This window comes from Primulina huaijiensis, chromosome 3, assembly GCF_012295235.1.
Source record: "Primulina huaijiensis isolate GDHJ02 chromosome 3, ASM1229523v2, whole genome shotgun sequence".
NCBI classification, from domain to species: domain Eukaryota; kingdom Viridiplantae; phylum Streptophyta; class Magnoliopsida; order Lamiales; family Gesneriaceae; genus Primulina; species Primulina huaijiensis.
The window spans coordinates 28519497-28590469 of NC_133308.1; the positions used below are offsets into that span (position 1 = coordinate 28519497).

Consider the following 70973-nt stretch of genomic DNA (forward strand, 5'->3'; position numbering starts at 1 on the left):
GAGATGCAAGTTTCTTCTTTTTGGTTTATTTCGTTATATCTTATTTGGAAGTTATTTCATCACTTACAAATATAAATATCATATTTTTTTCATTGGTCTCACATATACCGTCCAATATCTATAATTAGTATTATTTTTTCTATTCTTTTACCAATATGTCTCTTTTCATTACTGAATTTCAAAAAAATATTATATCTTATTAAAACATTCACTAAATAAGGTTAAAATGTGAATATTATGAGTAGTAAAACTTGTTTTTTAAATAATTTTCTTAATATGTGTAAAAACACAAATAAACCTAAATACATGGGACAAAATAGTATTAAAAACCATGCATGTCTTCAAAATTTTGATATCATTTAATGATCTTGCAAATGAAAACAGTGTGTCGGCTAGTAAATTTTAATTACAGATGACGTCAGGATTTCATATTCAAATTGATAAAACTTTACATAATATTTTTAGCGAACAAAATATAATATTGTGATTATCTATATATCTTTTTACTACAAATCAAAAATAAATTTATTAATATTGTTTATATATTTTTTCTTCTAATGGACATATACCAACATACAAATCACAAAACTGGTATGAGACCGTCAAATCAATTTTATAATACAGATCTTCAATCCGACTCATGAAAAAATATTATTTTTTGTGTGAAAAGTATTAATTTTCATTATAAATATGGACCGGATCGACTCTTCTCACGGATATATATTCGTGTAACCATCTCACATGATATCTACTATATACAAATACATCTTTTGTTTTGGAATAAGAGTGAGTCTCATGTGAGACCGTCTCACGGATCTTAATCTGTGAGACGGGTCAACCCTATCCATATTCACAATAAAAAGTAATACTCTTAGCATAAAAAGTAATACTTTTTCATGGATGACCCAAATAAGATATCCGTCTCACAAATACGACCCGTGAGACCGTCTCACACAAGTTTTTGCCTTGGAATAATTAATAATGGAGATCTTGGTCTGAAACTAGAATATTTAGGTTTCGTGTTAGTAATTTCGAAGATTGAAATTTCGAAATTTGAATTTGTGGACTAGAAAAATAATTGGAAAATTAGTTCAAATAAAGCTAGAAAAAAAAAGTAGCAAGAGAGAATTAATGCTCCATTGATATTGAAATGGGTAATATGGTGGCACGTGGCAAAAGTTGAAGTTGGGCCGATAGAGTTGGGTTTATATGCCTGAAAGCCACACTTACGGTTTACCTTTTGCATCTATGAAATCTTTTAAAATTAATCCTCAAGAAATATTTTTTTTCTGCCTAGTTTTCTTAATGAAACTTGGCCTATTTTAGATTTCAGTCCTTGAAGTAGTCGAATTGGATCTAAATGCAATAAATTAGTTTGTTTTTAAACGTTTAGTCATTTTTTACTAGATCATTGATAGATGTCGGACATATCAACACTTAATTGTAACATTTGGCGTTATGTTGACAATATCCGACATTATTCAGTAACGTCCAATGCAATGTAAGTATTACACCAGATAAAATAGACCATAGTTGCAAACATAAATCTCAATTTATTGCTATAAGATCAAATATTAGCTAAATAAATGAACATAATTTAAAACATATCGACTCATATGACAATTTTGGTTATTTTCTCTAGAGATGTAAATAAACCAAACCGTTTGAGAGCTATTCGGAGCTTGGCTCGATAAAAAGCTCGTTTGAGTTTGTTTGTTAATCATATCAAACCAAGCTCAATCTCGATTTCGAGTTCGAAAAATTAATCAAATCAAGCTTAACCTTTAAGATATTCGGCTCGTGAGCTCACAAACATGTTCGATAATAGGCTCACGAGCTCGAGCTCGAGCTCGGCTTGTTTAGGTGGCTCGTAAGCTCGAGCTCAACTCGTTTAGGTGGCTCGTGAGCTCGAACTTGGCTCATTTGTTGAGTTGACAAATAAAAATATTAGTACTGATGTCAATGGAAAGAATTGAAGTATTAAAGGAGCAAAATTATTGCAATGTTATTTATATGGTGATATCAGTGTATGAGTAATATTTGTTATCTGGATGCTAGATATATTATTTTGGGATGTTTAATAATATACTGAGTTTATGTTTTTTTATTTGTTATTTTTGTTGTTTTGGTTATTTATGAATGAGTTTACATTTTTATGTCTGATTTAAAATTAGATCATAGATATATTTAATTTTTAACAAACTCGAATTCAATTACATGCTTTACGAGCTCGAAAACGAGCCGAGCTCAAGCCGGACTTGTTAAACATGGTAAACTAGCTATTAATGAATCAAACTCGAGCTCGACTTGATTAACATGATAAACGAGCTTTTAACGAGCAGAGCTCGAGCTTTTTTCGAGCACAGTAATTTAAAGACAAACCAAGCTCGAGCCTGATAATAGAAGTTCGAACCGAGCTCGAGCCTCAAACAATCTTAAACGTGCCAAGCTCAAGCCTGATATTGTTTGATTTGGTTTGAATCGTTTACCTCCCTAATTTTCCCTGAACTAAATCTTCTTTCCCAAATAAAAATGTATGATTCTAAATGGTCTCTACTTAGAACAATCCATAAATAAATAAAATGTTTGTTAATAAGATAGACTAGAATAAATTTAGCTTTAAATTGGAGGGGACATAATAAAAGTCAGACGAAAAAGAAGTATCTCGCATAGAATCAGCAGAATATAAATTTTTTATATCATTCTGTAATCAAATTGATCATACTGAAAGTGACAATGGGAAAAAATTTTTTGTCTTGTTTAAGAAATAATAAAATAGGAGTATCTGAATCGTACATTATTTATTAATTAAATTACTTTTTATAGTACACAGTCGTCTCTAATTGTACTAATTTTTTTTCCCAATTTTTATAAACAAAGAAATAATAAAAAATTGGAATGTTCTAGTAATTTTTTTTAAATTGTATTGGAGATTGCATATTCCACATTTAAGGATAGCATAAAGTTGGCCTATGAATCATTTCATAGAGTTACGTCGAACAAAATGAAAATGTGTAAACAGGGCAATTAATGTGGCACTTGAAAAGTTGGACGCATTGAAACTAAGAAACTAGAATCTAGACAGAGGAAACTCCTGTACAAACCCAAATTTTAGATGAGATGAAGATGATAGCTAGGTTGGTTATTTTGGAAACCTAAAATTTTTTATGAAATTGTGCTACAAATCAATTTTATGAGATGAACGTGTTACATAATTAAACTCATGAAAAAAAATATTATTTTTATGCTAAAAGTATTATTTTTCAACTCAGGTATAGACAGAGTCAACATGTCTTATGTATATAGATCCGTGAGAATGTCTCATATGAGACCTATTATTTTGGAAAATAAGTTTTTTTACCACAGAATTTTCAAATTTTTATTTTTTTTACATTAATTTTTAATATCTGGTTATTTTAGTTCAATTGTTTATATGACGTCGAAAAATACTCACACGACGTCGAAAATTACTGACTAATATGATACCACGTCAGCAACTAGACCAAAATAGCCGAAAATAAAAAATTAGTATGTTGAAACCAAACTTTTAGAAAATTTAGTGGACCAAAACTCAAAATTTGATAAATTAATCGATAAAAAAATCCAATATATTTTCAAGTTACAGTGTTGGTAAATAAGTTGCTTATTGTTCTTTTAATTATTTTCACAAAATTGCTGAAATAACACTTAAAATAATGACATAATGCTGAAAATTGATAATTTGGCACTAGAACTTGCAAAAATAATAAAAATCACATCAGCAGAAAAAAAAAACGTACAAGGATTTGTTGATGGATTTGAAACATTCAGTGAATTTCGAATTCACCTCGACACAAAGCTTTTGCAAGTCGTTTTTTTTTTAAATATTTTCTCAAATCTTAATCTTCCAACTCAAATGCAACCTGATTCATGGATTTGAAACAAAACCATTTATTTGTTTGTGTAAACAAGTTAAGTTAAATAATTTAAAATCCTTGGATACAAATTCTAAAGTGAATTTAAAACTTAATCTCTATGAATATTAATTAAGCATTTTTCACAGATAAATCGGATGAATTCAATGTAGAGTGCACTTAACGTAACGAATTTTATGTGACTCGTGGCCATGGATAAGCAAGACGTGGAAGCAAACTTTACAACTAAGACGTAGACCAGATTGATAGGTGACATCCAATCTGCACACACACACACACACAATGTCTCGTGAATCTCATGCCACTGGCTAACTCCTTTCCTCCTTTTGGGGTTTTTTTTTTAAAAATAATTTAATTTTAAAATTTTTTTTCAAAAATAATGTAAAAAAAAATTATTTCTAAAACTACTGCAATCCGCGCTTATGGAGCACGGACGCTGCTCACGTGGAGCAGCGTCCGCGCTTCGTCAGCACGTACGCTGGTCCACGTAAGCGACGGAATATTGTAGCGACGGAATATATATAAAAACCGTCGCTAATTAACGACGGTTTATTACACCGTCGCTAAAATGGAATCCACGAGGTTTATAAACAGTCGCTAATTTTAGCGACGATTTACTAAACACGTCGTTAATTTTAAACCATCGCTAATTTTAACCGTCGTTTTATTGGAAAACCGTCGCTCATTAGCGACGGTTTTTGAATCGTCGCTAAATGCCAAAATACCTATCTTCCAATATACGCTGCGGAAAAAGAATTTGCGCGCTGCGAAAAGTCATTTTTGTTGTAGTGAAGATAGAGAAAAAAAACAGACAATAAGCTCATCAAAAAATAAGTTTTTTCAGGAACCTCTACTATTCAACCTAGTTTTTTCAGCGATTCAGGGGTGGCTGATTTTGGTTTGTTTGGTCAGCAGGATTTTAAGACTCCGTCTTGATCGAACATACACAGTTTTACAAATTTGCTTAATGTTGGTCCGCAGCATCTTGTCCGCAAATTCTTTTTCGACAGCGTATATTAGAAGGTAGGTATTTTGGCATTTAGCGACTGCTCAAAAATCGTCGCTAATTAGCGACGGCTTATTAACCGTCGCTGATTCCAATAAAGAGACGGTTTAAAACCGTCGCTAAAATTAACGACGGTTTAAAATTAGCGACGTGTTTAGTAAACCGTCGCTTCCATTTTAGCGACGGTGTAATAAACCGTCGCTAATTAGCGACGGTTTTTATATATATTCCGTCGCTACAATATTCCGTCGCTTACGTGGACCAGCGTCCGTGCTTACGAAGAGCAGCGTCCGCGCTCCATAAACGCGGATTGCAGTAGTTTTGGAAATGTTTTTTTTTACATTATTTTTGAAATTTTTTTTAAAATTAAATTATTTTTTAAAAAAACCCTACGTAGGTGACATGGATGCCAAAATGATTTTAATTTTATATACTTTGATTTTCTTAATTTTGTATTATGTTCATGAATCATGTTCACGGTCGTTAATAGGTCGAATTGATACATAAAATTTTGTTATAGCTTTTAATTATTATTTAGATAAAGATAATACAATTATATTAAATATGTGATTCGTAGTTATAAGTAAATTACATGAAAAATATTATTTATCTAAATGAATATGATATTTTCGTAAAAACTAATTGGTGTTACAAATTTCGGACCATAAAAAACGTTAAACTTTATATATAGAAGTAAAGATATATACTATTTTTCCAAAAGATAAAGGGAAATTTTTTTTTTTTGAAGGTAGGAAAAAAATATTTAAAATAGTATTAAATTGGTAATGCTTAAATGGTGAAAAAGAAAGAAGGGTAAACGAGGGCACGTTGGTACGAGGAAGCGTCAACGCCAATTCATTTTTATCAACGGTCTCTTGTTTCCCAGTGAAGGAATTTTAAAAGATATCAAATTATTTTTTCCAAAAAAAAAAAAGATATTAAATTATATTATACATACAAACAAAAAACACATACAAATGATTCAATAAATCAAAACCAACCCCATTATATTAGAGTGGGGACCGGAACATGGTAATAAAAAAGGAATATTGAAATTATATTTAGGAAAATCCACATTTTACTTGGTATGTTCAGTGTAACTGTAAATTTTGAATAATATTTTTTTACTAAAAAAACATTAGAGTGGAACCTGGTAATAAAAAAAAATTTTAATAATAACTTTGGTGAGGGCTAGTAAATTAAACGATTTAAGATTTGTATTTCAGGAATAAAAACTGTAGAGTTACAAAAATATATTATGAACATGTTTTTTTTAAATTTTTTGAGGTTGCGATGACAAATACGGATACAAGTGAATTGAATCGCGATGAATATTTTTTATTATTTCTTTGNTATGCGACGTCGGGATATAATGATTTGAAGGTGAACGATTGTATTGATAAATATTCATCTTTATATGCATTTTTAGAGTGTTTCTTCAAGAGTAACATGAAATTTTCTCGATTGAAATATGATATAACAATTTAACAGGCGAATTGCAACTCAAATCATGCTCTCATGCTTACCTAATTACGCGTAATTCTAAAGTTTATTTTAAAAATTATCCTTAAATGGGGCCTTTTTTCCTTGAGGTGATTTGTGTTATCAAACAAGGGGAAAAAATTTCTGATTCACCAAACGTAATATTTGTTAAGATCTCGACATTAGCTAGAGGATTAGTCTAAGATAATAAATAAAGGTTACAATATTAATATTTGAGGGGAATGTAAATTTATAAGTTTAAACTAAAATTGGACTTTCAAACAAATCCAGGAAGAATCACACGAATAATTTTAAAAAAAATAAGTATATATAATTCAAAGACTTGGGAATCAAAAGTCTTTTTTCGGCATTAGTTTTTATTTTCAAGTGGACAAAGTGATTGACAACACTTCTTGCCTAAGTAAATGTAATATATATGACTAAAAAATAGCAAAAATTAAAAAAAAAATAGCGATTAACATTGAAATTTAACAATATAGAAAATCAAAATAATAAATTTATATTTATGCAAAACTTAAATACATTAATGATTGCTTATACCTTTTGACGAAACTAATCACACTTGAGTTTATTAAAGGTACATTCTACCTAATGATGTAAAATATTAACCGACAAATTTCAAACAATTGAAGTCATATCCCAAGATATAATAACAATGTAATTTAAGCAACACAAACCTTTTTATTTTACTTGGTATTTCAGGCTCCTCCTCTATTGGTCCAAAAAGTTGAAATTTGTACACACTGAGAATATGCCAATAAAAAAATATATTACTAAAATCATGTCAAATTCAATTCATTTCAATTTTCAAATGTACCACACACGAGTTAAATTATTTGTTAATTATTGTGATTGGATAATCAATTTGGGGCCAGGACTACAAATATTAAATGCCTTCCGGAGCCCCTAGAGTTAATCATGTGATATTATAGTATTACTAAATTACTATATTATAGACAGACCAAGTAAAACAATTGGCGCATTTGACCATTTTGAAAATTGAGATTTTTTAGTAGGTCTCTTGTGATACGGTCTCACGGATTTTTATCTGTGATATGGGTCAACCTTAACGATATTCACAATAAAAAATAATACTCTTAGCATAAAAAAATAATATTTTTTCATGGATGACTCAAATAAAAGATTCGTCTCAGAAAATACGATCCGTGAGACCGTCTCACACAAGTTTTTTGGCTTTTTTTTTAAATAGTTTTGGTGGAGATTTGTTACAATTGGACTTCAAACTCGATTTGTTATAAATAATCGACAATTGAGATTTTAAATTAGGACATGCTATCAAGGTATGATATTAAATAACAATTTTCAGTTTACCATGTACACTCTCGATTTCTTCTTTAAAATTTCATCCAACTATCGATATTCACTCGAATTCGAAAATTCATTTTTTATATATACTTAAAAAGTTTTGATAATATGTTGATTATGAGAAGTTCGATGGCCCATCCATCATATTAATTATAGAAATATAATAAGACTAATGTGTAAAATAAATAATATCCGATATTATTCAAGAGTCAAGACTAGACCAAGAATAGATTAAGATTTAAAATAAAATAAATTTTTTTCCAAAAAAAAATTATATAACATTTAATTTGTTAAATTTGAAAAGAGTGGACCATGAGAATGTTGGTCATTTCAATTGAATGTAAACTTTCAAAATAGTAAGTGACTCAATCGTGAAGGACATTAACTCTTTGGTGCCCAAAGAAATAATAAAATGTCCTAACCTTCTTGGATTATGTGTAAACATTGGGCTCAAATAATTACCACACAAATTATATCTTTTACATTATCATTTCCATTTTCATGGGAGTGTGGAGTACTGTGTGAAAACGCCAAAACTGATTTGATTGGATTTTGAAAATGAAACGTGCATAAATTATAATGTCTAAAAATTTATGGTTGGTTATAAACCGAATGCTGATTCAATTAGTTTTGTCCCGTTTATAGATGGATTTGGTTCGGAAAAATCAAATGAAATCGATGGTTTCAATTTCTATGAAACGGAAATCGATGAATCGACGATCATCTGTATTTGTGACCGATTATAGAACAAAATACAAGAGAGGTGGTAGTGATAAAAGCATGGAAAGATGAAANCATGAAGACAATGACATGAAATAATTGAAGGGGGGGGGCACTTGAAATGCATATGGTGGCCAAATTGAGGTGGCTTGGCCGGCCTGGGTTGGCTGGAGCCACATGGGAGAGGTGGTCCAAACAGGATACGCCCTTTCGAAGCATGACACGTGTCGAAAGAAAAGATAAGTGCCAGACTTAAGGCTAATTAAAAGATAGCTTGAGGATGATGTGATCAAATTAATTATCAAAAGTGGTCATCTTCATTTAATATAACTTGAAATGTATTGAAAAATCGAAGACTTGGACATGGGCTTGATTAAAGTCAATCACAGTCCGCATCTTCAATGGAGCTCTTATGGATCTAGCTTTGGACTATATTTGGATGGAGAAGGGTCCATCATCGGCCCAAGAAGAATTGTTGGGCTTAAATTAATGAGGTGGTGTTTGTTTGGGAATTTGAGTGAAGAAGTAAGTGTTTTACTAACTTTAAAATCTACTAGTACTCCTGTAAGTCTTGGGTGTTTTTATAATTCATTTTTTTAACAAAAACAAAAAAAACATTAAAATTAAAAAAATGAGCGTTCTCGTGAATAAATATTCATCAAAACATAATAGACACATCAATTTTATTAATTTACAAAGAAAAGTGATATTTTCATAAATAAAAAAACACCAAATGACATAAAATGAATGTTAATATGATAAATAAGAAAACTAATGACTAAAAAAGAGGTGGTCATATAAAATGGCTAATTTGCCTTAATTTTGATTTTGTTGGGAATTAAGTCAGGATATAATCGTAATTTTATCTCAAGCTTAATCAATTATTAATTTTAAAACATTTAATTAAAGGGTCTCAACTATATTAAGATAGTAAGATTTTCATCTATAGCTTGAAATAATATTATCTCCTATTATTCCTAACAAGTATAAAATTCACAAATAGTTTTTCAAATTGCTTTTAAGTTACTAAATTTTCGCCTTCATTATCAGGGATTAATTGAAAGGAATGAACAGAAATTCACATATAATATATTATATAATCACATATGATATATTATATAATCGGCCTGCTATTTCATCAGAAGATATAATTCATTATATAATAATAAAATTAATATACTGCATATTAAGATATATAACATCAGAAGTTGCAATATTAATATTGTTCATTGGATATTACGTGGAAAAATACACAAAAATATATAATGTGGTAATGATAATACCAATAAATATACCGAACAATAAATATTATTAACAGTAAACAACATCTCAATCTTTAAGGAAAAACTTTTACATGCAGTAGTACTACTACGGGGAACACTGCATAACAATCCAATTAGACAACTAAATATAAACAGATTCCTATATATATATATATATATTGGATAAATCAGTGGGTATTCAAAACAACATGATAGAAAGCGTAGCAGATGGAGTGCAAAAGTCAAAATTATAACATTTATCAGATTAGGATGTAGAAGAAGGACAAAAGTTGACACATGAATCAATGTAAATAACCAGACAAGAAGCATAATGATAAGACAATACCACACAAACATTATATTTGTCAAAGTGAAAGAATAAAAAGAACATAATAAATCTTGAAGATGATGAAAAACTATGTGATTATGCTAAAAGGTGAAAGAAAATGCAATTTTTTTCAAGCAATAAATTCTGTGAATATTAATTAAGATTTAAAAAAAGAGCGTCTGAAGAAAAGGAGGTGATTTCAAAGAAAAAAATTATTATTGTACATATTTATTATATGAGCATGATATTATTTCATTTTTTTAATTTATTCTTTATGTTTAGTTCGATTATTATCGTATTTATATTTTATATGAACATGATGTCTTTTTAGTTTTTGATTTTATATCCCTTATGTTTAGTTTTAAAACATTGTCTATGAATATTTTCGATTATTAATATTTATTTGATATTTGTAAACATATACTTAATGGGTTTTACGGATCTTTATTTGTGAAACAGATCAATTTTGCACATATTTATAATAAAAAATAATATTTTTGATATCGTGAGTGATCTAAATAAAAGATATGTTATCGTTTCACGAGAGTTTTTTTGTGTTAATTTTAAGTTGATGCGCGCACACTTTACTAGTTTAATGAAAGAGATGAGCCGATCCCATGTGACTCAATCTTAAGAAGCTAAGTTTGGTAATGAAAAGTCAACAAAAGAAAAGAACACTATGAAGGCCCCCTTTCAGTTTCCCGAGACGACGCTTTCTCTAACCGGAGATGTCCACGTCAACAAACATATAAAATCTTGAAATCGAAACCCCTTTGGCTTGTCATACAAATATAAATATTATTCGAAAAAGGTCTGTGAAATCATGGCAACAAATGTTTCTTTTTGTTATTATATCTTAAACATTAGTGTTTGGAAAAAAAAAAAGCTTTATCGGGCGGGTGATTTGTTATACTTGGACTCGAACACCGGACCTCTCGGACCTGGTGTCAAGTGAACCACGCGCCATCATCTAAAAGTTCACATATTTTGGCTTAAAATGCTTGACAAGTAGTACTCGTCGTCTCGTTTGTTCTTTGTTTAAACTAGAGCTCTTCCTAATCATCTGCTTTAAATCAAGAAAACGATGATGCGTTCCCATACTTCAATTCTCTTGTTGTTCTTCTGTGAAATGGGATATATTTTTGGTCAACTCTCGGATTTGGATGATTAATTTTGATCTGGGGTTAATCAGGTTCTTTGAAAATTTTCAGATTGTTAATCTGTTTAAGGTAAAATAGCTTTTGCCACTTAAACACGTTCTTTCACTTTTGTTATTCTATTTTTCTTGTCCCTTTCGAGTTCTTGTTAATGGTGTCGTCGATAAGAATGAGCTAGCCCACCAATCTTGAATCATAAATCTCCATATTTTGATGATCAGATGAGTAAAAGTTTGAACTTTTCATTGTGGGATCTCTGTATTATTGAACAGCCACGAATTATTGTGTCTGATTTATCTTTCTTAACGGATGAGACTGACATTTGATTGGAATTCATCGAGTTCAAATTATTGCAGCAGCAATTTGGATCGATTAAGGTTATATGTATGCATTTCTTTTCTTCTTCTTTTCTCCACGATCATGTTCAGTTGATATCTGATTGAAGATTAACAATACCTTTTACTTTCAAGCGTCTTCTAATCTACCTTATCGATTTCGAGATATTAACTATGAAATTTGGGACCCCTATTATGAGAAAATGGTCGTGTTTGCATGAATGGGATGGAGTTGGTCCCCATCAATAAGAAAAAAAATTCAATTTTATGTATAATTTTCAGAAAATTATAGGTTCCAACAAATGTGTCATAAAGTCAGCTTATTGAACTAAATTGTGGGTCGTTTTGTTTGTATTGTGTCGGTCTGCAGGGTAAACGTGCTTTACGCAATGGGTTGGCTAACCAAGATTTTCAAAGGTTCCAACCACAAAATATTAGGTGGCCAATATAGAGGGAGATATGAAGATGATACGATTTGGGAAGTTCCTACTACTTCAGAGGTATTCGTTACTCTGTCATCGTTGATCATTGCTGGTTTTGATTCCTTTCCAGCTTTAGAAACTGAATTTTCATAATGAATCTGATTTACAGGAGACAAGGCCAGATTTTGACAGAGAAGAAATCGATCGAGCCATAGCACTTTCCATTTCTGAAGTAGATGAGAAAGAGAAAAAACCAATAGGTATAAATCAAGAACCAATTGCAAGATATTTCTTTAGAATGCTGTGATATTCTTGCTAATTTATCAAACCATGCTGATTGTTAGACAAAGAATCTGATTTGGAAGAAGATGAACAGCTAGCTAAGGCAATTCAAGAAAGTTTGAATGTGAAATCTCCACCTCAATCACCCTCTCGAGCCCCTCCCACTCGGCAACCTGTATATGATCATGGCAGTTTCTTGCCCCATAATGTATTTCAATATCCTTTAGGACGCAGGTAACTGGCGTACTAGTTGGAATTTTATTTTCGTTTTCTTATTCTCTCTTTTTTCGAACCAACAGTTTCTGTTTTAAGCAGAATCTGTAGTGGTTGCAAGAGTGAAATTGGCAATGACAGATTTTTTAGTGGCATGGGGGCCTTCTGGCATCCAGAATGTTTTCGTTGTCATGCTTGTAATCAACCTATTTCAGATCATGAGGTTCTGAAATTATTGTTTTGTACTAATGTCTTTTCTGATTTTCAGACACCTATGGTTCTGCAAAAACTAATTGTTTTTCTTATTTATGTTTCAGTTTTCGATGTCCGATGGTCGACCTTACCATAAATCCTGCTATAAGGATCTGTATCACCCCAAGTGCGATGTTTGTAAACAATTTGTAAGAGTTGAAGCATTTCCATAGAGCAATAGTATAGTAAATGTCATAATATTTCTCAGATATTTCACGTTCATTACCTGGAATTTGGTGTTTCTTCTTTTCTAATATAGATCCCAAGCAATGCCTCTGGAGAAATTGCGTATAGAGAGCATCCTTTCTGGCATCAAAAGTATTGCCCGTCTCATGAGAATGATGGGACACCTCGATGCTGCAGCTGCGAAAGAATGGAGGTGAGGATAGATATACACATTATATTATCTGAATAAGCAGGAAAATTTATCGAAGACTATCTATTGATCCTGACTTGTTGGGGCCTAGATATGATCAAGTACGCAATTTACGTGGTGTACTGATGGAAAAATGTCGTTCTCGCAGCAGGTGGATTGTAGATATTTGATTCTTGATGATGGAAGGAAGCTATGTTTGGAGTGTTTAGACTCTTCGATAATGGACACACACGAGTGCCAACCTCTGTACCTCGAAATCCAAGAATTTTATGAAGGTTTAAACATGAAGGTGGAGCAGCAAATTACAATGCTCTTGGTCGAGAGACAGGCACTAAATGAGGCCATGGAGGGAGAGAAAATCGTAAGTGGGTTACTTTTGGATAGTGTTAACTTTCCAAAGTTGAAATGTTTTTTTATAAATCAAGTAATTTTTGTATCATTTGTAATGTTATTTAGGGTCACCACCACATGCCCGAGACTAGAGGTCTTTGTCTGTCAGAAGAGCAAACCATTCGCACGGTACGGACATCCATCTTGATTATGATTCTCGAGTGATATTGAAGTTTACTCTTACACTTCTACCAACTTTTACAGATTTTGAGGCGGCCGAGAATTGGTGGATATCGAATAATAGACATGTTCACCGAACCTTATAGGCTGATTCGTCGATGTGAAGTGACTGCAATCCTTGTCTTGTTTGGGCTTCCTAGGTAAGATTTATGTTTTCTTCTGTTTCTGATTCGGCTAATTCATTGGCTGATTAAGAAAAACATGTTACGTATTCAGGTTAATGACTGGATCCATCCTTGCTCACGAAATGATGCATGCTTGGCTTCGACTCAAAGGTTCTTGATTTCTTTTTCTGCCATGCAGCCAGTTTTTGTATCGAGTTCCGTCTCTCAAAACTGGTTTTCTTTCAGGTTATCCGAGTCTGAGTCCAGACGTTGAAGAAGGTATCTGCCAAGTGCTGGCTCATATGTGGTTAGATTCCGAAATTATTCCTGGTTTAAGTAATGACGAACCTTCCACTTCATCTTCATCTTCATTACCATCTGGTTCTTCGAAGAAGGGGAAACGATCCCAGTTCGAGAAAAAACTCGGTGGATATTTCAAAGACCAGATTGAATCGAACCCTTCGGTAGCATACGGAGATGGTTTCAGACAAGGCAACAAGGCAGTGCTGGAGTTCGGTCTAAAGAGGACTCTTGATCACATTAAGCTTACAGGAAGTTTTCCCTGTTGACTTTCAGTGAAATTCTCCTCGTAAGTAAGAAAGAAAGAAAGAAAGAAGAAAAGTTAGAAGCAAAAAGAGAAAATGAAAATACAATGTAATGTACTGATCTGAGTCTTACATATTTTATGTCACATAATTGTGTATGAAATCTTAAATTTTTTTTTTGTTGATTTAGAATATCAAGTACAAACTTGGAAATATATGAAAAAATGGCATCTTCTGTTTGCCTGTTCTATTAGATTCTCATGCAGAAGAACAAAATGATAGTGATTGTCATAATTCCCATTTGCCAGATTTCTCGAAAATTTCGAATTCCTGTAATAAAAAAAAATATCACTACACGCCAAATTCGTGAGAAAACACGATATCATGATCGAATAGGCTGATGATTTTGTCCACATCTAATTAGGCCATCAACTCTGGTTTTTAGAAGCCTCGTGCTGATTTTTGTATGTAAAATTCAGAAGCAAGGGCAAATTTGTGTCGTCCGAACTTAAATTCTTGTTAAACTTGAAAAGAATATAATTTATTTTTTAATTATATTTTTCTTTTATAATATTGTACATATTAAATTATAGAGTTTTAATTTTTAGATTAGTGAGATATTTGATAAAATTTAGATATGATAAAAAAATATTTTAGTATTGAAGAAACACAGGCACAACACCTCATCATAGTACTAATTAATGTGTTATTAATCTAACAGATTTTCAGCTTCACAAACCTTGCATATGTAGTTTTGGTTATTTGATTTGACAAGTGTTTTGAACGCACTTTGCTCCGTCACTTCGTTAAAGAAATTAGTTTTTCTTTATTCGCTAGTATTGATTTTGTAAACTTGTGTATGATTAATTTTGTCTTATTTTATTCATCAAAGTATGATAAATTATATTATTTTGTTGTATGTTGTGTTAAGGTGTTACAACACTACACACAATACCTATATCTAATTCACATAATCTCTATCTATTCAGTCCTTTATATCAAACAACTCTTTCAAAACTAATGTGGAAGGTTATAAATAACAATCTCAGAACTTAACAAATATTTACTTATCGGATAAACTGACATATGAAAGATACTTGTAGGCAAAGCTGGGGACAAAGCCTCTGAGATTTTGCTTAAATAATTAAAAAACAATTCATTTATGCAACAAACTAGCAACCCTGTTCGTTTTTTATATGAACTTTCACAAGATGAGATTATACTGCAACTATTATTTAAACACCTCGCCTTTTAACAATCAAAGCTGGAAGAAAATGGCACTCTCTCATATTACCTTTCTGTCAATCTCTTCTCTGTTTCTCGTTTTTGCAGCTTCCCTTGTTTCTGCGCAGCAGCCTAATGATACTGCGGACACTGATTTTACATGGTCCGCAGAGTCACCAATGTCGAGTGAAACGTATGCAACATACTGTGTTCGGGCACCTTATTCAGATCTTGTAAGTACATATGATCTATTCGGAGTCAGCCGTATGGATATAGCAACAGCCTCTCGTTTATCATCAGATGATTTTATTCTGATTCCTGATCAATTGGTACTGATACCAATAAAATGTAACTGCAACGGAACATACTATTTCTCGAATGTCACCAATAAAATCATGAAAGGGGACAACTTTTACTCGGTTTCAATCAAGCTGTTTCAGAATCTTACAAACTATCAATAGGTCGAAGATATTAATCCAATGTTTAAACCAAACAACTTGACTTAGCAGCGGAAGCAGTCTTTCCTTTGCTCTGTAAGTGCCCACGAAAATCATATTCAGATAAGGGAACTCAGCAGCTGATTACTTATGTATGGCAACCAGGTGATGATGTATTTTCCGTGAGTACCATGTTTCAGACATCAGCATCAGATATTGTCATGCAGAATAATAACGAACTTTCACACGTGCAATATTCCTTCCAGTGTTGATACCAATAAAGTCACCGATTAAACTGCAGATGTTTCGTGCTCCACAAACTCATTAATTCCAAACATCACTGGATTCTTATCACAATTTTGAGCCTTGTTATGGCTCTCGTGATCGTGTTATCGGGTTTTGCTGCATACTTCAAACTTTTGTACAAGAAGAAAAAAGATATTGGCACGAAATGATTCTTCTTTAGAAACTTTTGATCTTACACCAGCTTGTAAAGCCTCCAAAGATGAAACTTTTTCCCCGAAGATCATTCAGGATAAACTGCTTCCAGGAGTGTCAGGCTATCTTGGAAAGCCAATAATGTATGACCTGCATGTAATTTTGAAAGAAGCTATGAACTTCAGTGAACACAACAGAATTGGTGGCTCAGTGTACAAGGCGATAATAAATGAGCAAGTTTTTGTGGCGAAGAAAACAAGAGATGTAGCAGAGGAACTCCAAATATTACATAGAGTGAATCATGTGAATTTAGTGAAGTTAACCGGAGTCTCCTCCGAAAATGATGGGTATATGAATATGTTGAGAATGGCTCTTTATATGTTCATATTCGAGTATGTAGCTTGTAAAGAAGTTTCCCTTGTCATCACTCCAGTTATATGTAATGTTCATAAACAAACCATGTATAAATTTTCTCGAAGAGGAAACAGATCTTATTCTGATCAACAGTTTTTTCGCAGATGTTTGATTTGTAAATTGTGTGATCATGCACAATTGAAAGGAAATTAAAGGACAATTCTATCCACTATGTAGCAAGAAAAAACCAGTAAACCGAATAGATTGTCTGGACAAAACTGTCCTTTGATTACTACAGATTGAGCCCACTTGTTTCCTTCCACAACTGATAAACATTATCTTCCTCCAAAATCCAGCCAACCATCCAAATTATAGAATCAAAAAAAAAGGCACCAAATCGAAAACTTACCAGTGACCAAATTCTTCTTTCAACACATGACAGATTTCACCATTCCGAGTTTCTGATACTCTTCAATGGAAACCATTCTTTCTGCTAATTCCTTCTATCCTCTTTTCAAGACTCCTCTTTTCCAACCCAAATCGGCTTCCGGTCTCAAACCCATTTCCTGCATCCTCAGAAAACAGATTTCTCAATCAATCAAACAACCTTTTCACAATCCCAATAGTTGGTTTTCTCATGTGAACCAGGGAATAGCAGCGCTCGCCATTTCTTTAGCACTAAACTTCTCCTGCCCGATTCTGACCGACTCTGCATTGGCCTCTGAATTTGACGTTCTGAGCGACGGCCCTCCGGCAGAATCATACGTTGTTGATGATGCTGGAGTGCTCAGCCGTGTAACCAAATCTGATTTGAAGAGATTGCTTTCGGATTTGGAGTCCAGGAAAGGCTACCACATTAACGTTATAACTGTCCGCAAGCTCACTGTTAGTCGATTCGTTCTTTTTTTTCCTTGCGTCTTAATGTAGTGCGTTGCAAGTAAAATTATGTGCTTGTAAGGCGTAGATCTGTTTACCATTTCCAATAAAAAGTGAGGCAAACATTTCGAAGTATGCGTAGTTTTCGAATAAAATATTTCAAGTCACGGTCTCAGATTAATTAATAACTCAATCCCATGTGAAACCGGATGAGAAAATTTTTATTATGTTGCATATAGAAGAGCGGATGATCAATTAGTTTCAGAGTGAAGAAAATAACAGAGAAACTGGGAACCAAGAAGGGCTAATATGTAGAACAAAAGAACGAAGTTTCTCCGGGATTGAGATGGGATAAGATGTAGATGACCAAGCCACTACTTAAACATTCAAGAAGTTTCTCGGGGATTGAGATGGGATAGAATGTGGATGACTAAGCCACTACTTACACGTTCGAGAAGATTGTCACATATAGCTTGTATTTTACATTTTGAATTGTTCATGTTCTTTGGCTGAAGAGCAAAGCGGATGCATTCGAGTATGCTGATCAAGTTCTGGAACGCTGGTACCCAACTGTGGAGGAAGGCAACAACTAAGGCATAATTGTGCTTGTTACCAGCCAAAAAGAAGGTGCAATTACAGGGGGGCCTGAATTCATCCAGGCTGTTGGTGATTCTGTTCTTGATTCCACAGTATCAGAGAATCTTCCAGGTATTGTTTAAATATTTAGATTTCTTTTTCATGCTTGCAAGATTAGCCCATTTGTACATACTCCGGGTAGATTGAATATAATGGTTGACTAGATTAGATATTATTAAGAGAATGCTTCAGCAGGAAATTGATTGTTTGGGCTGATTGGATTTTTGCAGTGCTAGCAGTGGAGGAAAAGTATAATGAAGCCTTATTTAGTGCTGCGAAACGTCTAGTTGCAGCGATAGATGGCCTCCCTGATCCTGGTGGCCCTATGGCTAAAGACAATAAAAGAGAGTCTAACTTCAAAACCAGAGAGGAGACAGAAGAGAAACGGGGGCAGTTCTCACTTGTAGTTGGAGGCTTGTTAGTGATTGCTTTTGTCGTTCCAATGGCACAGTACTATGCATATGTCTCCAAGAAATGAAAACAGATCAATCTTTTGTGTTCCGGGATTATTTTATCTGCTTTAGAGTTGAGAAAATGTATAAATTGTTTACATATGTTCATGTGGATTGATCGTTCCATAGAAACGCTATGAGCATCTGTCTCCTGTTTCTTCATTCTTTTCGGTGCAAGGTAATTATTACCATATTACAAATTTTCTCAAGAATACGAAAACTCATCAGCTATTATAAGGAATATCAAATCACTCAGATTAACATATATATATGCAATCGATAAATCACCTCCAAGAAAATTTTTCGGGCCACTGCAGTGATTTACAATTATCTAAATGTGGCTTCATGTTACTGATTACAAGAACCCTGAGGTCAAACTCGTGTTTCAGTTTATAAACATACATATCAGAAAACATAAATCAGCTTCAAAAGATCTGCAACAGCTTATCTAGGCCTGGTGTGGTGTTCTGAGATGCTGATCGCCCATTCACCGGATTCGCTGGAATTCGAAATTCTTGTAAGAGACCGAAAATTTTCATCTGTGCTGGGGCGATCTGATGGATCCTTCTTGAGGCAATTATCAATCAATTTGAATATTAAAAGGGCAAGCTCCGGAGGGTATTTTCCTTGCAAAAAAGGGTCCATCAACTGCTTGAGATTCTCTAGTCCATTTTCTTGATCTAGAACTGGATTGAGGACATCTGATAACTGCAGATACCCCTCGTACAGCTGGGAAACTTCTGATCCTGTAAAAATCTCCAGTATGAGAACACCAAAAGCATAAACATCAAGTTTGGGAGAGATCAATCCATTCTCCAAATACTCCGGAGCCATGTAACCTTTTGTTCCAACAATGTGCCTTGTTAAGAGAAATTGCCCTCCTTCTCCCTCTGCTGATCTTGCCAAACCAAAATTTGCAATCTTGGCTCTATAATCACGGTTAATGAGAACATTGCTGCTGTTCAAATTTTTGTGTACATGCGGTGGGGTGGCGTAACAGTGGAGATAATCCAACCCCGCGGCTATATCTAAAGCAATTTGCAGCCTCTGGTTCCAGCTCAAGACCTTCCTTTCATCATTGTTGTGAATCCAATCGCTGAGCGATCCGTTGTAAGCATATTCATAAACAAGATACCAGTTTCCCTCGTTGAAACAAATGCCAGAGAGACGGATAAGATTGAAATGGTTAATCTTGTTTAAAAGATTGATTTCTTTCGCCACATCTCCATTCACTTTCTTGATTGCAGCAAAATCCCCATTAATTGTTCCACGATAAACAGATCCCTTGATCCAGCAACTAGAACTGAAATCTTCTGTTGCGGCTTTAAGTTCTTTAAAAGAGTAGACTCGAAGTGACTGAGCTATGTCGGAGAGGCTTTCGAGAAACTCTTCTGATTCAGGATCCTCCTCTCTTTTAAGTGGTTTTTCGACAGATTCAAAGCTCTCGGATGATATAACTGGTTCACCTTTGTTTCCTCGTTTACGAAAACACACAAAAAAAAAAAAAACTCCAATTACTGTAGCAAGAGCAAAACCCCCCAGAACTCCCACCACAGCATACACCCATGTTTTGCTGGAGCCCCCATCACCACTAGTTGGAGGAACAGTTGCCGCTGGTGTGCCAAAGGGCGGCGGCGGAGGCTGTGGCGCTGTAACCTGAGAACTGGATGGCGGGTCTTGAAGCGGAACCAGAAGAGTAGTGAATGGATATATGTTAGTATCTTGTTCGGATAATCCGTTTGCTGCAAGAGTGCTCCCAGTATCAACCCCAAAGATTTCGCTTATGGAGGATACAAACTGATTCCAAGTGACCAAATAACTCAACAAATAATTCACACCTGCGTCGCTCTGGCCCTTGGTTGGACACGCACATCTCAGTGGGATATTAAGTCGAGAGCCCAATAACAAATTCTTTGTCAGACCACCATTCTGATCCCCGATAGCTTGGCAGGTAGACAGACCCTGGAAAGTGTTGTTAGCAATAATAAGAGCCGAGTCATCTTTCTTGATTACGTAAGAAACATTTGCCTGATAATACAGGCCCGAACAAGAACAGGTAACGGGAACAAGAACCACCCGATCCGATTCAAAGGTCGTGTTTTCGGGGATCGAATTGAGTTGCGATAATTGCGATGAATTCACTCCCAAGAGCGTGGAGATGGCGGAGACGGAATCATACGGAGGCGTGGCCCTGAAAGTGAGATAAGATTGGCAACTCCGGCTGACGCCATTGCAGGTGTAGCCAAGAACTGAAGTTGAATTGTCTCTGCTGTCGCATAAAGTCGTTGCCTTTCTGATGTAAGGCTGCTGCGCAAGAATCAAGGGAGAAGAGCAGATCAGGAAGATGGAGATTGCAGAAACAAATTGAAGAAAGCCCATTTCTTTTGGTATTCCAGAGCTTGAATCTCAAGAAAATGGAGGAATTATTTGTTTAAAACAGACACAGATTCCCTGAATCGGGGATAGGATAAATAAATTAAATTTGCCGTTAGAAAAGTAACAAGTTTGTAATAAAAAAATCGATCTTTTGACTTTGTCAATTATGATAACCAGCAGTTTCCAAGAAGAACAGTATTTCTTGATTTTTTCAAGTGCTGTCATTTTCCTCAAACTCAGGATAAGACAACATAGAATTACGGCTGCGTTCGTTTACCTTTTATTCGGGTTTTCATTTGAAAATTTCTAATACCTACTTCTTCAACCTTTTTATAAAAAGNCAATTCAGATGACCAAAATCATATTAGAAAACATGTTAGTCTTTCAAATGAAGTTTTACAAAAGTTTAATGAAAATTGATAAAATAATGTAATTGAACCACAAACCATATTTTTTCTACACGGGCTCAAATTAATTCGAAATCAAGTCATATCAACCTATGATGCTAGAATTTTTTCAAATATCCATACTTTTTTATTCTCAAAGCTCATATCCAAAATGACACTATTTTCTGGACAGAGTGATGGAATCCTCTCATATTTTCGAATTTGATAAAAATAAAATAACTTCTTCTCGTAATATCATTATTTCAAAAATAAACTTATAATATTTTAATATAAAAAAGTACTTTGACCTCGTTATTTTTTAAAACAAAAAATTACGCGTTGTGCGTATAGTGGCAGTGGGTAGACCTAAAAATGGATGTCTGGCTCGTAATTTCGTAAAGGACATTTGACTTTCAACACGGCACATAATAAACGACTCTCTTTAGGCCTTCTGGACATTAAGGCTTGCGTTTGGTCATGACATGATAATAAAACGTGTTAAATAATTTTTCAAAATTTATTTGGACATTGATTAACGGTATTGGTTACAGCAACAATCAAAACTTGACATTTAAATTTTTGTGTAAGTTTAAAAAATATGAGTTGTACTGTTATCAAAAATTATAATTTTTGGTCAAACGGCAAATATTGGGTTCAATAATTTGTATCAGAGTCAATATTACGAGTTTGATTGTCTTTGACTTCAAAAATTACAATTATTAAGATAAATATTGTTGGGATGTAATCATTTTTTATGATGGGTAGAACAATTGATTAAAATATTTAAATTGTATTTTTATCACTAACTATAGCTTTTAGTCAAATAATCGTTTGGTGTTACAAATGGTTTAATTTTGTATTGTAAGTCGATAAATTTTTTTTAGGAAGAAAAATCAATAGTAATTATAATCGATTTAGTTATTTTGCATGCCACCTTTAAAGAATTATCTATAAATTTCTGATTTGTTACGAGTCTCAATTTAATTATTTAATCCACTAAAATTGGGATACACAAAGAGCCCCAATCCACAAGTCAGACCCTAGATAAGCGACTTAGATATTGAAGGTACAATCTCTCATTATTATAGTATGACTAATTCTTATAGACTTTTATTGATCAATTACTAATTTGAGACCTAATTTTTCGATATTTTATCCATTCTCTGTCAACCAATCGATCGTTGTTTAATTAAGAAAAAAAATATTTTTTTTATCTGTTAACTTATATTACTTTGGGTTTTGTTTTGGTGCCGTAATTTTAATTTTCTTTGGCTTTTAATAGTCTTAATTCATCTTAATACTTACGTGATATTGAAAAATGTTGATGCTACGACTACGACGAAAATGATGATATGATACAAAAAATTGCTAAAATGCCTAAAATCACATCAATAACGGAATCAAAATAACCGGAAATTAAAACATTTCCTGATCAGGCAACTATCCATCAATCTGAATATGAAAAGGGCAGGCTCCGGAGGGTTATTTCCTTGCAGCAAGAGGTGATCTATTAACACATCGAGATCCTTCGGTCCAACATCTTGGTATAGCACCGAATTCAAGACATCAGAAAACTGCAAATTCTCCTCGCGCGTACAGCTGAGAAACCTTGGCTCATGGGAGAATCTCCAGCATAAGAACCCCAAAAGCGTAAACATTAATCGGAGCACCATCAAGCAACTGTGTCTGCATTTTGAACATCGATAGATAGACAGGCCCTGGAATCAAACGTAAAAGCTCATTTAATTGTTTTTTTTAAAAAGTTAGCAAAATAAAATTAAGTTAATCAATTTGTTAACCCATCGCTGTGGTAGGTATGGAGGAAGAGAATTAGAGCTTTGGACCAAAAATAAAACAAAATAATTTTAATCGATGTAGTGGTTTGTCACTTTATATACATGAAATTATCATTAAATTTAAATTTTATCTCTACTTAGTAGTGTCAAACGCACGAATCTCTCAAATTTAGTTATTTTTATAAGTTTGGGTAAATTATAATTATTAAAATAAGTTAATAGCCATCACGCATCAAGTCGTTGTAGTATAGTGGTGAGTATTCCCGCCTGTCACGCGGGTGACCCGGGTTCGATCCCCGGCAACGGCGATTAAGTTTTTTAATAATGATGGACAGGCCCAAATTTAAATATTTAGAATTAGAATTGGTCCAATTTCAAATTTGGGCCTCATATTTTAATGCAGTGGGCAGAGTTCAAATTCGAATATTAATTGGCCCAATGTTGTTTAGGGCAAGAGTCCGTAGTGGCCCACATATTTTGTTATCTGGAACTCGACCAAACTAAACCATGCCTTATCAAACGTGACTGTCAGCAAGTGTATGTACACAATAATTACTATATCAAACTTATTGCAGAATATATTTTTTTCGGTTACATAAAAACATGAAGAATGAAGTTTTGAATTAAAAATAATGGTGATATTAAGTTAATTAAATGTATAAGTTTCTATTTAACTCACTTTATTCTGACTGATTATTTTGTTCTTTTTGTTTTTCAAACATTATTCATGAGAAGTCATTGCAAAGTTAAGATAATTAAAAAGTACAAAAACTCTTATAAGACTGTCTAACGTTTTAATTTTATGAGACAGATCTCTAACCTGACCCAACCCATGAAAAACCACTTAGTATAATACGACGTCAGGAAAAAAGGTGTGGTAGCTGAATGGGACTAGTAGCTAGGGGGAGGCCCTTCCTTGCGAGCCTTCCGCGATTGAGAATACCTTCATTAATAACTCTTTAGAATACATCTATAAAGAAGGAAGGACTGAGTGATCACGCTCCGATGACACTGCATCCGATGACACTGCATCCAACGCTACAGCTCCGGGAGGTATAAATCAATGAGCAAGATAGTGTTGAGCAGCCCCAGAGGGACGAATCCTATTAGTAACTGAGCCTAACAATTTAACAGATTGTGATACAACTCGTGCACTTCAAACTAGATTCAAATGTCTACCAGCAAGTTTAAATAAAATACAAGAACCAAACAGGGGTAGTACCAAAGCCATAACTTTTCAAAAAGCTCATTTTCCTTTCCGTAAAACCACTTGTTTCAAATAAAATTTATGTGTACTGGTACAACTTAGAATGAAGGGTTGGCAAGAACCAAAACGAGATAGATATATAGTAACAGATCATAGTTAAAAAATATGACAAAATTATCGCGTGCACAAAGACATTAATATACGTAAATAAACAATTTGAGCTCAATCATTCTTTTTTTCCCCCAAATTTTTATAAACTTTAAAATATATTATTATATATGAAAATATTTTTTGCACATAGATAAAATCCATACACATTATTAGACATTGAAGTTGTACAAATTTATATAAACATCAAAATCATTGTGGCAGCAAAAATAGATGGAAATGATATAACCTTATCCCCTTTTTACCCCTTGGGACCGACCAAGTATCCTGGATGATGACCCCTGCACTATTTTCTCTGCAGCTAAATGATGTCTCTCACAGAAGAAATGGGGCATCCATGGGTTCTTATTAGCCACTCTTTTTCCCATTATAAGAACCCCTTTTGCCCTTCATTTCTAACTCAACAAACATCAATTAATTTGATGCCCGATAGACCTCTCATCTTCATATTTTCATGCAAACACACATATAAAACAATATATATAATTCACAATAAATATTGATGGGAAGTCCACCTTCATTAGATCATATGAGAAGATCAAAGAGAAGACTATCAAGCAGAAAATTGGGAAGCTTTCTCAGGGAACAAAGAGGGAGGCTCTACATTATAAGAAGATGTGTGGTGATACTTATTTGCTGGCATGAATGATCGCGAATCGATGATTCTATGCTACACTGGGTGAGAGTGATATGTGCACGTGGTTCTTTGTTTAGTTGATGCTTTGACTATAGTTAATCTATCTATCATCTTGAAAAAGGGTTTTCTCTTAATAATGTCATTTGTAAATACTAATGATCGAACGGTAATTTGTGTATGTTTGGTAAAAGTTTTAAATTTTTTTTATTGCAATGTTGGGTGGGGGAATTTCTCACTTTGACGTGGATTCAAACCTATATCGTTTTTCTCTAAAATAAAAGAAAAAAGAAAAAAGAAAAAAGAAAAAAAGTTTTTTATCATTTCCCTGCTGATACTGAAAAACAATTTGAAGTGATCATTTAAGATGCGTGATGTGACTACCGGAGGGAGTAACTAAAGTACAACTGAAATGAAATCGCACTTATAGTCGATGAAGGAAATTAAGTGGAGGATAACCATTTTCACATGATGAATAGGGCATAAAAAATTACTAGGTTTTTTTAGTGACAATAAACTAAGTGTTTTTTTTTCCTGAAATTACTGAAATAATTTGTTGAAGTTACTTTTTTTTCCTTGAAAAATCAGGTAAACAAATATTAGAGTAAACTCCCTAGGAAAGGGCATTCGTGCTTGTGAATACTTACCCAAACAGTCGTCAACTCAATGTTCCATAACAATCTTATTTAACTGTCTTACGGTCTATTTTGTAAGACGGATTTCTTATCATGATATAAAAAAATTATTATTTTTTATATAAAAAATATTATTTTTCACTCAGAGTAAAATTCGGGTCGACCTATCTCGCAAATATAAATTTGTGAGACTGTCTCACAAGAAACCTATTCGTGATAAAAAAATATATATATATTTCCTATCGTACTTAATAGAGGCATGCATATTCTAATATTTGTTTTTATAAATTGACCTAATATACTTTTGGTTCGCTAATAATAAATTATTTTCTCATTTACTCTGATCTTCGTCGGAATTCTCAATTTCAATAATGTTTGACGTCATCTCAGTTATTTCCAGTAATGTGCACTTTAATGAAAATTGGAGATATAAAAAATAATTTATTGCATTAAATCTTGTTTCGAGTAATTAGATAATCAAAACCAATTTACAGGACAATATGCATGTATATATTAATTTATCACACATTTGCCACAAATTTCATGACAAGAATTATTATTCAACAATTTTACATATGACAGTTAAAAAAGTCAGGACGAAGATCCTTGTAATTAAGGTAAAAACTTGTGTAAGACGGTCTCACAGATCGTATTTTGTGATACAAATCTCTTATTTGAGTCATCCATGAAAAAATATGACTTTTTATGCTAAGATTATCACTTTTTATTGTGAATATCGATGAGATTGACCCGTCTCACAGATAAAGATTCGTGAGACCGTCTCACAAAAGACATACTCATTAATTAAACATATTTATCTATCCTTACCAAGATTTAATACAAAACGACTATGGCCTCTACCACTTTTCTTTTTCTTATTTTTTTAAACTTAATCAATCCCCTTTTGATTATCTTATTGTATTATTCATTTTGGTATATCCATAATATTTGTATTGTCTATATATTTAAAAAGTAGATTATTATTAAATTAAAGATCCATACAAAACATGCTTCACATGTGTATAGCAGTACTAATACTTTAGGTCATAAATTTATTTTATACGGGTCTCAGCGAAATCGAAATATATGATATATTAAATAAAACAAATTACTTTAAAACTGATAATTTGTAATAATATTTGGGAAAATTGCTTTTTTGGAAATTTTAATACTTTTTCTGATGTATCGCCGACGTGGCATCAATAACACCTACGCGTGTAGCCTCACGTCAGCACTATCGTTGAAAAATGAATAAAAAATTGTCAAAAATAAAAAAATACAAAATAAATACTGAAATTTGAATATTTGATATTAGAAAAGACGAAATATGCAAAGAAGTAAACATATAGGACTAAGAATATAATTTCTTCATAATTTTAAATTCCCAATTGAATACATATTTAAGGATTAATATTTTTTTTGGGTCCAAATACCTTTATAATTAATTTTGGAGTTCAGTCAACTAAGTTTTCAATTTTTAGTTTCACTACATTAATTTTCAAATTTGGCTATTTGATCCATTTTCTTTTAGAGTGATCAATTTTCGCCAAAAAAATTACTAGACTCGGGTATTAATTGACATCTCATATAAAAATTGGCCACTCCCAGAGAAAATGAAACAAAATACTCAAATACAAAAAAATAATGTGTCGATGTGAAGACTGTGCAATATGGGAGACACCAGTCTTGGGGGAAATCTTTGCAACCCAAANAATGTGAAGACCGTGCAACAATTTGGAAGGAAGAAATGAAGGGCACAAATCTGGGACGAGATTCATTCAACCGATTACCTCGCAACTTAAGGAAAAACCAAAAATCACTCCATTGCAGCGTAAGTCTCGGACGTGTAACTCGAACAGAGAAGAGGCCACATTCAACTTGGGAGAGAAGAGTGTAATCACCCCTTTGACTAAGTAATTAGCAAAATTAATGGAGTGACAAAAGCTTACCTTTGGAGCTGAACATTCAAGCCTTTATATAAGGAGAACCGAAGGTAGTAAACCCACCTCACACATTGCAAACTCCTTCCCCGTTGCTGCAGAATTTTCGGAAGTATAGCTGCTGGAAAACAGATTTTTGATCCAATTTCCTGGCCAAAGTCGAAGCATTGTCGTGGCGTTTCGAAGTCCAGTTGCTATCATTGTTAATTCCCCTGCATCAACCGAGTTCCTGCTCATTCTTTCGAACTCAGTTGCTGCCCGAAGTTGGTCCAGAAATAGCCGAAAAGCTTGATCAAACAAGCTATCCAAAATCCCGAGAATTCCGCAACGGTTCGAAACAATTGCTGCCTTTTCTCCAAACCAAAATTCTGTCCACTTTCGAAGGTTATAGCAGCCTATTTCGGTCAAGATCGAAGCGTTACAGCAGCATAGTTCAAGCTTTGCCGCAACCTTGTTCGAGCGGAATTATTGTGGCGCACCTTTTAGCATTTCAATCCCAACGAAAATAGTAAGTGGGTTTTCTCCTTTGTTTCCTTTTGTTTTTGATATTATTAAATAAAATTGCACACTTATATTTATTTAAGTGGCCCTTGATATTTATACTCTTTTAATAAATATAGTCCACTTATTTGATTATTTTTAAAATGGACTTTTGCATATATAAATTATTATATAAAGGAATTGGCTCACTTATTTTCTTTTTAAGTGAGCATGATATATTTCGAAAATAAATTAAATATGACTTTGAAAATTCGATCGGCATGATATATTCGTTTCCATTTGTTATGAAATCCCCTGAATTATTCGTTGTTCGATATCAGTTATAATATTTGAAAGCATGTTGAATTATTTGAAATGCACTGTAATGATTCGATTTAGAAATGGTAAAGGAAATTCCGAACTTTGATATTTTCTGTTTAGGCCCTGATGCGGTGGGTTATAATAACCGTTCCTTTGGCCTCGCCCCTTAGAGGAGTAACATATAGGGGACTGATCAGTAAAACCATAGAAAATGAGATGATTTTCAGTGCTATATTCGTATTTTGTTAGTATTTGATTCAACATGCTTAATATTGAAATTACGATAATTTATTCGTATGTATATCCTCGATATTTGTTATGCACGATCGGCCCCCATTTACTGAGTATTTCCCAAAATACTCACCCCTTACATTCCCACCCAGATAAGAACGAGGAACAAACTGAGAATGAAGAGCAAGATTACTTTTGGGGATGGTGATGAAGCGAATCCAATTCGAGACCAGTCGAATTTAATCCGTCTGTTAATTTTATCATCATGTATTTCGCTTCCGCATTTCGTTTTAATCGCATTGTAAAGACGATTACTTAATTATGAAATAGACTGGTTATTTTGATTACTACGAGGCTTGTTGTTTACAAATTGTGTGATTTTGAAACAACGCCGGTGTCGACTAACCCCGGTCTCGGGGCGTGACATTCGAGACCAAAATTGAAAAGTTAGTGTATTGAAACCCAAAATGGTAAATTTCTAGACCAAAAAAAGTATTAGCCCTATATTTAAATTGGTGACTCATGAATCATATCATGATAGGATCAAAATAGAACAGTGTCCCACCCTATAATTAGCAAAAGTGGTGCCTAACCCTTGTGAAAATGCGTTTGTCTAACTGTAAAGATGCTATGGGGGGATAGTGAAAGATTTCATGGACTGCCAACAATTCGGCCATGAATTGATCTATCAGTAACAAATACACGTGACAATTTACTNTCACCTATTGGATGTGATGAAATATAGAAAAATTACGCATCCAATGAGTGAATGACACCTCATCGATCGATGCCCACATAGATGTGAAACATATCAAAACTGTATATATATATAATTTCAAATCTAGCTGATATTTAGATTTTTGAATTGATATAAATCATTTTTCTTGTTAGATCTTTTTATGCTAAGAGTATTACGTTTTGTTGTGAATATAGGTAGGGTTGACCCGTGTCACAGATTAGGATCCGTGAGACGGTCTCACATGAGACCCACTTTAAAATGGAACCATTAGAAACTGATCGGGTATGGACACATCAGACCTACTAAATGAATATTATTTCATCATTATGGTATGATTTTTTTAAGGTATAAACTTAATATTCTTCAATATATATATATACTAATTAAGACATGGTACCACCCAACTTTGAACCAGAAGGTAGCATTTGCAATTCGACCCTGGATACGACCTTTTCAATTTAGCCCCTGTGGAGTGAGAGTGTCGGTGTAGAGGGGCCCTAAACTTATAATGAGAAGTGTACACGTGTTAAGGTTTTGTGTTTGATTGATGAGCGGAATCCAAAACCTATTTGTTTTTGTCTCATTTTCATTGGAACTGTAAATTATCACCTAAACTGCGTTAACTTTCCAAGCAATTTCGAAAACTGTTCGGAAATCAAATTTTTTTCTCAATGTATTCGGTATGCACAAGCAGTCATATTATTTGATAATTTATTATAATATCAGCTCACATGTTCATTACATAAATTTGAAGTTGTCGAGAGGTGTTCGAGTTGGTGGAGAAATATGACTGATTGACTAATGATTATGAGTTTGATTCATCATGTCAACATTTTCTCGAACGTGCATGTCATACAGAGTTTGCACAGTATGGTTTACTAGATTAACGTGTTTTTCAAACGACTATATTAGCTCAGGGATTTACACATTTTCCATCGAAAGATAGCAGCGGTCTATACTCACATGATAAAAAAAAATAAAAATTGACATGCATACAGTAATTTTATAGCATCGATTTATATTTCTCAGTTCTTATTATATCCATATAATAATAGATTTTGATTATTTGAGTGTTTTTTTTTAAAAAAAATCTTATTATGTTAATAATAGATAGTTATTATTATTTGAGTGTGATAATTTCGATGAACGCTTAATATACATCTTAAATGGTATTTTCATTACATCAAAAATCCAACTCTAAATATATATCTATTAAAATTTACACAATGACACTAAATTTAGTTAATCAAGACCGATCAACCTTAATAATACGATGATGATTAAAATATCGTTAAATCTATTCATATTTAAGTAAATTTTTTATACGATAAGATATAATCCAATAAATTTTTAGTAATTTGGTCACTGGTTTTAACGACCGATTTTTTGGGAATTTTATGGGTCAACGACAATCCGGTTAATTAAAAGAGTCGGACCAAAGTGATATCCATACTACTACAAAAACGGCAAACGATCCGTTGTCGTAAGCTATTATAAAACTGTTGTAACAGAGGGTGTTGTTGAAAGTCCGTTCAACGACAACGGTTTTTATCCATTGTGGTAGATCAAATTTGCGATGGTTTTTAAAAACCGTCGCAAATAAAAATAGCGACGGGTATGAATAAAACCGTCGCTAGTTCAAATTAGCGACGGTTTGGTCAACCGTCGCTAATTTAAAATTAGCGACGGGTAGCAATCAAGTCCGTCGCTAATTTTAGCGACGGTCAGTGGTCAAGATTTCTGTCGCTAATTTGTTTCGAAAAATAAAAAAAATACTTTTAATAATTTAATAAATCTAAAAGAAACTAATAATCCAAACTAAAATCGTGTAAAATAAAAAATTTTAAGTGTTGTGAAGTAGTAAAATCGTGTAAAAGAGAAAAATTTTAAGTGTTGTGTGAAGTGATAAAATTGTGTAAGAGAGAAAAATTTTAAGTGTTATGAAGTGGTGAGAAAAATTTTAAGTGTTGTGTGAAGTGATAAAATGGTGTAAAAGAGAAAAATTTTAAGTGTTGTGAAGTGTTGTGGAGGAAAATGGATCGAAAATGGAGATATTTATAGACAGTTTGCGATGAGTTTTGGTTAAATCGCCGCCAATGATAAACCGTCGCATATTTTTATTTGGAAACAGTTTGGATTTAAACGTCGCTAAAATTAGCGACGGTTTAATTTCAAAACAATGTCGCTAATTTTAGCGACGAGTTTTATTGAATCGTCGCTAAATTTAAAGATGCGGCGGGTTTTTTTAAAACAGTTGTTGTTTGTCAAAAAACCACGCTAATCAACAGCGGTTTCTTCAAACCGTTGTCAATTGTCCAAAAAAACACGTTAATAGACAACGGTTCATAAAACCGTTGTCGTTGACCCTAAAAAAACGCTCAAAAACAACGGTTCTATAAAACCGTTGTCATTGATCACAAAAACCGTTGTCTTTGACCCCAAAAAGACAACGGTTTTTAAAAACCGTTGTCCTTGCCCTCCAAAAGACAACGGTTTTCGATAAAACCGTTGTTAAAAAACATACGACAACGGTTTTTGTGAAAAACCGTTGTCGTATGTGCGTTGTTGTATGCAGAATTTCTTGTAGTGCCAGTTCGATTGTTCTCAGGTTTAATTAGGGTTTCGATCCGTTACGTTTTGAAAACTATGATTAATATACCATTTAATCATTTCAAATTTAAGTTTTAATATGATACATTTAAATATTTGACAATTTTAGATATTTTTCATCATTAGTGCTAAAGTGGCATATCATATATTAGGATCGCGTAAAAAAAAAGACACTTAATTGTAAAAATTTCAAATATAATAGACTAAAACTGAAATATGACAACATAAATAATCAAAATATCAAAAGACAACCTATTATGTTGTGTTTTGCCACAATAAATGTGTTCTTTATGCGACTATTTATGCATGGAGTCACCCTACACTAGTAGAAAATCAATTTTTTACTTCAGATATTTCATGGAGTAATAGGCAGATAATTACCGAAATAGACACACATTAAGTAGTATGTTTTTACTCGCATTATAACCGAAGTCTCAGGTCATTAAAAATGAAGTCTTTGACCGGTTCAAGAAGGCAAAACCAGATTAAAATTGGACCAGTTGCGAAGTAAAATAATGTCTTTTACTTCATATGTTTTGTTATTAACCAAACAAATTATCAAATATAACTTGTGCAAGTTATATTGATTGACGAAGTAAAATAACTCTTTTACTTCGCCACAATTTGGATTTATCGAAGTTTATTTGTTTATTACTTCATCATTTATTTGTACAGTAGAAGTAATAGACAACATTTTAATTCAACATAATTTAATTTAACGAAATAATTGTTAATTATTACCGCACTAATTTAATAATTTTTTGAAGTATTTGAATTACATTTAACTTCATTTTTCAAATAAAGTAGTGGAGTTCACCAAAATCGAACAAATATACAACAATACCACAATGTCTATGAATTTAATAAATTAAATTCATTAAATAATTCATCCAAAATATGATCTAAAAGTAAAAAATTTGACCCAAAATATGATTTAGGTACAAGTCATGATACTTTTACAATAAATCATATTATTTTTTACATAATCTTGTAAAAAAATAACCTCGATCAACATGGCCGAACATATTTCATCACAAACTTTTAATGAGTTGTTATAGAGAAACAAATTCACGGATACACACACACAAATTTAAGTTCGACCAATACGTTTAACTATAGATTTTGATAAAGTTAGAAACGTCTGATCGTACAAATAATATTTGATTATCATTCAAAAATATTAATTTGGAGCTTGAATTCTAAACTTAAAATTATCTTAATATTCGACTCAATTCAATTCATTTGCATCCTTGGTCCAAACTATTAGCGGAGTGTTTGCAATCTCTGGAAAAAAGTGATTATACATTGTACGCTTAAAAAGATCAATTTCTTTTTTGTATTTCTTAACCCAAATTTTCTTAAATTTTTACTAAGTTTAATTCAAATCCAGAAGTCAGTCTCGTGCTAATTTTATTTCTTGAAAATTAATTATGATATTTTGATAAATAAATGAAATTTTTTCTAGACACTCATTCCTCAAACATTTTTGTCTAATCCAAAACTACCCTTTACAATATGACTACCACCAAACCCTATCTTTGGCGCGCACACAATCGAAGAGTCCAATTCAACATAGACAGTTTCCAGTGAAGACAACCAAGAAGTGATGCTAACAAAATTTTCTTGAAATAAAATGGTCATTTCACATGAGTGATTTGATACTTATATGGACGTCCATTTTTCCCTGGATGTAATAATGAAGCACAAACCACTGTTCAACGAAGTAAAACTAACCCTTCTCGATCGTTGTCACTCGAACGGAAGCAAATACGAAGAATTTAAGAGGGAATTTTGATGAAGCTTGAATGATTTCAAACGAGGATATATATCGTGTATTTTACACACACAATTTGAGTAGAGATCATGGAGAAGATGAAAAGATTTTACCTAAAAGGTTGAGTTCAAATTGAGTCTTTCATTTATACCTCAATTTCGATTTCAATCATTTCCAATTTATTATGGAATTGTGATCAGAGAATCAAGGAATTCCGATCGTGAGTAAGTGGAAAACGTATATTATTTTTCAAACAATACACGATGATTTCTTTTTCTCCATAATATTGATTTCTAACCATATGATTAATTATATATATAACTTGTTTATTGGTTTGCAATATTGTTCTTCATTAGATTTGCGGGCTATACATGCACGAGTACAAAATCAACAATTAGTATAGTGAGACGAATTAGTAAAATTGCTAACATTTATAATCTATTGTAATTAATTTCCTTGATTTTGTTCCGATACCTAATCACTCGAATAATTGTGTATTTATATAATTTTATTTTTTAGAAAATCCATTATAAATATACACATATAATTAGGAAAATAATTTTTTGTTAAATAACTTGTCTTAGTTTAGATTTTAGTCCATTAACTCGTCAGAATTTGCTCTCGTTGCATTAATTTTTTATTTTCAGTTATTTTTCATAATTGTTGACTTGGCGCGTCAGACATGTCAATATTTTCTGACACCACGTTAGGAATTTCCGATGTCAAATCCACATTTTTCGGTGTCAGGTAACCGTCCCAGGTGAATAGGACTAAAAATCTAACAAAATCAAAGCTACTGCACCAAAACCAAACTATAAACATTTAGTTCACCAAAACTCAAAATGAAACGAGTTACATGACAAAAAAATTATTGCTCAGTCTCTCTATATTTTTCAAAGTTATCATCATGTTGAATGTTACAATCCTTGCGTAATTAGTCAAGAATTAGTAAATATCATATGAGTCAAAAGATATTTCATTGAATTTTTTATGCACATTTTTTTTGGTGTAATTGATTGAATGAGTTGCACATGTTTGTCGGGAAGAGTTTTGACCTACCTTTTAGTTAGCTATCTATCCCACGCTTGTCGAATATGAACTTTGTAAATTTTAGGTTTTTCAGTTAGCATCGATAAAAATTGTTTGCATTAGTAGTAGTTTTTTTTTTTGGGAGAATTATTTTGTATATACATCAAAACGTAATATTTGAGTTTATATTTAGATTCAAATTATTTGAGTTGCATAGTTATTATATTATCTATAATTTTTGGTAAAATATAAGATCTCGGTCCTGAACAAATAATTAAAATGTCAACCAGGAAATTTCACGTTAATGATGGTATATATTAAAGGAATTGATGTTTTTTTAAAATGTTTAATTCACATTAATTTCATTATTCGTATCATAATAAAATTTTATAAACTCGAACTCTATCGTAATTATCATCGAAGAAAACGTTAAAACTTAGAACGTACATAACTGTTTATCTTTTCACATTCCTTCTATTAATTACAAAAAATTAGTAATTTGTATTATATATTATTTTATTATTATTATAAAATATAATTTTGTAGTTAGTAATTAAATTAAATCGAGTTTCAAATTTTGGCCGCGAGTCAAATCAAAAGTTGAGGGCTTGGTTGCACCGTAATCTATATCCACTGTCTCATCTCAGCTCATTACTCAAATTAAAAGGATAAAAGAGTGGCGTGGCAACCATNAGAAAAAAAGGTGAGAGGGGAGGTGAAAATATGATAAAATACAAAAAAAAAATAGTGGATAAGAAACGGGGCTAAGATTAGTTCAAAGTAAATGGGGATTACGAAGTATATATATATATTGATTGTCAGCGCTTAAATTTGATGTTGTGATATGTTTTCATCTTTATGGATGTAATATTCCACTTTCATAATCATATGTATATAATATGTAAAGGAAAATAGTCGATTTAGTAGTTTAAGTTGTCGCGTTTGAGTCTTTGTCCTCTTATAAGTTTTCAAAAGTGGGGTGTTCGAGGAGAAATTTTACTTTTTATTTAGTATTTTTTGATTGGAGTGCTGACATGCAATTAAACATGTCATAATTATATAGTGGCACATCAACGATGTCTATTATAACATCCAATTTTACCCTAAAATAAATAAAACAGACTTTACCCTATATTCCAACTTTGACCATTTGTAGTAACAAAAACCAAAATATGTAAATTTATCGGACTAATTTATTATTTTTCCAAACTGGTAATGTTGGAAAAAAAAACTCTATTATGATAATAAACCGAGTCATTTCAATTGTACCAAAAATTAACTGTAACAATGTACTATGCTCTCAATCATTAAATCCATTTTTCAAATCCATCAAATCAAAAAATATTCAAATAATTGCAATGCCTTTAAATAATACATTCAAAAAAATAAAAGACGATCAATTCACAAGTGCCTCTAATCGCATTAAATTGCTGGAACAATTTTAAAAAGGTAAGACTAAGAGCATAAATATGATTAAGATCGTGTAAAAAAATTCATGAAAAATAATGTTCTCAAATTAATTAGAACATAGCCTAATGAAAAAAATCACCATTATAATTGAAGAATCGCAAGCCACCAAGTAAATCAAGAAGCTCTTTCTTTGAAAAAAAGGTTAAAAAATTTTGTTCACATTTTAAGGAAAAATAATTCGAGGAAAATTAAACTACACAAAAAACGCAAATAAAATTCAAGAATTATTCTCAGTAAATTATATATGACATAAAATCTTCAAACAATAAAAATAATTATAGCAGCAATAATAATAAGAGCATAGCTAAGCTACCAAGAGTAAAAATTTTCAGAAATATAAACATAAATTCAATATATATAGGCTAGGCTTACCATGACCAACCAGCGTGCCTTCTTCTCCGATTGCAAATGCTATCTTTTCTGTTAAGCTGAAGCTTCCGTTCATGTCTTCTTTAAGAAAACAAACTCAAGAAGAAAGCCAGAAACAAACCCTTAAAACACAGTTGAAAATTTATAGATAAAACGAAAAAGAGAGTAAAAATGCAGCAAGAAGACGACCATTCAAGTATTAGGGTTCCAAATTCTTGGAAAAACCCCAGTCGTTCCTCCACCTTGATTCACATAGGAAAATGGCAGGAAAAAAAAGCCCAAGAAAGACTCTTGAAGAAAAATTTACTGTGCCTTTTTCAAACCGAAAAACAAAATAAAAAAAGGATTTTCGAACAATTTTTTTAACAATTACAGAGAAGGGAAAAAGCTGTGGACCGAACAGAAGAAAATGGTGAGTTGCTCACTGTCATACCAGAAATGGAGAGATGGATGGTGGACATGACACGATGCTCCTGGGGCCCCCCCTTAAAAAGCAAGAATTGAAGTTAGATTTGTCCATTGCGTAGTGTTGTAGGCAAAGGTACGTACGTATTTAGGGCCTTAAACCTGCTCTAATCACAGTTTTTTACACCATTCATGCAAAGGTCACACCTACAAAAAACTCACGGCCCTTTGAAAACCTAAGCTTTGGATTTAAAGTCACACACACCAAAAACCAAGTGCAAATCACGATAATATGATTAAATTTTCCAAGGCCCAGTTCATGAATAGTGTTTGTATACTATATCTATCTATTTGTATGTCTAAAATGTTAGGTTTTATGATGGTTGAAGGAACTTTATGTCAAAATCTGGAAATTTGCTTTTCTTTCCTTTTGGATGGTTTAACTAAATACAAATCATGGTTTTTGGAGATTTGTTGCTGAAGTGGAGGAACTGTAGTAGCAGGACTGTAGATTACATTTGAATCGCCAAATAACATTGTACTGCTATGAGTGAAGAAGATGAGTTTAAAGTGGTCTTTTTTTTTATCACAATTAATACCGTATTTAGTGCATCTTAGTACGTATTCTTATTCGAAGTTTAAAGAAAAGAGGAGCTAGCACTTTTTATTCCCTGAAAACCTAAGCTCCTCCGTTTTCATCATATATTCATCCTCCATTTTTTACCTACTTGCTAGCCTCGATTCTTTCTCAGGCAAAGTCGTTTTCCAGATTGCAAATAATTAAAGCGAAGACAAACGTTTTGATATCTTCAATCAATAAATAACATCATTTTAAGAGGGGTGGTCCTCTCAAAGAACCCTTCTCAATCCAAGATAAAAGGTCGACAGTAAAAAAAACATTTGCTTCTTTTTCGAGAACTATAAGGGTTTTTGTTCTACAGTTTTTTTGATTCAGCAGATACAGCTTCGTGTCAGAAATTGAATAGGGTTTACCATTTGAATCTTTGACCCACCCTCCAACCTCCCACCACAAGAAAATAATGCTTAGCAAGAGTTCATACCTTCATCCTCCTCAAGTTTCACAGTCTCTTCAATCTCGTGGGTCTACTTCTGCTGTAGACCTCATTAATGGAGCTGAAATCTTGCTTCACCACCACCACCACCAAGGCATGCTTTCCGACCATTATTTAGCAGAAAATGCGTCATTTCTTGACGTTTCAACCTTGTATAATCAGGATGTTGGTGGGAGTAATGAAGATCCTTCTGCCCTGGCCAACACATTTTCAAGAAATCAAATATTGAAAAAAGATAGGCACAGCAAAATCGTGACATCTCAGGGGCCGAGGGATCGCAGAGTAAGGCTGTCCATTGGCATAGCACGAAAGTTCTTTGATCTTCAAGAGATGCTAGGTTTTGACAAGCCAAGTAAAACACTTGAGTGGTTGTTAACGAAATCGAAAGTAGCCATTAAAGATCTGGTTCACACAAAGAAAAGTTCCAGTGCTAGGAGCACTTCTTCCCCTTCCGAATGCGAAGTAGTGTTAAATGGCGAAGCTTTTGAAAATGGGAGTTGTTTATTAGGTGCGGATTCGAAGAGAAAATCGGTATCCATGAATTCTAACAAATGTAAAGGAGCTAAAGATCCAACACAGAGTGCATCAACTCTAGTTAAAGAATCAAGGGCTAAGGCAAGAGCAAGGGCTAGGGAAAGAACCAAGGAGAAAATGTGCATCAAGAAGCTAAATGAATCAAGAAACATGGGTTCTAATTTAAATCCTTCAGTCCCAATTCAGAGAAACAATTTGTTTGAAGTTTGCAGACCATCTGCATCTAATATTCAATGTCCCATAACTAATGAAGCAACTGCTGCTACAGTAGCAGCAACTCATGAAGACCTAATTCAAGAATCCAATGTCATTAAAAGGATGCTGAGGCACCACTCTTCGTTTTTCGGGTTCCATTGCGGTCTCCCATCTCCTAATGTCAATGAGAATTGGGATGTTAGCAGCTTAACCTCACAATCCAACTTTTGTGACAATTTGGATCAACACAAGTTCATCTATAGGTAAATCTATCTTCTAAATGGTCAATTGGGTATAGATAATGGGATATATATATATAAGTGATTTCTCACGTCAATTTGTTTGTATACAGATCTTCAAACATATAAGAATCTTTTGGCATCTGTGCTGATTATGGTCGGAATTGTGTAGTTTGCCCGTGCTACAAGTGAATGTGAGATCTACCGCATAAATTTCAGCGATTAATCTTGAATCTTTACCATGGAAATGTAAAATATTTTGTTTTGGATTGATATTCCCAGATACATATATGTATAATCTACTGTCTTTTATTGGTCACTAATCTCGTCTTATTTCAAATGTCATAAATGGTGCATGCATCATTCAATGTTAATGCATACACCCATACGTGGATATGGCTGAGACATGACAATCAATGCCCAAACTCATGAAACTCTTTCAGTTGTCTTTGTCACTGCATTTCTCAATTTTGTGCAGGTGAGATGCCGTTTTTGAGATTTAATAAATGTCAATTTTGTTGTTATTTTAAGAAATAAAAGCAGACGATATGACTTGAAAACATCAAAATTTTCGAAATGATTATCGTTAAGCATGTGGATTCAGAGTCTTAACCATAATCATTTCGAAAATTAATTATAATCCCTTCTAGGAAGAACTTTTAATATTGTAAATCGCTAACACATAATACACATTTTTATTTATTCAATCCCACTATAATTTTTGGAATAAAAGGGTGAAAATAACTTCGATATTGTAAATCACTGCTTTACTTCTATGTATACATACATGTTCAAGAAGTTCAACTAAATAAAAATCTTGGTTTAATATCTCCTAAACTTTATTATATATATTCTCGATGATCTTAAAAAAACCGAGACACGCCCACAAATTTCTTCCGTCCTACAAATCTATCTGAAGTGTGTGTGTGTGTGTGTGTGTGTGTGTGTGTGTGTGTATATAAAGAAGAGCTTCTTACCAAAAAATTTGGCACGTTACATAGTTTTGATTTTGTGCTGTTATTTAGGGTTGCTCGTTGTGATTCTTGACGATATCCGTTGTCAGTGTTAACATTCTACACAAATCACTCTGAATACCAGTCCTACCAACGTCATTGAAGATTCTTTATCATGTTTCAAAACCTTGTATATTGCTCCAAACTACAGATTCTTAACATCCTCCGGCTAGCTCAAAAATGGAAAATGATTTTTTTGGTCTATTAATTTGTCCATTTTTGGGTTTGGTCCGTTAACTTTTCAAAGTTTGGTTTACTACATTAATTTTTAATTTTATGTTATTTTGGTTCCATAGCTGATGTAACAGTTTGAAAAACCATCATTTTTTGTGTCACGTTAGTATTTTTCGGTGTCACGTCAGCAATTAAATCAAAATAACTTAAAATTAAAAGTTAGTGTACTAAAACCAAAATTTGAAAACTTAGTATACCAAAACAAAAAATTGAACAAATTAGTGGATTAAATAACTATTTTCCCCTAAAAAAAACATTAGTGGTATATATATTCGGATATTGAAACAAGATATATACTGTAGGTACATGTTTTTATCTCTTCTCTGTTTTAGTTCCTTGTTCTCATAACGATGAGGGACTATGTCCAAGAATTGCTTAAATATTTTGACAAAAGAATTATGAGATTTGTACCTTAAAACATACAAACAAACAGGAACATGCAATTTGTTGAGGGTGTCGAATTTTAGTACCTTTTCTGTTGCCTCCCAAAGAAGTGATAGATTACAGAAAGTTAGGTAAGTTAATAAACCACTTCAAGCATACAATATGCCCAAAGCTTTTAAGACTTCCAAGCGTTTGGTATATTTTTCAAAACTTTCAGAATAAGTTATATCATAAAAGACCTTGTAAAGGGCAGGGGAAATCATCAATTTTAAAGATTATAATGTTATAAAACAAAATAACATACTAGCTAATCATGTTACTATCTTACATTTTGTTATCATCTTTTACAGCTTATAAGCTGTCGATAACGAAAACAAACGTCAACTTTGACAAGTTAGATGATGAAAACAGAAAAAAAGAGGTATAAATTAACTGTTTTCTCCACTGGTATGATATTCATGAACTTCTCGATCGATCGTCAGTGTTGAAAGTTTGCAAGACTATAAAAAAAAAATTTTAAACTGCATAAATACTTCATTATATCAGTGACTAATTAATTCAAATGTGTTTCCCTTTAAAGATAGTTACTGAAATTACCTGGAGTATGAAAACCAAACCTTCATTTTGATGCACTAGATGCTTTTCATCTTCCTGGATACCAGTAACTCTTCGGGCCTAAAGATTAAAAATTAAACAGTCTGTTAATAAATTTATACAATTATAATATGTGAAAATATATATTTATATCTCTTCCTAAAAATAAAATGAAATGAAATAATAAAATTTTGTGATGCAAAAAGGGTATATTAAATCTAAAGCAAAAGGTACAAAATCAGACCCAAAAATTTCAAGAAATAATGCATGCTCAAAGTTTCTGTAAATTGTAACATTATCGAAATTCTCCCACCCCGGAGAGGTAATCATTTCCTGTAATAGTAACAGTATTTTTACCAAAGCAGAAGTCCTCAAACCTTTTTTTTATTTTCTTGGGTTCATATGAACCGAAGAGACGTAATTGCAGAATAGGAGAGGGGGTTACTAAAAAAAGTACGATGAAATCGAACGATTTTTCTACATTTCGGGCATTAGATTCTTGAATGACAATTTATTTAATTTGTTTATTCATGAATGTGTATATTTTATTGTTTTTGTTGACATGTGTCAAAGTTTTGATTCGAAATTTTAATGAAGATAATGATCTTATTTTTAATGTTCGTAGACTGATAATTCTAGAAATTTTTGTTTGAGGGATGGGGTGCGTGAAATCTGGAAGATCACGAGGGATTGTTGGTCGGTGAAGAGATATAACACGACCCAAAAGATATTTGAATTATTTTTTTGGTTGAAGATGAAATAGTTCTAATTAATAGTAGATCTCTTGTGAGATGTCTCACGAGTTTTTTCTGTGAGACGGGTCAACTCTACCGATATTCACAGTAAAAAGTATACTTTTAGTGGGGTGTATTCAACGATGAGATTTAATGACTTTCACTGACTTTTTTTAAATGATTTGGTAGATTTTTATCGACTTTTATAGAATCTCACAGATTTGTAAACAGAATTTCATGTACTTTTGCAGACTTTTTGCAANATATAACTAATCAAAACATATTTGATAAATTTTAAGTAGTCTTTATGAAAAAATCTAATGTTCGTTATTATCAATATGATCAATGTCACTCCACATTCGATTTGCTATAGCATCCCTCCATGCATTTGCATTTGCTCATTGTTGTTCTCGAGTGTCAAATATTTTATCAAAGTTGTTATCTTCGTAAACTTGTTCTGATGAAAGTTGCGGAACTTCATTATGTGGTTCAACTAGAAATTCATCATATCGACTCTTCTTTCGAAGAAAATTATGCAATCTGGCACAAGCCATTACAAGCTCCGCATGTGCTGTATATGGAAATGGATGAGCATTTTTGAATGTTTTGAACTGCAATTTAAATATACCAAATATCCTCTCAATTACGTTTCTCAAACAAGAATGACGAAGATTGAACAACTCTTTTGCCTCTTCAGGGTGACGACCTTGGCCAGTGAATTCTTGGAGATGATAACGAACAATATGTTTGAATCATGGGCATCTCCCTATCATGTGCTCTTGGAAAATTATGTAACGCGTCTTCAATGTTTCTCCTCTCCAACCAGTCAGTTGTGCAACAAACCATCTTCATTACAAATTTCTAATTGATATAAATTTAAAATATTTTATAAAATCCATTCCAAATAATTTTAATTTAATATAATCTATAATTTTTACACAAAATATCAAGATTTAATACTAATTAATAAGCACATAAAGTGTGCAGATTACTAATAGTTATAACATATGTCCGTGTTGATGATTTAAGAGTTTTTTATTTCAAAAAAATTATTTAGGTGTTAGCATCCATACATAACAATTGATCTCTGAAGCATATACCAATTACTTTTCTCCGAATATCCCTTCACTACACTACTCGTATTCTTATGGCAAAAACATCATAAAATAAAAGTTCAAATACAAAATTAGACGAGCAAAAAATAACTCAAACATAAATATTATAATTTATTTAAAAATTATTATCCAAATTTAAGTAATCGATTTTTTAATTGTTGAATCATTGGTTTGAGAAAATACAGAAATCGAAACAGATTATTTTTTTAAGAAACTGAAAGTCTGATGTACATACTTCTCCATATCACATTATACGCAAAAATTTAGAGCACGCACATAAACAGACAGAAATAAACAAACGAACGGAACACAGAAAGAGATACATAGAAATCATAATATGTTTTTGTAATCAAATCAATAATGATTCAAGAAAGAAATCATATCTCTGAAATTCGAGGAACCCTCGACTTGTCTTAGAGAGGAGAAAAATGTCGTTTTTGAATGAGGAAGAGAGATATATGAGTGAGAGCATCCACAATGTGTGTGTGTTATAACAACCACCAACTCATCAAAAAGCCTGGGGTCCACTGCCACATACTCATAATAACAACATATCTCTTTTACACACTTTCCTTTTAACATTCAAACTCATTATTTATGGGTCTCACAGTCCACTCAATCATCTTAAATTTTTTTCATATTAAATAAATACGTTTTAAATATATTTTACATTATTTAAATCATTATTCTAATTTTTAAAACCATCTTATTTTTAATAAAATAATTTTATTAGTTTTAAAATATAATATTAATTTTTTTAAAAATATATTTATTAAATAAAGTAGGTGTTCGAAAGAAATAATTATGAAATTGAAATGAAACAATAACTTAAAATTAAACCACACTTTGATGAAATTAAAAGTAACATATGAAATAATAATTCATAACCGTTGAAGGGAAAGTCAAAAATTTAAAAGCAAAATTAAAATAATTCAAAACATGTGGAGCCCGAGCGTCAGCGACGGTTTGTGGAAAAATGTCGCTAATTGTCGAATTTTTTTTTAAAAAATAAACTGACAGAGGGGCGTTCTCACTCTCTCACCTGTGAGTGGGCGTTATAGGTGTTAAATGGGTGTTATAACACCCATTTAACACTCCATTGTGGGTGCTCTGAGAATGATATTTTGTTTGATTAAAAGTCTACCAAAATCTCTAGGGTGAGTAGAAGGCAATTTTTGAGTTTTTAAAGTTGTACATAGAGTTTTAAGGTTTGTGCTTAAAGAATTAAATTAGAATCATTGTAAACTTATGGAAATATTGGATACCTATAGATTTTTATGGATTTTTAAAAAGTCTAGTTTGAATAACTCTAAACTTTTTAAGACTCTATAAAAATCTAATTTGAATACCACTAAACTTTTATAGAGTTTATTAAAGTCTATGTTCAATACCTCTAGACTTTTAAACTATACAAAAGTCAATAAAAGTAATTAAAATTTCAAGATTGAATATACCCCCTTTAGTATAAAAAATAATACTTTTTCATGGATAACCCAAATAAGATATCCGTCTCACAAAATACGACCCGTGAGATCGTCTCACACAAATTTTTGTCTCTGATTAATTGAGTGAGGTCTCGTGTAAATACGTGAAAAATAATAATTTTTCAGGTCTCGTGTAAATACGTGAAAAATAATAATTTTTTATTCTTTATAAAAATTTGAAAACTTAAAGAACTAAAACCAAAATTAAACAAATTTGTGGACAAAAAATTTATTTTCTCTTTATAAAACCCTACCTCAATTTTTCTTTGGAAATTGCTATTTTTGGTTGTGTAATAATTTTATTAAACGGGGATTGGCAGATTTTCATTCCAGTGTTGATTGAAAAATTAGTTAACCTATCTACTGATTTATTTCTACTGTGAACTCGAGAAAATGATAGAAAGGAAAATTGGTCAGAACTCAGAACTTGTGAGAGCCTTATCAAATTAGTGTTCGTAAATTTCATGAAAACAAGTTGTGTTGGGTAGAGGGACGACAATGTTTCAGGTTTTGCAAAATCAGAGATCCGTCAAACTTCAAACATCACATTTCGATTACTCTACTTATTTCACCCAACAATCTCTTTCTCCATAATTGTATTCCTTGCAATGAAGCAAAATCGAACTCATGATATTGGGTTTGATACCAATTGTAGGAACGAGTGTTTGACGTTTTTGTTAAAGTTATATATAGCTAGTGGTAATGGTGCAACTCAAATATTTTTTGAATCATACAACATCTCTAGCATCGACATCACATTTCAATTGTTTTACCTGCATCCAACAAAAACTATTTATAATTATTTGAATTTATAAAAAAATAATGATAAAACATAATCTCTCTCTATTAAGATACAATCATGAAACGAATTACAATTATTAAATGCAATATAAATAATATTTTTTCAGGAGAATGTCAGAGTTAGTAGAATAGGCGAGCATTTGATAAATATATATATATATATATATATATAGTTTTGAAATTAAATAAAAACAAGATAAGAAAAAAATAAAAAGACATTTAAAAAAAAAAAGATAGTGTAAGATATGAAAGTAGCACCAGGGCCAACATTCGAATTGCCCTTTAAATATGAGAAAGCCTGGCCCAAAATAACTATTAAATCCTCATTAAACTCCACTGGCCCTAAACATGCACAATATTTGATATGATAGCCATGCTAATTTACTCTTTATTATAAAATCAATAAATATTACCAAACAATAACCATTTTTCTTGATATATTTCTATGTATAATTCTTCCAAAACTAATTCTATAAAAATAACGACTTTCATTTTGATACATATCTATTTTAAATTAATAACTAATAACCGAATTCATAAATATATGGAATTTTTGAAGCCAAGGTTTTTATGTTATTATTAATCAAATATGCCTTATGGAGGAGTGCACACGAGTTTAGCTGAGTACCATACTACTCGATTCAACTATATTCAGATGTCTATTCGAAATAGAATTCAAATTCGATCGAATAATCAATTTCAAACTCGAGTTCGACTCATGTACATATCGAGATACTTAAGCTTAAAAAACTTAAGTCTTCTAAACTGGTTGATAAAAAAAATTTAGAGTTTAGATACTTTAATAAAAATAATTAAAACTCGAACTTGAATGGTTGATACTTCGTACTATCATTTTATTATTTATATATAAAAAAATAAAAATTGATTAACGCTATTAAATAAAAAAAAAGGTTTTAAAAAGTGTAAAGTACAATTACAATCAGCGTATTTTTGTTTTTAATTGTGGTCAATTAATTTTTTTTTAAAAAAAATGGTCGACTGGAATCGCGTGCGTGACTTCGGAGTTCGGACCGTCGTTTCTCAAGAAAATACAACCGCTCCCAATTCCCCGAGCCTCAATCCAGTGGCGAAGATGGACCCTCGCCGCGTTCCAGCGACCCTAATGTTCGGCACGTCGGCTTCTTCGTTCCGGGGGATGCACCCGAAAGACCTCAATCGGGTCCGCCCGAACTGGCATCCTCGTCGCCTCCTGTCTCCAACATCTCACCCTCCAGCAACTCCTTGTCACCATTCATGATCCCGCCGCCACGCCTCTTATCCGCGGGTCTCTCCCGCCGCTTCCCTCAAGGGACGCCTTTATTCCATCTCCATGCCGCTCGTGCTGCGGATCATAATTCGTTTCCAGTTGTAAGTTATAATCCTTCCGAGTATATATCTCCAACGGCCAATTCGATACTTCATTGCCAGCTGGGGGATTTGAAATGGCTGCTGTGAAGCAGAAGAGTGTAGTGAACATGGCTCCTGATGTTATATGTTTGTTGCGTTTCCTGAATTTCATACTTATTTTTCTAATTATTAAATTGAGTTTATGGTTGGACGTTTGATTCTTGTGGGGAAATAGATGGAGAGACAAAGCCTGCTAGTGGAAAGACATTGAAGGAGAAGACTACAAAGGCTCAGAGACGTGCTATTCAAGATGCTCAACGAGAAAAAAAGGATTCTGATAATGGTGAATGATCTATATTTATATTGGAGAGTAGTAGTTAGTTAATGATCATTTCGGTTGTGTAATTTTAGCCCAAACAGGTTGATATATTGAATTCGGATCCGGTGGTGTGATTCCATATTATAATGATTAGCACTGATTGTGCATATGTGGATATCGGTGAATTCTTTTGAGTTAGTGCTACAGTTTTTTTGCTTGATTTTTTTGGCGAACATATACATCATCTGGAAATGTAACCGTTATGCTTATTGTATCTCCGAACGCTGCATTTTTCCAGGTGGAGGAAATAAGGCATCTGCTGTGGCATCTGGGGTCAATTCTGCAAACGCCAATAAGGATGTGAAGGTGGTTCCACTAAGGAAAGATAGCTCTCTGGTTGCATCTTCTGAGAAAAAAGGTGGTGATCGTCAGCCAGATAAAGAAAGAAAGAAAGATGTCACTCATCCGAGGATAAGGATGCAGTTTGATGATGAAACAGAGTCGAGAAGGCGAAGAAGCGTTCGGTATTCAAACAAATAGAGGCAAAAAACAGAATCGAACTATTTAGGCATCTACCACAGTATGAACACGGGACACGGCTTCCTGATCTCGAAGCAAAGTTCTTTCAATTAGGTCCAGTTCATCCTTCTGTTTACAAGGTAACTCTTAAGTTAATTGTATTCATTTACCCATCTGGACATTGCTCAAAGAAGTACCTTGGAGAACAAGTGCGTGTATTATATTTTCATGTGATATTGTTTGATAAAAAACATTTTTCAGGAAGAAAGAAATCTAACTATTTTTCCACCATAATGTAAAAAAATCGGTACAATTCTTGATGCACTTTACCCTATCCCGACTTTGTGCTTGTCAGGTTGGTCTGAGATATCTAGCTGGGGAAATATCTGGTGGCAATGCACGTTGTATCAACTATCACATTGCTTCAAGCATTTCAAGAGTCTATCAAAGACTACACCACGCCACCCGAGAAAGCCCTTATCAGGGACTTGACTACAAAAATAAACGCTTATGTCTCTTTTTTGATTGAATGCAGACCCCTTTCAATCAGCATGTGGAATGCAATTAGGTTTCTTAAAATTCAAATTGCAAGATTATCTCTGACACTCTCAGAGTCAGGCAAAAGCGAGCCTTATTTCTGATATGGACCGTTTTATTAGTGAGAAGATAACTCTAGCAGACAAGGTAATTGTGAAGCATGCTGTGACGAAAATTAGGGATGGTGATGTTCTTCTCACTTATGCTTCGTCATCTGTTGTCGAGATGATATTGTCACATGCCCAAGAACTCGGTAAACAGTTCCGAGTTGTAGTGGTGGATTCACGTCCAAAGCTTGAAGGCCAGAAGTTACTTCGTAGGCTTGTGGAAAAGGGTATTAGTTGTGCATATACTCATCTAAATGCGGTTTCTTATATCATGCATGAAGTAACTAGAGTACTTTTGGGTGCTTCATCGGTATTGTCTAATGGCACGGTTTACTCGAGGGTTGGCAATGCATCTGTTACTATGGTTGCTCTTCAATTCCGGGTCCCGGTCTTGATTTGTTGTGTAGCATACAAGTTTCGTGAAAAGGTTCAACTGGATTCGATCTGCTCTGATGAACTTGATATGGAGACATGCTTGATCGCCTACTAAAGCGATGACAACATACCCAATTTCTAACTTAATTCTAATGATATCACGTTCCATCGTAGGTGATCCTAATGATATTTGAAGTGTTTCTAGTAGAAAGGAAACCAATTACTTGAATGGTTGGGTGAAAATTGAGAATCTACAGGTTCTGAAACTGATGTGAGTGATTTTGTTCTTTAATATTGTTTGCACAATATTCGTGTAAGATCTAACTTCTAAAAACACAACGATTATAGATATTAAATTTGACTGTCTGTTATAATCTCATAAACAAATATGATGTCAAAACAAATAAAACTATTGGAATTTAAAGAATAAACTCTGACGTTGTTTATATTTTTAATAAATTGTAGGAATTTATAATACATAAAAATATAGCATATAAAGTTGCAAAAAAACACACACATAACACGTAGCGGACTAAAGCTAAAATATAATAATATAAAATATTTAAATCACAAAAAATTTCAAATATATAGAATCAAAAATGAAAAATTTTAATTGTGTATTAAGATCTTGTTTAACTGTATCGATGTCACCATGTGTAGAAAGAACATCATCTCGATTTCAATAATATTACTAAAATATAAATAGTAAGAGATATAAAATAAAATAAAATGAATAATAACAAAATAAATACTCTCAAACAGAAGTCACAGAACCAAACAAACGATTCCATGAAATATTTTTTTTAGCGCTTGTTGTACGATCTCCGGGATTCTATTTTCAACATGTGAAACAAAAAATCGGCCAAAGAATCCATGGGCCCAGGTAAGCACCAATGAACACAATCATTGTACAGAGTCACGTTCTCATCGGGCCAATGCCCATATCTACTCGGGTGCCCATCGGGCCTCAACAACATGGCCTGCGTCGTGTCTAGCCACCTGAATCTCTTCCTCCGCACCTTCTCCGCCGCCCGAAACGCCCCCAATTGGATCATGTACAGATCCAAACTCAACCCCTCCAGAATCGTCTCGTTGCTCCGGAACGGCCGCCGCCTCACGCAGTTCCCTCCGGCGTTCCACGGCCCGTCCTCGAAATGCGAAGGTGCGAAGGTTCGTAAGAACGTCACGCCTCTGAAATTCTCCCTCCCGTTGATGGCTTTAAACGCCGTACGGAAGGCGCGGCGGTACCCGAAGGTCATCGGGAGGTCGGTGATGTTTGGGAGCTGGCAGTAGCGGCAGCCAACGATGCGGCGGTTCTCGTAGTATACGGAGGTGCGGCTGAACCAGTGGCCGGCGTTGAGGATGAGGTAATCGAAACCGTCGATCTGCGTGGTCCATGCATCATCGAACTCGTCGAGGTAGAGGTTGAAGAGGCCGGTGTGGGTTGGGCCGTCTGGATCTCGGTCTTCGTAGCGGACCAGAAACGGAGTCCACAAGTAGGCTAGTGTAAAGTTGTAAGTGAAGTATTTCCATCGTTTGAAATGCTCGTCGGACGTGGGGGAGACGTCGATTGGGTATTCTACCTGAAATTGGAGAACAAACAAAATAAATAATTCACATTTACTAATTTCAAACTTACGAAATTATCGAACTCTATTTTGAATATATTCGAGCTTTACTTGAATTTAATAATTTCGAATTCAGATCGACTCAAAACATTTGCGAGCTGATTCGATTATTGTTACTTGTCAACTATGTTTTACACGAGAGAGGACAAATAGAAACAACTCATTTTCTGGGTCACACCATATTCCCAATGTTTTCTTTAACTAGTCGAAATTTCTCATCCTTGTATACACCAATCTTATCTATAAAATCTATAAAATTAATGATATGAAGGAATAGTAGATTTAATAATTTGCATCCTTTTTTCCAAATAAAAAAGGGAAAGATTCTTTTACTTTTTGTATTCTAGCTACCTAGTGCATGTGTTAGTTTACTAGTGTTGTTGATAACTGGATATGCATGTTTCTAATAATTTACCTAATCGTTAATACAAATAATTCAGCCCTTGATGGGTTTTCGAAAATATCCTACCACTTTAGGTAACCTACTATTTTATTTTCTTTTTCAATGCCATCTTTGTCTAACTAGAAACTCGTTGTCATTATGAATCGAATGTAGCTTGCAAACCTAGCACATCACATAAATCTAGTAAAGTTGCAGAGTAAAAGCAAGTTTCAAGCAGATAAGAAGACATTTTGACATAATATGATACACATGATAGGATAAACATATGATAAGATAAACATATGACATATAATATAAAGATAAATTAAGGATAAATAAGATGTAGGATATTATATTTAATGTTTGGTATGATTTTAATAAGAGTGATTAAATTTATATATTAGATTGTAATGCCAAAATTAACTTTATCATAATAAATTTTATAATTTCAAAGTTGTTGCTTCAGCTTATATTTTTTATCTGTTCATACGCGACAGTGCTTACATGATTTATTTATTTTTACCTAATTTTATATATTATATAATATGATAATTGAGCCCTTGATTTTGTGAGTCAAGTCAAATATCAATTTTTAAGGTTAATCGAGTGATACTAATAATTTTATTGAGATTCATAAAAATCATTTCGAGTTCATTTATATAATTATCATATTATATAATATATAAAAATAAATAAAAATATATATTTGATTTTAATTTCTACCTATTAGCAGAGATTTATAAAAATCATTTATATAATTATCATCTAGTGATACTAATTTAGAACTTGATCATATATAAGATTTTTATATATTGAGGACAATTAAGTAATTTGTCGTGTTTTTTATTATTAAATTAAAATTATCACACCTAATAGAAGAGACATTTTATCCTTCTAAAAAATTATTTTTCAAGGGATCATCGGCTTTTTAAAATTATACCAAAAGTAGGATAATGAGGATTATTTATCAATTCTTCCCTTACCACGTTTACCAAACCATGTCTTAAGTATTCGAACATTAACAACTATTATTGAATGATAATTGCGATGGTGAGTACTAAACCACATATGTACTATTCGATTGTTGAAATCGAGAAATTGAATAGTATATATGTATCAATAATAATAAATATAAAAAATGATAAAAAAGGAAAGATTAATAAAACTTACCCGGGACAAGAGGCATATCATGGATTGCATTTGGTTCCTCCCCACAGAATCTCCAACAAAAGCCAGTGACTTGTCCCGGACCATATCCAGAAACTGAAACGGGTTCAATACGGGCAAATCGCACCCGTCCGGTTTCCACCTCCACTGCGTGAATCCCGCATCCGGCCTCCCATATTTCATGCAATTCTGATGCTCGTGGATCGCCCAACACGTCGTATTCGTGTAATATGGAGCATTCGGATTCGGAATCCATTCTCCGGTAAAGATATCGCACTTCTCTTGATTATCGGTTATCTTGATACTCTCTGCATGGTGTGGTGGGATGATTTCAGCTGAATTCTTGTAGGACAGGGAAGGATATCTTGGTGTTACGGGATAATTCAGACGGATAACTGTGAGAAGTATTAATCCGGCGGATATCGCGATACCGATATTCTTTATTTTTTGAGTCGGGGTTAGATTTTTCCTGAAGTGAAGCTCCATAATCTTGGAGCTTAGCTTCAGTACTGATCTGTCAATGAGGAATCAAGGGGTCGTTTGGAAATGTTTTGAGGATTGGTCATGTATATTATAAGGCTTCGTTTCGAAATTAGTTGGCATCGATAATTTGATATATACACACACACACACACACATATATATATGAGTTGATGGTTTTGGTAGGAATTATTGACCTTTCTCTTCCTTTGGATTCAGATGGATTCGAAGTAAGTATTGGGAAGAGAAGTTTAAAATATGGATGATTTTTTTAAAATTGAGACTGAACAAGAAAAAAATAACATTAAAATCAGAATTTTTATATACACACGAACTAAATTTTATATGTGAAAAATTGTATTAATAAAAAAAATCAATAAACGAGATGTTTTCTATATTAATTATGTTAGCCTATGATCCTTCTTTTTAATTTTTTTTTATTTCTCACTTATTAATGTACTAAATTTATATCATGTCTGCATCATATCGGTTGAATTGATGTCGTTTCATTATCATGTCCAAAAAAAAAATTAAAATTTAAAAAAAAAACAAATATAACCTATAAGATAAGAGTTTGACAATATAGAGAACCAAATTGCAAACGAACAAATATATTGGACAAAAATTACAAAATTTCCTATTATAATATTTAAATTTTTCATTGAAAAACTGTAGTGACCCGATTTCTATTTTATGTAATTAAATGCTAAAACAAGATTAAAGAGTCATTAATTAATCGAATAATTAAGAGTATTTAAGCATCAACAGTATTGGAACCACCGAAGTGAGTTCGGACCATTTGAATGTAGATCGGACCATACGAACTCGCAGTGCCATCAAGATGACTTATGTGTCAAAAGTGTACTGATATGTAGCAGTTCAGACATTCCAAAGTCTACGGTGGTCAGGATAACTGACCTGGTTACCCAATTCAGGTCATTTGCATGCGCATATATGTCTGTATACTCATACAAGTACTGATTGATTTGTCATTCACGTCCATATTTTTTATGTTGGTTCGACGGATCATGTCTCAGGTTGGACGAGGCCAATGGTTCAGGATGTGGGTAGTCGAGGAGTTCGCGAGGATCCAAGGTTTATTTTTTATGTTTGTTTAAGATATTGAGTTCGATTTGGTTGTATGACAAACTAAGCTTTTTGTCTTGTTCTGGTTACCGGTTGTTGTATACCACATGATTTTCGTTTATGTATGTGTTTTTGTTATTTAAGTTTGTAATAATTATATTTAACGGACTAGTTAATCGCATGTTTAATTAGTAGTTGATCCGAATTGGGTCGCTGCAAAAACAAATGCACAAAATTTTTATCAGGTGTACTTACTATTTTGGTAATACGCTGTATAATTTTTAAAATTTAATCAATTTTAATATCATTCTGCATTATAAAAAATAAAAACATATATAGATCCATCATTTCTGTCACTAGCTAAAGTTAATACATATGATGTAAGTAAATTATAATTCAAGAAGGTGTGGGGATACTTGCAAGATTTCATCAAGTATCAGCTTATTTGGGTTAATATATATTATTGTATATGGCTTAATTATATTATTATTAATCAAGAGTCACGATCTAGATTTATTATTAATATTGAAGTAGACACTTATATTTCATTAAAAAAAAGACACTTTAGCTACTAATTCTGATTGGTTGGCAATAACAGATGGTTAATGATGAAGAATTTTAGGAATGTTATGGCTTGCTTAACAAAGAAATGTTATGGGTTTAGATCAATTTTGTGGCACCGAGCATTTGCTCTTTTATCAAAAATTATAATTATTTCTCTCTCAGTAATTCACGATAACAAATCTCAACACATCTATGTACGATATATACAATAATTAAAATTAAAAAAAATACGAGAGAGGATAAATAAAACTTATAAGACATTTTATAATTATTTAATTTTAAAAAGAGAATATCACCAGCTATAATCAAATTATGATTTTAATTTTGTGTAGAGATACGAGATATGGATTGGTAACATGTAACATCCTTTTAAATGATCATTATGAAATAAATAAATATAATCCAGCTATTTAGGCCATGCATGCATCAATTGGCAGCTGGATTATTCAAAGACATTTAATAATTTTAAATTAAATTTGTTGTTTGATTTGATACCCCTCCCAATTGTTTAATGTTTATTATTAGCATGTGTCAGTTAAGCGTTATATTTCATTTAACCATATCACTTAATCATGAATATGATATGTTACATATATATAAATATTTCCCAATAATATTGATCTAGTCAGATAAAATCGCTATTTAAACTAATCAAATTAAGACGATACATGAGTGTTGGATCAAGGTGCATAAATGTCGTTCCGACGAATCATAAGAAAAATATAACGGTGTCACTTAAGTCATGGACAAATCGTTAGAGACGTTGGAGATTATTTGACGAAAACCCTCTTATTATCAAGTCAGAAATACCCAAAACCGGAGAGAATAAAGAATGCTATTGAGAGCAAAATGAAAACTTGCCATAAAAACGAGAGACTTGCCTTGTTTACAGGCTATTTGAGAGCTTTGGGGGTTTGCGTAGACTCATAAATTTAGTTGGACCTAATAGTTAATGAGTGGGTCTCATGTGAGACCGTCTCACGGATCTTAATCTGTGAGACGGGTCAACCCTATCCATATTCACAATAAAAATTAATACTCTTAACATAAAAAGTAATACTTTTTCATGGATGACCCAAATAAAAGATTCGTCTCACACATACAACCCGTGAGACCGTCTCACACAAGTTTTTGCCATAGTTAATAGACTCTTTATTGGACTAAAATTAATTTTGGGTTATTACTTATTACCCATCAAATTTGTAGTGATGTATTTCTACGTTTAATTGTACATTCGAAAATAAAATAGAGTCGATTTCGTCTTACAAAATTATGAGATAAAATGAAGTTTTTAAAGTAAATAGTAGAATGTTTATTTTTAATAAATTAAAATTTAAAACTAAGACTACTGATCACATTGGTGGAAATGGTTAATTAATTTTTGGGTTTTGGTTTAGGTTTCGGTTTTAGCTTTAGGTATCAAATTCGAGAATTAAATTAAACTATCGACTTGATCGTCTTATTGTTTTTATATATTGAATGGACAGTTACAAAAAAAAATATATACTCATATTTTTTTAAAAAAAATTAATATTTGTGGAGTTAATAATGTTCTATAAACATATATTGTATAATATAGTGGAATTATTATTTTTTTCTTTTGAGAATATTTTTTGGATAGAGCTCTTTCGATAAAATATTGTTTTTTTAAAAAAAAGAAATATAGATGGAGGGCTTATTTAATAAAATGCTTAGATTTTTTTTTTTATATAAAACATAAAAAGTTCTTAAAAGTAATTCTGATAAATAATAATTTTAAAAAACCTACAATTCCAAATTGGGCATCTCTCTTCATTTTGTATAGATTGATGGGTCAATAACCCATTTGTAGAATAATTTAAAAAACCTACAATATTATTGTTTAAAGAATAAACCCAACTAGACCTCAAGCTTATTATTTGGACTTTGCTACGCTTGCCATCATATTCACACATATATGAAAATTAGAAAAGATAATAGCCCACTTAAAAATAAAATACACTATTATGTAGAATTTAAGGGAAAGCATTTAAAGGAGAAAAAATATAAGCTAAAATGTTATTAATATATTCCGAAAACCATCGTCGGTTTTAAAAATAAAAAACTATCCTTCATTCCTACTTAAACAATTATCTTAACAAATTATCAATTTTTAAATAAAATTTCATCTTTAAAGTTTTAAAATTTTAATATAACATTCAGATGTTAAAAGTTATTTAAAACATTAAAAAAAACTAATTTATTTCATGAGTAGGGATGACAATGTGCCAGTTTTAAACCCGGATCTACATTAAACTCATCTAGCTGAAGATGGGTTTAAACTCGATCAAACGGGTTGCGAGACGAGTAACAAGTTTTAATAAACATTCTCCGTTATATATTAATAATAATTTTTTTATATTATATGAAATAATGAATGTCCAAATGCCTAACTTAAGTCACAATGTTATTGTCTTTTCGTTGCTAACTTAATATTAAAATATTATGATTTAGATATGATTTTGATTAATGTATTAATTTTGGACTTTTTTTATTTTCTATTTACTTGAATTAAAAATATATCTTATTCTTAAAGGATTTGCGGGTCTATCTCGGACTAGACCCATCAGATTTTGAGACGGGTATGTCTGTTTTAATTTTTGGCAGAACAGGTCCTGGGATTGCCTCTGCACATGTGTATTAATGTATAATCTACTAAATCCATCTCAAATATAATCATACGATATTCATAATCTGCATAAAAAAACAAAAAATAATTTTCATAGAAAAATATAATCATACAAATAAATGTTTTATCGTATCCTAATTTATTAGTGTTTTAATGGTGTAAGAATATTGTTGAAAGTATCTAATTATTTAATGATAGGAATAAATCAGTAAAACAATGAACGAAATACTACTAAATATAGATATTTGTTAATATATCCACAATAAATGGAAAGAAAAAAATGCAACCCCAAATTCTATGTGATTGCCTCATTCATCCCTCCTATCTCTTCTCCTTCACTCAAATTTAAGACCCACCCTCCATTCCCAAAATCCCATCATTTAATTCTTCCAGGTTTGTTTCCATTCTCCCCCAGATCAATCAATTACTTCGCGCGCGCGCGCACACACACACACACACACACACATATATATTTATATGGTTTGAATTGCGGTATTAGGTGGTGCAGATTAATTAGCATGGTGATGATGGGGTTGGAGAGGATGTTGGGCAGCTTGAAATCGAGACTCAAGTCCGTGACATTGAAGAAGCCTTACGACAAGATCGAGAAGAGCGAAAGCATGAGGGTCGAAATCAGGAGCCGAAAAGCGCGAAAGCTCATTGAAGAAACACTTAAAGTCGCTGATTCGCCCAAGACAAGAACCTTTAACTTCTAAGCTCATATATATGTACACACACACACGCACACATGTCGTTTCTTACAGTATTGTGTGCTTTTGATGTAAAGCTATCAAATAAGTTCGTGTTCGATGTTCTTACTTTCTTAGTGTCGATAGCTTCTAGCTCGTTTGACGTACGTTGGTCACAATAGACTTACTCTTCAAAAGATAAGGTCGATAATTAATGTGACTTGAGTATCCATGTGCTCGTGCCACATTCTAGTTATTCTTTTTATGTTTTTAAAGCATGTTCTTTACCTATAATTGGTGACAATTGTCTACCTCCAATTTCTTAATTCATACTACAGTTCAAGTATACTTACGCTGATCTAATAATCTATGCCCAAAAATTACAGTACCCCTTACAATACATGATATTAAAATATATGATATTAATTCTGAGAATAATTGTAAGTTCAAGTATTTGTCGTTTAATCAAAAATCGATCACAGATTATAGGAAAAGTGGATTTGCTCAATGTACATCATGAGTTCATTCACTGCTTTAGCATATTTCAGAACAACATCCTGGCCTGTTGATAATAGCATCTTAGAAAGATTGATCACAAGTCATAGAACTCTAATTAAGGTAGTTTCAACACAAACAATGGCTTCCTTCCATGCACGTTCATCGTCACTTTATTATTTCCTATTTTCAAATTTTCCGATGATTTATCTTTTATTGCAAATGAATCAAATTATTTATATCGGGAAAAATTATTAGCGTGGGTTGAAAAAATAAATTTTATTTACTACGTCTACAAAATTTGTATCGGTAAAAAAAATTCCATAGACTGTGACAAATTAATTTCATTGCTTAGAATTTGTAAAAAAAAATATTGAAAGGAGACAAAAAAAGTGAAATTAAGGTGGAGAAAAAGTTGGGGACTTTCAGAATCATTGAGTGGCAAATGAAGGCAATCAGAACCAAACAAATCAAAGTTGGCTGTGATGCAGAAGAAACGCAAAGCATGTGATGAATGAATTAGCTCGATATAGTTTAAAGAATCGTAGATATTTTGTGTTTTCAAATGTGATTTTGTTTGTTTATTACCAAAGATGTATTTAAGGATTTATCGATTCTCTAATGCAAATTATTTTAATAAAAAAAATTGGATGTGATGCTAGAGAGTACGTATATCCATATTCGTGTATATATTTAAATTATAATAATTCGTTATGTATAGAATTTTAGTGGAAATAAATTTCTATAGTATTTTATAATGTTTGAGGATATTAGAATAATTTTATGAGCTGTCACACCATAAATTTTTCCGCTTTTGCCATAAAATCATATTTAATCTGTAGATTTCAGTTCGTGTATTTAATTTATTGGTAATTTCAATATTTTAAACCATTTTTTTAATTTTTTTTTTCAACTATTAAACTGCTAGAGGGATAGGATACTTACCCTTAATTCATTTATCTTCTCTCATTTTAGATTAAAAAAATCATTATTAAATCAAATATTTGAAAAATAAAAATATATAGTATATATAAGCAACACATAATTTTTGTACATCATATTTTACACACATCATGTTTGTTGTAACACTTGTTATTATAACGATCCCACCCAAAAAGGGTAAAAGAGAGTCAAAAATATATATGATTGTATTTGAATTGATGGATTTTAAATTTATAGATTTCAAATATATTTTTGTAGTTTTAGATAAATAAGATTATAAATTTCAAATTCATTCATACTTGTTTATAAACTTTATATAATGTTTAATGTTAATTACGATGAATTTCAAGTTCACCGAATAATGAATCTATTTGAAATTCATTATATTTTATAAATGGAGAGTTTCAAAGTACGTATTACACAATCTCCAAATGATTTTTTGGGGGAAAAAAAAGAATAGATCTTTCATTTTTTTATTATATATCCTATTTTGACACCTGTTTTTTTTTTTAGAAACAGAAATTAATTGTCATAAAACAAATTTTTAACAAAAATATCTTTCTTATCGACTCTACTATCTATTATTTTATATATATAAAATAGTCCATTAATGGTATTATTGAATGTGAATAAAAGTACCCCCGTCACTTTTTAATTAAAAATTATAACTTAAATTTATTTAATTATCTTATAGATATGGCATATCATTCATGATTTATTTAAATTTAATCCCTTAATTAATGTTTGTTTTATTCAAATTAAGCATTCCTGGATAAGATATTCAGTGTATATATTGTTAAAACAACCTCAAAGCGACAAAATATCTATAATAAATTTATATCGATGACACTGTATTGACACGATTAATATTGCTTTTGACGTGTACATTTTGACATTAATTTTACCTTAATTTAATCAACATTTTTTGAAAACGAATACTTTCATAAATTTTTACATGATAAAAAACGAAAACTATTTTTATTCTAAAGATCATGTCGTTATCAAAAACTATAATTGATGATAACAATGTATCCTATCAATATTTATCTTAATAAATGTATTTCTTGCAATTCATGAAAACCGAATCAGTGTACTTGACTCTCAAAATAATTGTATGATCAAGAGTTTATCATTTTACCTAAAATAAAAGTACAACGGACAGTAATAGTTCCACTCAAATTTTTTTAAGTTGTAGAAACAAACATTTTATGAAAATAAATTTTCCTCGATTACTTTTGAAAAATTAGTCTTGAGATGAATATAAAAATTTATTACAATTTTAGTTAATTCCTAACGATTACCTTAAAGTTTATGAAAATAAATTTTACTTGATTACATGTAAGTTATATGATCGTAATTTATTTTAATTAATTTGAAATAATATTAATTATTTTAGTTCTCAACATAATAAATATTTGTTTATGACGCGTAATCAAATAAATGCATATAGAAACGAAACGGAAGAATAAATATAAAATATATATTCCGTCAAATTAATCGGGACGAAAATGCGTGAAAGAAAAATTAATATCGTTTAAATTTGGCATGTTTTTCGACTATATTTGTCAAAAGAAAACTTAAATATAATCAATAATTTTTAAATAAATCAAGTAAAGAGAATGTTATCGCCAAATTATAAATAAAAAATATTAGAAGGTGTTTTCCTCCATTATTGATTATTTTGGTGTTAATACACCAAAATTATTTTAAAATATAGCCTAACATATTGACAAATTCAATTTTCTCAAATATTAATTTTGTTTGAGTTGATATTATAGTTAAAAAATTCTTTAATAAATAAAGATATAATATGTGAGAATTCAAAGATAATCTACTTTTCATCAAATATCATAGACAAGAATTTGCTCAAAGATTTTATATGCTTACAGCTGCAATGTCTCCAAGATTGACGAGAAGCGTTCCCGGAAAGGGGTCGATCGCCACGAAAGTACCAGACTTCTTCTTTACTTCAAGGCCACTAATTATTTCATCATCCTGCAGAATAGTTAAAAATCTAGAATCCGTGTGCACTTGTACTCCTGGCGAACCCACGGTTTCAGGGGCGAAGGTGTATTTATTGATCCTGAACTGGCAAATCCACTTTTCGAAGGAAATGGCACTCAGCCCCAACCCTTCTCCCATTTTTTGCCCAATGTACATCATGAGTTCATTCACTGCTTTAGCATATTTCAGAACAACAGCCCTTTTGATAATAGCATCTTAGAAAGATTGATCACAAGTACATAGAACTCTACTTAAGGTTGTTTGAAAAGAAACAATGGCTTCCTTCCATGCATGCATGTTTATCGTCACAGTCGGTTCCGCTAAGACGGTTGTGTAACTATACTGCCTTTTTTTTTTTTATGGAATATCAGCCATTTCACGGCTGTTGCGTCCAGGAACGGAACGGTGATTTTGCGGCTGTCTAAGAAAGGGAACCGTGATTTCACAGCCATCACGGTTGTTGCGGGATGTTTTATACATTTTTCCAAGTTTTTTCATTTTTCTAAAAAAAATATTTCATTAAAATAACCACGACCATTCGGCAAAATGTCAAAAGAACTCGAACAGCAGCCTCCACAACGTCCTCGGCCAAGGTGAAGGCGAACCATGCTTCCATGTCAATGGATCCTAGACATGGAAAAAGTGGAAATCTAACAAGATTAATCTAATTCATAATAAGGTGATTGCAGCTGTTGAAATGGAAAGAGATTGAACTTGCAGATAAGGAAATGATCCAACCTCTGGTGAGGAGTTGCATCCAACATACATGGATGATGGAACATAAGGAATCGACGGCTTCGTATTCCCCATGTTATAAAGCCCTAAAGCTTCGTAAAGGGGATTGCTTTGCGAAGGAGCCATGCACCCGCTCCCCGCGATCACATCCACTTTCCTCCTCTTGATTTCCTCCGGCAATTCCAGAAGTGATTTCACCACCACCTTCATCTCGGACATCAGAGATCCCGACAGAATCCCGTCGAAATTTAAGATTCTGAAGCATTCCCTATCATCGCACGCCCCTATAAGCTTGGATAACTGGCCCGGGAAGTCTTGGATATGGATCGCAGGGACGGATGCCACCATTACGCTGAAAATGCTTGGCTTTACTTGCAGTAGCTGGAAGATGGAGTCGAAATTTGCTTCAACCAGTTCGGTCTCGGAGTGTGATTAAACTAAACAATATATTGATTTCGGAATCTAGCGCAGACAGCATTTTTAGTCTCTCGCATTGGTCAGCTTCATCAAGGAATGTCAATTTCAACAAGATGGAAATTCAAAAACGACGTTTGTTTGAACATAAATTTAAAATTCAAAATTTTTATTTTTTTTTACTTGTTTGGCAAAATTATTTTAAAGAAATTTGACAGTTAAAAAAGAATGTGTCATTTTTCAAAATGAATATTTTACAATAATTTTCCGTATTTCAATCGAAACAAGAAAATGATATTAGTTGACATGCCTAAAATTGTTGTGATGTTCTAGGTGATATCGGTTAAAAATGATCCCAAGATGAATTCTAAAAGGCACATCCGATGTCTTATATTCGATTATACGAAGACTATGAACGTGATTTCATCTTATTGCATGAGAAATAATATATAGGAATTCCAGAGAAGAAAAATGAGTTTGATTTGTGTATTTGGAGAATAGTTAAAGGCCGTTTTATTAAGATTGTAACTTGGACCTAACTCAACCCCAAAAACTAGCTCAAGGGGGAGGATTGTCCAAGCCCATATATGCAAGTCCCAGGTATTTTATCCAACCGATGTGGGACAATTAACACACCCCTCTCACACCCAGGAATGAACATCTGGAGCGTGAATTTTACAAATCACCCAACTATGGGCAGAACGGGTGGTACAACACATAACGGTGGAACCTGAGCTCTGATACCATATTAAGATTGGAACTTGGACTTAACTCAACCCCAAAAGCTAGCTCAAGGGGGGAGGATTGTCCAAGCCTATATATGCAAGTCCCAGGTATTTTATCCGACCGACGTGGGACAACTAACACGTTTTGTGTAAACTATTCGATTGAACACAAAAGAATCCAAAAGTAGCCACTATAGTATTAAGGCAAATATGCAGCACCAAACAAAATCTTACAATGGAGCAATACGCGCATTTTAGTTGAGTTCATAAAAGAACTGGCCGGGGAATACTAGCCAATGATGCTTGCATTTTGTCCTCTGAAAACGATAAATCAACGAGAGATCCCTGCAGATACTTCTCATAAGATGTTAAATCGAAATGACCATGTCCACACATCGCCATGACAATGACTTTGGATTCGCCCGTGTCTCTGCAGTGCAGAGCTTCTCTTATGGTCGCAGCTATGGCATGAGCTGGTTCTGGTGCTGCTATCAACCCCTCACTCCTAGCAAATTTTATGGCACCTAAAGATACAGAAACACAAGAATTAATATGTTATAGAATCATACATATAATTCACGTTCACCTCACAGGTCAAGTTCAAACTTTGTATTCTAGTGTGTACGAAAGAGGAACATACCTTCGAAACATTCAGTCTGAGGCATTGATGTCACTTCCATAAAACCCAACTCATACACATGCGAAACCAATGGAGACATGCCATGGTACCGAAGACCCCCAGCATGAATCGGGTCGGGTACAAAATCGTGCCCGAGTGTATGCATCTTCATCAAAGGAGTCATCCCTGCTGTATCACCGTAATCATAAGCATACACGCCTTTCGTCAATGAGGGGCAGGCTTCCGGTTCAACGGCTCTGATAACAGGATCAATCTTCCCACTAAGCTTCTCTCGAATGAATGGAAAAACGAGCCCTGCAAAGTTTGATCCACCCCCTGTGCAACCAATAATCACATCCGGTGTCTCCCCAAAAGCCTCAAGCTGTTTGATGCACTCTTCGCCTATAACAGTTTGATGAAGAAGTACGTGATTGAGTACACTGCCTAAGCAGTATTTTGTGTCAGCATTTGCAGCAGCAATCTCCACTGCCTCAGAAATTGCTATTCCTAAACTCCCAGGGCTCGACGGATCCTTTTCAAGTACTCTCTGACCTGATTTCGTGAGGCCAGAAGGCGAAGGATGAACCTTGGCACCCCAAGTTTCCATCATCAGTTTACGATATGGTTTTTGATCATAAGACGTGCGGACTTGCCACACCTGCAGCAGTAAACAAACATTAACACTGTCCCTAGTGCTACAACGACAAAGGAGCAACGACCACAACAGAAATAACAAGTAGAAAAGTACATTACTTCACAATTAAGCCCAAATAAGGCACAAGCAAAGGCAAGAGAACTCCCCCATTGTCCAGCGCCAGTTTCGGTAACCACATTCTTGACACCTTGCTGCGCATTATACCAGACTTGAGGGACCGCTGTGTTTGCTTTATGCGAGCCAGCTGGGCTAACGCCTTCGTATTTGTAGTAGATTCTGGCAGGTGTATTGAGTAGTTTTTCCAATCTCTTGGCTCTGGATTAACATAACAAGCATAAGATTTTCCTCAACGAGTTGAGCATAATATAATACATCACATTCAAACAAGTAGACCAACCTGATCAAAGGAGTTGGACGCCAAAGCCTATACACGTCTAAAACTTCTTCCGGGATGTCTATAAACCGGTCATTTGTGGCCTCTTGTTTGATTAATTCATCAGGGAATAAAGGTAACAAGTCCTCGGGTTTCACCTGTTCAAAAGTCTTTGGATGCAGATAAGGAGGTGGTTTTACTGGTAAATCTGCTGTTAGATTGTACCACTGCTTCGGAATTTCGATTGCCTTGGAGTTAACCGAGTACAGTGCTTCAGCTCCGAATTTGGAACCGGATGAAAGGTTCAAGTAAAATGGCTTTTTCCTCAATGAAAAATGCCCCAGCCAATTCTCTTTCCCTGCATAACATATTCATAGAACTATTAATAGTAATTATTAGTTCCCAAGCACGTATATTACTAACAATTAATAAGAGAAATTTAAATTAGTGATATGGAAATCAAAGAGAAAATGACGAATCTTGCCATAAAAATACTAAATAGTGAAATGGATGAGTATCCATGGACTCCCTGTCAAGAAGAGGGGACCTTTTTTTTCAACAAGGGGAAATATGGAAAGAATTCATGCTGCTCCTTCGAATCATATATGAATCTGTTATTCGTAAATCGTGACTAAAGAACTCGAAATTTATCGATAAAGACTGTTTCTAATTAGTTGTAATACTACAGATATCAGTTCTTTACTTACACAAACACGCTAGATAACTTGCATACAGAAGCCAAAAAGATAGATAGAAGTCACCTTTGAGGCAAAATGGGGGGCAGACAGCCTGAGAAAGTAGACCGGATTGTGCCATTTCCGAGGTTTAATTTAATTTGAAGTGCTCCTTGGAGTTGTGGGTGAAGGTGGGAAGTAGGAATTAAGTTGGCAAGTTGTTAATTATAATGGTGTTGAAAATTAATATTTTAATATTGAATATTTGAAAATTAATGTTGAATATTTGAAAATTAAATGTTGAATATTGAAATTTGTGTGTGATGACGAAGGTAATGATGTAATTTATTTTTAGATTATTTGTAAAAATTTTCTATAAATAGATATCTCATTTGTGAAGAAAATCACAATTGAGTTGAGAGAAAAATATTATAAAGTGTGTAGTGTGATAATTTTGAGAGTTTGAGATTTTTATTTTTTACCGTAAATTTTTACTTTTTCACGATAAATTGCAGCATTTTATTGCATTATTTAATCAATTATTGCTTTTGTAACGGACGTCTGAATTTAATGTACTGGCTTTCTTTGACCTAAAAAATTCAATAATAGTGAGTTTATATGCTTTTGGGCGACCCATTCTAAAAAAACCTGCCCTAATGTCAAAGGTTTTAGATTTAGCACGGCATATCGTTGACATATCTGCTGCGTCAGAAAGCCAGTTGGAAGAAATCTCTCGTGCATATCTCCGATAGTTATCCTGGCGATTTTGCATCCTTTCATTATTTGCCAAACTTTTTGCTTTTCAAATAAGAAATAGATATTATAATTAATAGAATCTCACTACCAAAGTTCATCAGATTTCTGAAGAAAACAATGAAGCCAGGTGTGGAAACCCATAAATACAGTTTTATTTATTGAACCAGAATAACAAGAGGAAACACAAGCTCTGTCCAAAGTTCATGGGAAACAGCTAATGATTTATTGCTAGCTTGCTAATTTGTTATAGCTTCCCTAGTCAGTCGGTAAGCAAAGAAAGTCTGTCATTTTATTACTCAAAAAAGCTTCAAAACTAACGGGTCGAAGTTGAAAACACACTTCATTCCTGATCAGATGCAGTTAATCACCCACCGAAAATCTAATAATTGTAGCTTCTGTTACAGCTTAAGAAATGCTTTAATGATCCCCATCATTTCACTTCCAGGAAACCTCCCGAGACATCCTCTTGCTGCAGCCAACTCGTCAAATTCGAGCACCGCGTCACCACTGAAAACTCGATCTTGTTTCTTTTCTTGACTTTGATATTTATCTACCATCTCTTCACCAGATGCTACGATTGGAAGTGGAAATGGGTCGAGAGAAGTTTCCAAGACATGCGATTCCCCACCCACAGCACCAACAAAGTCTTTCAATCGACATAATGTAAAAGGGACTGGTTCAAAGCTGTGGTCGCCATATTCAACTGGCGTAGAGTGGTCACCGGTGACACATACGTAGTATTGGAATGCCCCACTTGACTCTGCTTGCCAAAGGAGCTTAGCTAGCTGGCCTATAGCTCTATCAACAGCTTCCAATCCTTTGACTTTGAAAATGCTCGCTTTATCATGACCTGCATCGTCTATCGCCTGCAATTACATAATTTAAGCTGAATTACAGAAAAAAAGTTAAAGTCTGAATAGATAAAAGATAAAAGATTTGTATATCACCACCTTAATGTGAAGAAATCCAAAATCATAGCCATTAGATCGGCCAGGTTCATGCTCTTTTTCACCAGGCACAAAAACATTGGGGCATAACTGCTGAGGAGCTGAGAGGGCATTGGCTATGGCAGTTGCCTTGGATGTTAACAGGGTTCTGTAGTCACCAGTGGCTCCAGGAGCTTCCAGAATATCGATACCAAGGGATAAACCCAACCCAGCAATAATTTTAGTCGGAGCAACCATGCATGGCCATAAACCATGTATCTTTTCGAATGGAGGAACCTAAAATACATAATAGTGAAAACATAAGTAGTTTATCGGCATCTCAGAAGATAAACTAAATGAATTCCCACAAACAATTTAAAAACAATATGATATTTATATTTTTCAGGAGAGAGGAAGTGAGATTACCTAATTCGCAAAAGAATTACCTCTATTCGAATACCACAACCTCGTAAAAGAACGACATTTGCAATATTCTTTCCTTCAGCAACCCTTCTTGCGTTCAGAGGGTGAGCAACCAAAATGCAAGATATTTCCCGGGATAACTCATTAACAACTGCAGCTGTGTTTTTTGCTTCATCAGAATCATCCAGTGGTTGAGCTTCTAAAAGTAGGCGGTTATCCTTCAATGGATCCGTTCCTGATATATTTCCACTTAATTTTGGTCCTTTTACAACCACCCCACATCTATGCTCTGTTGCATACCTTAAAAATCCATTTAATCATGTACTTTATCAGTTTAACTTGGCAAGATAGTAGACACAACTTGAAATCTATGTTCAAATTGAATACTTCGAAGTTGCGATAACATGAGTGAACACCTTAGGTTAGTGAACCCATGGTCACTCATTCAAGCCCTCACTTGCTTTTGGATTGTAGGCTAGAACCCAAGAAAGAAGCATGCACTGTTCCTATGAATAACAGTGTCGAAAATGTAAGAAAATTGGAAAAACGTGCACCTGACTCTAACTTCATACTGAGGAAAAGAGGGAAGCTTCATTCCATCCAACGCTGCACAAAGAATCGGTCCTTCTTCTTCAAAATGCCTATCAGCCCTCCGGCTAGTAACTACTCCAGTTTTCTCGTCCAGGGTAGCAAAGTTTGACTGAGTATAAATAAAAGTCAGTACCGAGCACCGACAACTGTAATCAAACTCGTTCAGAAGTATCAAGAAAACAAAATTTTACAATACAGTTGGGTATAAGTATTTTCCATTTAAAGAAACGCATACAAAGTAGCAAAGATTCAGGGGCATTCATGCTCGAATAGCTGATTATCAGGTGTATAAAGCATTCTAGTTTTTGCAGTATGAAAGAAAATGAACTGATTAAGAATGGAAAAATAAGCATCTTATTCTAAACCCAATCCTTTTTCTCAAGAGAGACAACTTCAATTACTAGCTTAGACGAATTTCTTTACAACTACTGATGGGACAATTACGGTCTCTTGAACATGCTGAGAACTGAACACAAGAAAAGAAAATTCCGCCACATAAAACTCCAGTAATGTTAAAGCCAGAGTTGAAATAAAATTGATACGTTAGCAAAATCACCATTTTAGACCTTCACACAAACATCATCCGAAATAGTTAGGCAGCACACATGAACTAATCAATGCCATGATAAAGTCCAAGAAATAGTGAAAGTTAATAACAAGAAACTGAAAACACAGCGCAACAGGATGATGATCAAAGAACAAGCACCTACTTTAAATGCGATGTCTCCAGGAGACATTGCCAGTCCAGCGCCCATTGACTCAAATGCACCTCGCCCTCGATAATAAACACGAGGGTCATAACCCAATAAAGATAGATGTGCGGTATCACTTCCACAAGCCAAACCAACTTCAACAGGATCCATTAAACCATTTATTCCAGCTGAAGCTATGGCGTCCAAGTTAGGTACATTAGCTGCTTGCAGAGGAGTCCTGTAGCCTAAACTTGGCAGCGACACATCTCCCAATCCATCAATTAGGACAAAAGCCACCCTTCTCTTTGGCTCCTCTGAGTTAACCATTCCTATGTGCTATGATACTAAAAGCCTGAAACTGACACAAGCAATTAGAGAGAAAATATATCAAATCCACTTATCCATGGATAAACGAATCAGGAAAACGTCTCTCGATAGGCTCTCTTTCAGAAAATATAAAGCAATTTTTGCCTCGACGATCATATTGAACACTGCAACGGTGGCTCCTGAGATGCAGGGGAATAATTAAACTGATTTACAAGCAAAGGTAACAGATTACACAATCTTCTGAATTTCGTTCTTCTACAGGCTGGCCTATCAATCTGTAATCCGAGTATTATGCAGAAATCTGAAAAGATCTTATGAGGATTCGATCGCGGCAGCGAGTAGGTTTTCGGCTGCCGGCGGTGAAGCAGAATACTCTATTAATTAATTACAAAAGACCTATTGAAGAGAATTTCTATCACGATATATAAATATAGAGTGAATCTCGTGTGTGACCGGGTTAATATGTGAGATGAGTCAATCCTACCCATATTCACAATAAAAAATAATATTCTTAGTATAAAAAGTAATATTTTTTCATGGATGACCCAAATAAGAGATTCGTCTCACAAATACGACCCGTGAGACCGTCTCACACAAGTTTTTGTCATACACAATATAATAATTTCTAGATTGAGTTTTAAAAAAGATTTGGGACCAATATTTTAAATGTATTTTTTACTTGAAAGAATATTATTTTATGTTTGTATAGATTAATTTCAATTATTTACAAATATGATATGATATGATATAATTTTGCTGGTAAAACAATTTTTACTATCAAAAATCACTCAAGCAATTCACATAAATTTCAAAGATTTTTTAAAAATATATTTATTAACACGTAATACTTAATTTTCATTAATCGGAATAAACTATCAACGTCGAAGTTGGAATACACATGCCTAGTTATCTAAACCGAACACGGTGATGGGACATGATCCTCGTGCGTTTTATCGACAACCTTTCAAAGTCAAATTTCCCAAAAACTAAATGCTTCACAACTTTCGATATATATAATAATAAATAATAAAATAGTGTGGGACTATTTGCCAAATATATGGTCGGAACTTGGTAATATCTTTTATGTTCAACCTATTTTTAAATAATCACTGGAATTCACAGAAAACTGGATGGATGAGACGTAGTGCCCATTCTTAAATGTGAGTGCTGACGGTGCATTATCATCTCATTATCTTTCGGGCTTGTGTAATCCATATTTTAAATATTTAATTTAATAGTTCTGCTATCAATTTTAATATGGTTGTTAAAAAAAGTTTAAAGGTTGGTTTAAATTTAAAAATTATTTTAAAAGGTAAATATATTATATATAATTAGATAAATAAAAAATAAATAAAAACAGACTTTATCCTATAACATGAGGTGTTTCAAAACTGAAAGAGTGACGGCAAACATGATTAGTATTCTTATTTTCTTAATTAATTTACAATTGTTATATAGATATAAATCACATATTCAGTTTATCGTTTATATTTTATCTGATATCAGAATCACAAGTTTGAAACGGATTTTTAAGTTCGAAATCTAATTATAACAAACATTTTCTCCAACTCAAAAAAAATCACAAAGTCAAATCAAATAGGTTTTAGAAAAATGAAATTTAGTTATAAGGAACACACTAACAACTTATAAACATGTAATTTTACTATTTTAGTATTTATAATTCCAATTACAAAGCCAAAAAATAAAAATAAATAATCGAAAAATTAAGTAACGCCAATGATCTCAATTTTGCCATTACACTGTACTATTGAGTAACGCCAATGATCTCAATTTTCTATAAATAACCAATAATGCCTATTTATTTATCCTTAATCTCTCCAGAAACAAGAACCGCATAGCTCCCTTAACCACTAGTGTTCTTCGATCATGACCACCCGTAGCGTCCACCCAAAGGTTCTCCACGCGCTCCCCTCCTTCTTCCGCCGCCTCAACTCCGCCGCGCAGTCCTCCATCTCCGCCGTCCCCGCGTTCAACCTCAAGCCGGAAACCACCGCCTCCAAACAGGACACGATCACCCACACCGACCCATGCGACAGAGCAATCAATATCGAT

General features: G+C 33.0%; 8 protein-coding genes, 1 long non-coding RNA gene, 1 other non-coding gene and 4 pseudogenes across 13 annotated transcripts in view; 9 read left to right on the forward strand and 5 right to left on the reverse strand.

The window, feature by feature from the left end:
• Positions 1-10876: 10876 nt before the first annotated feature.
• On the forward strand, positions 10877-14554 carry LOC140974402 (protein DA1-related 1-like). 3 transcript variants are annotated; one of them, XM_073437838.1, is made up of 12 exons: positions 10877-11593; positions 11922-12051; positions 12143-12233; positions 12318-12489; positions 12568-12691; positions 12786-12869; positions 12980-13099; positions 13248-13457; positions 13553-13615; positions 13691-13806; positions 13883-13941; positions 14017-14554. In XM_073437838.1, exons 1-12 carry the CDS (start codon positions 11526-11528, stop codon positions 14337-14339), a joined length of 1560 nt encoding a protein of 519 aa, XP_073293939.1. In that variant the 5' UTR covers positions 10877-11525; the 3' UTR covers positions 14340-14554. The 3 variants fall into 3 exon arrangements, with proteins under 3 accessions (XP_073293939.1, XP_073293937.1, XP_073293938.1); XM_073437836.1 differs by having other exon boundaries at positions 10879-11593; positions 13245-13457; XM_073437837.1 differs by having other exon boundaries at positions 10880-11593; positions 12571-12691; positions 13245-13457.
• An 878-nt stretch (positions 14555-15432) lies between these two features.
• Positions 15433-16821, forward strand: LOC140972655 (serine/threonine receptor-like kinase NFP; annotated as a pseudogene).
• Positions 16822-17113: 292 nt separating this feature from the next.
• Positions 17114-18894, forward strand: LOC140974405 (UPF0603 protein At1g54780, chloroplastic-like; annotated as a pseudogene).
• Positions 18895-18999: 105 nt separating this feature from the next.
• On the reverse strand, positions 19000-21266 carry LOC140974404 (lysM domain receptor-like kinase 4). Its single transcript, XM_073437839.1, has one exon. It carries the CDS (start codon positions 21109-21111, stop codon positions 19177-19179), a length of 1935 nt encoding a protein of 644 aa, XP_073293940.1. The 5' UTR covers positions 21112-21266; the 3' UTR covers positions 19000-19176.
• A 2260-nt stretch (positions 21267-23526) lies between these two features.
• On the forward strand, positions 23527-23598 carry TRNAD-GUC (transfer RNA aspartic acid (anticodon GUC)). Its single transcript has one exon. It is a non-coding gene; the product is annotated as a tRNA-Asp (tRNA).
• A 1448-nt stretch (positions 23599-25046) lies between these two features.
• On the forward strand, positions 25047-25319 carry LOC140972377 (small polypeptide DEVIL 4-like). The gene has a single exon (XM_073434822.1). It carries the CDS (start codon positions 25168-25170, stop codon positions 25312-25314), a length of 147 nt encoding a protein of 48 aa, XP_073290923.1. The 5' UTR covers positions 25047-25167; the 3' UTR covers positions 25315-25319.
• Positions 25320-38025: 12706 nt separating this feature from the next.
• On the forward strand, positions 38026-39656 carry LOC140972378 (transcription factor DICHOTOMA-like). The gene is made up of 2 exons (XM_073434823.1): positions 38026-39367; positions 39457-39656. Exons 1-2 carry the CDS (start codon positions 38343-38345, stop codon positions 39470-39472), a joined length of 1041 nt encoding a protein of 346 aa, XP_073290924.1. The 5' UTR covers positions 38026-38342; the 3' UTR covers positions 39473-39656.
• Positions 39657-46685: 7029 nt separating this feature from the next.
• Positions 46686-49021, forward strand: LOC140972656 (uncharacterized; annotated as a pseudogene).
• Positions 49022-49663: 642 nt separating this feature from the next.
• Positions 49664-52673, reverse strand: LOC140972379 (protein trichome birefringence-like 19). The gene is made up of 2 exons (XM_073434824.1): positions 52087-52673; positions 49664-50489 (listed from the first exon to the last, which is right to left on the reverse strand). Exons 1-2 carry the CDS (start codon positions 52567-52569, stop codon positions 49710-49712), a joined length of 1263 nt encoding a protein of 420 aa, XP_073290925.1. The 5' UTR covers positions 52570-52673; the 3' UTR covers positions 49664-49709.
• A 4481-nt stretch (positions 52674-57154) lies between these two features.
• On the forward strand, positions 57155-57680 carry LOC140972380 (uncharacterized). The gene is made up of 2 exons (XR_012174500.1): positions 57155-57253; positions 57369-57680. It is a non-coding gene; the product is annotated as an uncharacterized lncRNA (long non-coding RNA).
• A 3181-nt stretch (positions 57681-60861) lies between these two features.
• On the reverse strand, positions 60862-62219 carry LOC140972658 (2-oxoglutarate-dependent dioxygenase DAO-like; annotated as a pseudogene).
• An 822-nt stretch (positions 62220-63041) lies between these two features.
• On the reverse strand, positions 63042-65413 carry LOC140974406 (uncharacterized). Its single transcript, XM_073437840.1, has 5 exons — positions 65273-65413; positions 64536-64869; positions 64237-64453; positions 63505-64141; positions 63042-63388 (listed from the first exon to the last, which is right to left on the reverse strand). Exons 1-5 carry the CDS (start codon positions 65325-65327, stop codon positions 63129-63131), a joined length of 1503 nt encoding a protein of 500 aa, XP_073293941.1. The 5' UTR covers positions 65328-65413; the 3' UTR covers positions 63042-63128.
• Positions 65414-66071: 658 nt separating this feature from the next.
• On the reverse strand, positions 66072-69311 carry LOC140974407 (uncharacterized). Of its 2 annotated transcripts, none has more exons than XM_073437842.1 (6): positions 69133-69311; positions 68592-68925; positions 67845-67990; positions 67314-67590; positions 66892-67164; positions 66072-66807 (listed from the first exon to the last, which is right to left on the reverse strand). In XM_073437842.1, the coding sequence occupies exons 2-6, from the start codon at positions 68898-68900 to the stop codon at positions 66340-66342; spliced, it is 1473 nt and encodes a 490-aa protein (XP_073293943.1). In that variant the 5' UTR covers positions 68901-68925; positions 69133-69311; the 3' UTR covers positions 66072-66339. The 2 variants fall into 2 exon arrangements, with proteins under 2 accessions (XP_073293943.1, XP_073293944.1); XM_073437843.1 differs by having other exon boundaries at positions 69126-69311.
• Positions 69312-70719: 1408 nt separating this feature from the next.
• Positions 70720-70973, forward strand: part of LOC140974408 (proline dehydrogenase 2, mitochondrial-like) — a 1834-nt gene continuing 1580 nt past the window's right edge. The window contains exon 1 of the mRNA XM_073437844.1: positions 70720-70973. This exon is cut by the window's right edge and continues 366 nt beyond it. Within this exon, the coding sequence (XP_073293945.1) occupies positions 70788-70973 (186 nt within the window). The 5' untranslated portion in view covers positions 70720-70787.

What these genes read in the sequence shown, in the direction of transcription:
- LOC140972379 (XM_073434824.1), bottom strand. Translation starts at nt 52,569, where the DNA reads ATGGAGCTTCACTTCAGGAAAAATCTAACCCCGACTCAAAAAATAAAG. An exon ending in TGATATGCCTCTTGTCCCGG is followed by an intron (nt 50,490 to 52,086) that starts GTAAGTTTTATT and finishes CTCCAATTTCAG; the next exon opens with GTAGAATACCCAATCGACGT.
- LOC140974407 (XM_073437842.1), bottom strand. Translation starts at nt 68,900, where the DNA reads ATGGTTAACTCAGAGGAGCCAAAGAGAAGGGTGGCTTTTGTCCTAATT. An exon ending in CTGGAGACATCGCATTTAAA is followed by an intron (nt 67,991 to 68,591) that starts GTAGGTGCTTGT and finishes ATTTATACTCAG; the next exon opens with TCAAACTTTGCTACCCTGGA. An exon ending in CAGTATGAAGTTAGAGTCAG is followed by an intron (nt 67,591 to 67,844) that starts GTGCACGTTTTT and finishes TGGATTTTTAAG; the next exon opens with GTATGCAACAGAGCATAGAT.
- LOC140972377 (XM_073434822.1), top strand. Translation starts at nt 25,168, where the DNA reads ATGGGAAGTCCACCTTCATTAGATCATATGAGAAGATCAAAGAGAAGA.
- LOC140972378 (XM_073434823.1), top strand. Translation starts at nt 38,343, where the DNA reads ATGCTTAGCAAGAGTTCATACCTTCATCCTCCTCAAGTTTCACAGTCT.
- LOC140974402 (XM_073437836.1), top strand. Translation starts at nt 11,526, where the DNA reads ATGAGACTGACATTTGATTGGAATTCATCGAGTTCAAATTATTGCAGC. An exon ending in AGCAATTTGGATCGATTAAG is followed by an intron (nt 11,594 to 11,921) that starts GTTATATGTATG and finishes GTCGGTCTGCAG; the next exon opens with GGTAAACGTGCTTTACGCAA. An exon ending in CCATGGAGGGAGAGAAAATC is followed by an intron (nt 13,458 to 13,552) that starts GTAAGTGGGTTA and finishes AATGTTATTTAG; the next exon opens with GGTCACCACCACATGCCCGA.
- LOC140974404 (XM_073437839.1), bottom strand. Translation starts at nt 21,111, where the DNA reads ATGGGCTTTCTTCAATTTGTTTCTGCAATCTCCATCTTCCTGATCTGC.
- LOC140974406 (XM_073437840.1), bottom strand. Translation starts at nt 65,327, where the DNA reads ATGGCACAATCCGGTCTACTTTCTCAGGCTGTCTGCCCCCCATTTTGC. An exon ending in CGTCCAACTCCTTTGATCAG is followed by an intron (nt 64,454 to 64,535) that starts GTTGGTCTACTT and finishes ATGTTAATCCAG; the next exon opens with AGCCAAGAGATTGGAAAAAC. An exon ending in TATTTGGGCTTAATTGTGAA is followed by an intron (nt 64,142 to 64,236) that starts GTAATGTACTTT and finishes TTACTGCTGCAG; the next exon opens with GTGTGGCAAGTCCGCACGTC.